This window comes from Thalia democratica, chromosome 2 (assembly GCF_965202585.1).
Source record: "Thalia democratica chromosome 2, ktThaDemo2.hap1.1, whole genome shotgun sequence".
Classification (NCBI taxonomy): domain Eukaryota; kingdom Metazoa; phylum Chordata; class Thaliacea; order Salpida; family Salpidae; genus Thalia; species Thalia democratica.
Window position 1 is genome coordinate 47,778,190 of NC_139166.1, and position 66,527 is coordinate 47,844,716.

A 66,527-nucleotide genomic window follows, 5' to 3' on the forward strand; every position below is an offset into this window, starting at 1 on the left:
AAAAACACTAATTTATGTAAAGTTTGAAATCTTATTTTGTGATTTTATTTATAGATTGACACGTTTATGTTTTTTTGAACTATATAGGAAATTATTAAAATAATATACAGTAGGGAATTTGGTAAGGTACACACGTTGAACCAAGCCAAAAATATGTGTTTAGAGTTTTTAAGAAAAGTTCTGTTACTTTGTATTCTTTTTTTTTAGACTTCAAAAAAAAATTGTTCTTTATGTAGAGTATCAATCATATTATAATCATGTTTTCTTTTATTTTACTCCATTCGTTTTGTTCTTCACACATATTTTTTAGTTTTAGTGCGTACCTCATCGATGCCCCAGTGTATTAATTTTAAGATTTTGATTGTTTTAAAAGTTTTTTTTCGAATTTATAGAAAACTTAAAATTACTTTTATTATCTATAAAATAAAAGATAACTTAGTTTTATTAGTGTGTGTACATACTTTATTTTTGTAAATATTGCAATTTGTGACTAAAACTTAACTTACCGAGCTACTTTTTTTTTCTGTTTTTATGATTTATTAAACTAAAAAGTGTTTAAAACTAAAAGAGTTTTTTTCAAACAAACTTTTTTTTTATAAATATTTACTTTGTTTTATATGTAGCTAACTGCAATAAGTAATATGATTTAGGTTGAATTTATATATTAATTAAATTTATAAATACTTGTCAATGTAACTAAAAATCTTGCTTTAAACATATTTGCGATTATGATATAAATTTAATTATAAAAAACTGTTGCGATAGTTTTATGGTTATGGTGTAATGGTTTGGTTATTAGCCAAGTTAAAAGTTTACTTTTAGTATAAGTTCTAAAAAGTAAACCGTCCGAGTATATTTTGTATTTTTATATAAACCCAATTAGTTATATGCAAAAAGATACATCATATGGCCCGCTGATTGGAAAAGTTAGCCACTTTTAATACAAAATAATGTTTTTAATTAGCTAACCGTCAAAATCAAAAATTTTTTTTATCATACTTAAAATACCTATTACTAAACGGGCTGTAATTAAAAAAAAAAAAGTACTTTAATAATGGTTTTTAAAATACTACTCAATAATATTTTGTAATCCATTATATATAATAGCTTACATAGTTTGAAATATTTAATTCTATTTTAATTAGCTCAAACGTTATACTTATGAATGGCCAATAAAAAATATATCTTAAAAAATTGAAAATAAATTTTCAAACTTAAGGCTTTAAAAATGTCTGTAACTATAGTTTTATGATTATTTGTTGAAACCTATAAAAAACTTTAACTGTTTTAAACTAAGTTGATCATAATGATAACATTTTTTTTAATCACAATAATACTTTTTTACTTTATATAATATTATATAAACATTAAGTTTGTATATACATACAAACTGTATAAATAAGAACCAGTTAATTATTAATACAATTCTATAAAGGGCAAACAGTAGACACCAGTGCGCTTGCCAATGCTCTCAAAAATAAAACAATTCGCTCCGCTGCACTCGACGTCACTGATCCGGAACCGTTACCAGTCGGCCATCCGTTGCTAAGCATGACCAACTGCTTGGTAACGTGTCACACGTCTTCGGCCACGTACGGCGCAAGAGAGGCGATGTGCAAATTGGTTGTAGACAATGTGGTGGCTATGAACGAAGGAAAGAAACTTCCAAGCGAAATTCCTCAATATTAGTCAAGTGAAATTGTTGCTAGTTTGATGATGCATTTAAGTGTATATGATTGCCTTCGTTTATGATATCACCGCCAAAGATTAAATCTGTAATTGCTCTTTGTAGTTTTAAGTGTTGTTTTTATTATATCAGTTTTTGTTCTTCGTCGTTTTAAAGATTATACCTGTGACTAGCAATATATCTCCAGCCAGTATTACTTTACAATCTATGTCATTGTGCTAATTTCCTCAGTTTTTAGGTAAAACTTAAACTTAGACAAAATTAAGGTTTGAAAGGTTGGTGTAGTTGACAATATTATTACTTTACAATTGTATTTGAGTATTTATATTTAAATCATTAAATTTTTGTTACTTGTTTAAAAGTTAATTCTTTAATGTTTAGTTAAATGGTATTTCTTCTTCTTTTTTTGAAGTTTTCAATCTAACATTGTGCAATTATACATATACGTTACATTTTTATAGGCGTATTTTTAATGAATATGTTGTCATTATTTTTTACTTAGTTAAAGATTTGCTTCTAATTATAACAATTGTTTTCACTCTTTTTACTGTATAATAAACTTTATAATTAAATTTACTTGTTTTTTCAATTTGTAAAAAAAATAGTTATTTAAACTACTAGCTTTATTCCTTTAGTTTCTAATTATGATAATAGTTGGTTAAATCTGTTATTTATTGTTGTTGTATCATTCTTCAGTTTATTGTAAATAAATGTTAGACTTTTACCTGATTTGTAAGTTTGTTATTCGCATTGAAAATTTGTATAAGCAAAAAGATTATCAGCTTTGAAAAATGACTTTTATTTTTTTGTATTATTGCAACGTCTATTTTATTGCAATTTAAACTATATTTTTACAATTTTTATTTAAACAAACTTCATTTACGTTATTAATAAAAATATTTCATAAGGCTTATAGTACTTAATTATTTTTGGAAATAACCGTTTACCATTGAACTACCTCTAATCTGGTGGCAGCTTTTAAATATCTTTTCGAATAAGTTGCTGTAGTTTGGTGCATAAAAGTTTGATAGTAATAAAGTTAAATAACTATGTTTTAACTACATCTCTATACAGCAAACAAAGACTCAAAACTAAACAAATGAATGGCAGTTAGCTTGAGACAACTATAAAGTAAATTTTCATGAGCATATTAAAAGTTAGTTGTATTCTTCTTATATTACAAAAATATCTTGTTACTGTTGTTATTTATGATAAACAACAAAAAAACTCACTTATAGTTTATTAAAGAAGTAAAACCAAGTTAAATTTATGATTGAAAACTTTTTTTTAAAGTTTCATAACTGTTATAATTTGTTGAAGTTTCAGAACTTAAGAACTTTACGACATTGTAAGTAAGCACAGGACTTAAAATTGTTCTGTTGTAACTTTACCGTAATTAATTTATTTTGTAATGATTACAATAATGCTTTTTAATTAAAAATTATTCAAGTAATTTTTAATCAAACTCGAGCAAAAGTGTAATTCTATTAAAAGTAGATTTAATTTTTCACTTTAATCGTAAAGTTTTAGAATAAAATTAGTTTTTATAAATAATACTATCATTATCTAGCAAAAATTTTAAAGTTTCGCTATTAAGTAATGTGAAAAATATTTAAATATTTAGAAAATAAAATTATTACACTGAATACTTTAAAAGTAATTGGATATGCCATAAAGATTAAATGTTTACTTATTTAAAATAAGCTATTATTTGAAAAAATTAAATTATAATTTTTTCAAATATAAAACAATTAAATTAGAAAAGAATCTATAATTAAAGAGTATTTATAAAGGATAAAGATGACGGACTACTATTTACTACTTGTGTAGACTTATAAAAACCTAACCGTAAAAATAATGTTACTTATTTATCTTTTTTTTGTGCTTGATATTTTACTTACAGAAAAAAAAGTGTTGGCAAGTAAAACTTAGATGGTCTTGCTTATTCTTAAATAAAACATAAAACCTTTTCAAGTGCCTTGGACTTTCATATGTAAGATTAAAAAAAAAATAATTATTTGAAATTAGTTCAGCTTTCTAAGTTTTTTACAGATGCTTATTTTTTTATAAATACTATAAGGAAATAAAGTATAAGAATACTACTCAAATAAAATAGTTCGATTTTAGAATTCATTTATTTACTATTAAAAGCGATTTATAGTTTATAGTGAACTGAATAGAATTTATTTATATATTACTATTAATTATCACTACAAGTTGTTATGTTTTTTTTTGATAAAAAGATCTTTATAATTATGTTGTTCGTATTATGCTTAAGGTAATCTTTTATTAAAGTTAATGTTTTATATATTAATTGTGTTAGATTTAAAATCAACTTTTTGTTCTTATAAAAATTAAAATTTGTTCCAAAAATTGTATAAAAGTTAGCACTAAACTAATTGAGTTTTTTGACTAATCGTATATACACATTAGTTTTAAAAACATAAACTATATACATAAAAATATTTAATTAAACTACTAAAGCATAGAATAAAATAAGTTTATTTAAAAAAAAACTTTTGAGCATCTAATTTTAATGATAACTTACTGCATCGCTATAGTATATTAAAAAACACATAAGATTTATACAAAAGGAAATTATGTGTCTGATATATTAAAAACAAACTTTTTCTGCATACCAAGAATAAAACTTATATAATTTGTAAGTAAACAGTTAATTGATAAAGATTATTTTTTACAAAACAAATCATAAAACATTAAGTTGAAGTTTTAGCTTAAAAATTGACAATACAATTAACAAAGATGCATTAATTAAATTTTTACAGTTGTTAAGATAAAACTACATTTTATACGTATACTACAGTTAAATTTATACTGAACAAAGTGTTCTTCATTAGGGTTTTCCGCATTTTCGTAATCGTTCACTTAGCAGAAACCTAAGAAAATCACTTCCTTACTAGTTTTTAAAAAAATTATTTTTTGCCCCTCACTAATTTTTCTTCGTGATAGCTAAAAACTAGGGATCTAACGAATCCAAGATTCGGACTCCGATTCGGACAAATCCGGCTTTTACGGATTCAGATTCGGCCAAATCCTATTTTCAATATGGGATTCGGATTCGGCCGAATCCTAAATTTCAAAATAAGACTCGGATTCAAAGTAAGACATTATTGTCTTTGGCATGGCCAAGAATTTCGATTTAGTGATTTACCAGATCCAGTATCCGGATAATGATTTTTAAATCATGATCCGGCCGGATCGTAATTTTAAAAAATTATCCGGATTTGATTGATATTTATTTTAAATCGAAATCCGGATCCGGTCGGATTCTACCTTTAATAATAGTTTTGAATTTGGCCGCAATGTAGTTTTATAGATACAGTTGATCACTTTTCTGAACACTTTTAGTTCACAAAAAATTCTCAAACGTGACAGCTTAAGATGTAGATTGAGACATGTCTACAAGTAGAATTGACATGGTAATTGAAAAAAACTGGTATGTAAAACATCAGATTTAAATAAACACTTCGCTTTGGGTAATTTGATAAAAATGTATTAACACAAAGTAGTAGGACAAACTTGTTTATAAGTGTATAAGTATTTACCTAGTTTTAATTATGTTTTGTATTACAGACTTTATCATTCTTGTAATTAGTTTGTGAATAAACTCAACAAAGAAAGATATATTTATTTATGATAAAGTCTAGCTAAATTGAATCAACAATGCTTGCGATTAAATGCCCTCTTGAGATTTGCACATATGAAACACCAGACGTCGATGCTTCTGTAGTTGCCTCTTTGCTTATCATTCACAACAACGTTCACATTTGTGCAAATTCTTCAAAACCAAAGCCTCCAAAGATGCACCGTCCTCAAATAGGGACAGACTGCAATGAAGAGGGTTGGAATATATTTGTACAGAAGTGGACTATTTTTAAAGATAGCATGGAGATTACAGAAGTAGAAAGAGGCCGTCAACTGTACCAGTGCTGTGAGGAAGATTTAGGCGATGCTCTTCTGAAGGGACATGAAGATGTAGTAAATTTAAGTGAGCAAAAGCTTTTAAGGATGATCAAGCAGCATGCAGTTATCTCTGTTTCAGTTGTTGTACGACGATCAGACTTTCTTAGTGCAAAACAGGATTTGACTGAAAACACTAGATCATTTGCTGCACGTTTAAAGGGAAAAGCCAGTACATGCTCGTACACGTGTAAATGCCTAAAGGATGGCTGTAATCAAATGATAGATTTTACAGACATAATCCTAAAAGATGTCATGGTAACAGGTTTAGCCGATGAGGATATCCGTAAAGAGGTGCTAGGATGGGAAAATCTAGATGAGAAAAATGTCAATGAGACAATCGGTTTTATTGAAGGAAAAGAGATGGCACGTGATGCAATGTCAAAACCCGCTGTTACAGCCTCAGTTTTCTCATACAAATCCTCAAAGAAAACCACACAAAAACCAAGTGGTAAAATAACTTGTGGCATATGTAATAAATCAACTGATAAATTTGTTTGGAGTAGTAAAAATATAAGGTATATTGAGTGTTCTGCCTGTAAACAATGCTGGATAAAGTCCTGTAAAAAAGATAATCAAAGTCACCAAAATTATGCTGATGAGTCAAATGAACTTCTAGTTAGTGGATTATATACACCAAATGTATACAAATCCTTAAAGAAAACCACAAAAAAACCAAGTGGTAAAATAACTTGTAGAATATGTAATAAATCAACTGATAAATTTGTTTGGAGCAGTAAAAATATGAGGTATATTGAGTGTTCTGCCTGTAAACAATGCTGGATAAAGTCCCGTAAAAAAGATTATCAAAGTCACCAAAATAAAGCTGATGAGTCAAATGCCTTTCTGGTTGGTGGATTGTCTACACAAAATTTTGATAGCTTTTGCATCCGAGGTCGTAGGAAAAATATGTTTGAGCGTAAAAACGTAAAGAAGAAAAAGGAGGTACAGGGACAGAAAAATGTATTTCTACACACTGGGTGGCGACAAAAACTGCACAAATCCCAAAACAATCCTTACCTACCTCCAAATGATAAGAAGTCATTACCTTACGTCAGAAAGAGTGTTATGACTTACAATAACCCGCAGATCTCAAAAATGTGGCGTGACGTTTGGAATAAAAAGGAAGAATCTCTCAGTATTCATTTTGTTAAGTCTCTGAAAAATATACGTGAGAACACAAAATCGTTGCTACCACTGAATTGCGGTGACTATGTCGTGATACTAAATCAAACAGGTAACTTTCCTAGCAAGTGGGGGAAAAGTGGAGCGGTGGTGGAATAGAAGGAATGCCACCAATGTGTTGTCAAGATTGATGGATCAGGTCGCTTAACTGTTCAAAATCGTAAGTTTCTAAGAAGATTTACCCCTCCTGTTTGCAAATCTCTAAGTAGTATCCCTTATCTTAGAAAAGCAAACATACCACTGTAAAAGTTTGTCTTTTCTGGTAAAGTTGAGAAAAAAGATGTCAAGAATAGTTTTGATGTTCTGTGTTTCCGGAAGGAAGATTCTTTTTGAATAAGCATTATGTAATTTCCCTCTGTACTAATGGATTTCTTCAAAATTGATGTTGAACCGGAATGGCTCAGATTTGCTTTGATCTATAATTTCTTGACTTATATTATCTACAGAAAAACAAACAGACCACCAAAGTTAACCTGCAAACAATAATGTGTCCGGAATGAGTGTGTGAAATTATCGGGTTAATTGCAGCGTTTCCCTCTAAGACTTTATGATGCTTTTCAAAAGATTGGTGACACCGATGTTGCTGATATTCATTTATTGTCAAGATGGAATGTTCACTGTAAATTAATGTTTTATGGTCTAACTAATGAATGAGTTTCAGTCTCATGGTCACGTCATAAAGTTTGCAGCAGACTTGTCTAACAGCCATCTGTTCAACGTAATCTTGGATGAGGACGCAGAGATTGACTTTCAAAAATTCGAACTCTTGGTTGGTACCGAGTATTATGAAAATAAGTGTAGCAGTATTTCTCAGTGTTTAATGCTATCAGTAATGTACCTTCTACTTTGTTTGAAGTCGAAGTTATGATAAAGATGTTTATCGGCAAATTAAGTGAAGTTTAAAGGTAATTAGATGAATGGCGTGTGGTTTCGTTCTTCAAAGCTGAAAAGTTCATTCGGTGAAGCAATTAAGTTTTTGAATGCTTGTATTCAGCATCTGAGTAAAGAAAATTTAAGATTAAGTTTCAAATTTTTTGTTACAGTTTGTTTGTTTAAGTTGTAGTTTGTTAACAAATCATTTAATAGTGAACTAAGTTAATAGTAATTTTTTAATGTTGTGTCTTCTTGAGTTTTACTTCGTTGAATTTCAGACCTAAAAAATGTGTTAAAGTTGTAACAAATTGTTTTAGAATAATTTTGTTTCGCTAGGTTAATTTATAAAATCCCTAGAAAAAATCTGGGTGATATGTATAAGTATTTACCTAGTTTTAATTATGTTTTGTATTACAGACTTTATCATTCTTGTAATTAGTTTGTGAATAAACTCAACAAAGAAAGATATATTTATTTAATAAGTAGGACAAAGTTGTAATATCAGTACATATCAATTTAAAAAGCCATTTTTAAACATGTTTTTATGACAAATTCTTACAGTTTTGTCTTGTATAAATATAATACAAAGTTTTATAAAAATTTTGAAAAATTGAACTTTGCGGGCCGGACACTTCTATCGCGGGCCGGTCATTTTCATCTGCGGGCCGTATTCTATTGTATTTCAGAAAAAGGTCGGGGCCCGGATTCGGCCCGCGGACCGTACATTGCCCAACCCTATTCTACACCAATAACAACAACTCAAATATGAATGAAAACAAATTACTACTAGTCCGAACAGCTGTTGATTCACGATATCGACTTTCCGCTTTCCATTCTTACCTCAAAAATAATGTTAAAGAGTATCTAAAATTAAGGTTAAAATACACATCGCTTTCGAGGCGGATCAAAAAGTTGATTCTCATATATTGCCACCAGAGAAACCAAAACCACAACCCTCTGTAAAAACCCTCTGTAATCCGAAGAAGTATTCCTTGTTTGAAATAGAATCAAACACAGCTACACAGGATTCTTTTTATGAAGAAATTGAAACAAAATTAAAGGGCTTTTTTGCTACAGAGAGTTTGAATGCAGAAACTGAAGAGGATAAAGTCTTAAACTGGTGAATTTTGAACGAGACAAAATACCTACATCATGCCAGCTTTGCAAGAAAATATTTTACTGCACATTTACCTTCTGTGTGTTTGGAAAGATTATTTTCTGAAGATGGTAATTTGTACGAAAAAAAGCGTAACTGATTGCTGTGAAAGAGCGGTGAAAAACTTTATTTTCACCACAATTTGAAAAAACAAGAATATTCTTTTTTAGTATAAAGTCTTTTTTAGCATTTTTAGTACAAGTTTTTACTTTGAAAAAGACATCTTTTGCAATTGTAGTTCGTTTTATATTTTTAAACTGTTGCTAAGGTTAATTTATATTTCTTTTTTTCATGGTAAAGGTGTAATCATAAGTGGAATTTAAAAGCTTTTTATTACAATTGTAATTCCTAAAATTTTAAGGCATTTGCTATAGTTGGTAATATATTTCATTTTATTACTGATGCATGTTATTTTCAATTGCATTTTTTTAATAAGTATAAACACTTACAAAAGTTATTGTTCTAATTCGTGTATGGTCACAACAAAAACTAGCTCTTAATTAAACGTAATATGTTTTAAGTTTGTTTGCGATTCATTTTCTGCTTTAAGTATTTATTAAAGTCGATGATTTTTTTTTATGGTTCATAACAAAAATGCAAGTTAATGGTTAATGTTGCTAGCATGATTATCAAGTTATTGAAACTAAGTTCTTGTGTATGTATCATGATTTTTTTTTCAGCAAGACATTTTTAATTTTGTTCGCTTTTAAAATTAATTATTTTTAAACAAAAATGTATTTATTTATTAACACGTTAAAAAAAAAAGGGTTCAAACTTAGTTTACTAAAAATTAATAATATAATAAGCATTTATCGTTTATAAGTTTGTATTGTACTTACATTACAAGCAGCTTAAACCTTTAAGATTTCAAATATTAAAATAATCGAATTCGGATCCGAATCCGGATTTGAACTAATCTAAATTTCAAAATTGAGATTCGGAATCGGCCCAATCCTAATTTGAAAATAAGACTTGGATTCGGAATCGGCTGAATCCAAATTTTTTTAACTCGGTAGATCACTACTAAAAACGTTTCCAAGAAGGCGATATCGTTAATTTTGGGAAACCCTGCACTTACAAAACAAATAGGAAAAAATAATTTATTGATTTTTTTTTCTGTTGCTGTACCTTGGCATACAATTCACAATAAAAAAGCAAAACAAGATTTTACAAGGCAGTTAAAAGAATTTAGTATCAATTAATAATTTAAAATTAAATTACAAAATAAAAGCATTCTTCTAATAAATTATCGAAAAGTGACACGATAGTTATAGTGTGTTACGCAGCAATAAAGTACAGTAAAAATATAATTATTATTATTATTATTATTATTATATTGTTTATTGTGCAATGTTGGACTCAGGCATCAAAACCTGAGCCACTTAAACAGGACACACAAAAAGAGAAAAAGAAAATAAACTTATATTCAAAACTTTAAGATAAATTATACATATATATATATACAAACATAATTTAAATGGAAACACAAAGTTAAACACAATATGATAAACAAATGAACTAAGTTGAAAATTCAGTTCAAAAAATTCAAATTTATATATTACTTAGTACACACAGTAAAGAAGTTTGTCTAAAATCATGGCTTATAAAACAATATTCATAACTACAAAATATATAAGTAAACTAATAGTTTGTAGGGGGGAGGCGTAGGGAAACGAATATTTTTCCTTTTGTTACAGTGGAAAATTAGTTAATTTTACTGGTATTTATCGTATTTAAGTCAAATCTTTTTAGCTTTAAACGAAATTGTTCTACCCTCTCACAAGATACTATATCCTGAGGTAGTCTGTTCCACATAGCTTTTGCTCTGTGAAAAAATGCGTCTTGCCACTGACTGTTTTGAAAATCATGTTTACATTTTATTTTCAAATTATTTCCTCTTAGTTGATATTTATTTTGGGAAAAATTAAAAAAACTGGTTAAAAAAACTTTTATATTTGCCATTGATAATTTTGTAAAGAATTAATAAATCAAATTCCCATCTTCTATATTCCAGTGATTTCAATCCAAATTTAATCATTCTATCATTATATGACGTGCAAGATATGTTGCAACGATTACAAATATGACGGGTAAAACTCCTTTGCACAGATTCAATTTTGTTAATATCCTTTTTTAAATGGGGTGACCAAATTTGGGTACTAAACTCAAGTTTAGGGCGAACGTATGTTTTAAATAGTTTTGTCAGAATTGAAGCAGAATTAGTTTTAAAACTTTTCAATATTTGATAACATGTAGTTTTTGCAATCTTATATAAATAGTTGATATGTTCATTCCATTTCAAATCTTTGGAAATATAAATTCCTAAATCTTTAAAAACTTTAATTTCTGGTAACTTGATGTTATTGATTAAGAGGTCAGTTGGAGAAGATTCTTTTTTGTTAATGGTTAGAATTTTACATTTGCTAGGATTTAAGTTTAGTTTTCTTGTTTTTAACCATATGTAAATATTATCTAAAGATAGTTGTAATGAAGTATTTGACTGACTAAAGATTTTGGCATCATCTGCAAATAAGCTTAACTCACTTTTAATATCAATGTTTGAACAAATATCATTAATATAAATTAAAAAGAGAAGGGGACCAACTACACCACCTTGTGGTACTCCACTGTAGATTGTTAAAGAGTCAGAAAGCGTATTATTGATGAGTACTCTTTGTGATCTATTATTTAAAAAGTTATCAAACCAATCAATTAAGCTTTCATGTAGCCCATACTGATTTAAAATTTTTAATAATCTTTTGTGCGATACTGAATCAAAGGCTTTTTGAATATCCGTATAAACTACTTTAGTAAATTCATTTTTGAGATAAGGAACTAACCAAGAATGTAAGCATGTTAACAGTTGAATGGTTGATGAGCGGTTTGGAACAAAACCAAACTGTTTGTTAGTTAATAATTTGTTATCGAAGAGGTGATTGAGAATTTTTACAGATACAATATGTTCATAAATTCTTGAAAAGCCACTTGTTAGAGATATTGGTCTGTAATTTAATGCATTGTGTATATTACCTTTCTTGTGCACAGGAATATTAAAAGATGTTTTCCATTGTTTAGGAACATCAGATAGTTCTAGAAAGCAATTAAATATTAATGAAAGTGGAAATATTATTGATTGGATAACATGCTTGATATAATAGGGTGGAATGTTTTCTGGCGTTCTTATGATTTTATCTTTTAAGTGGTTAATTGAACTTATAATGTCTTCATAGGTTATGAAAAAATTTTGCATCTTACTACAATTCTTTTGGGGTAGCTTAAAAGACTGGTAACTTTCGTCTTTTTTAAAAACTTTTTGAAAATTTATGTTAAAAAGTGTTGCTATTTCAAAATCTGAGGTTACTGTAATAATAAACTCAATTAAAAGTTTTTTTTAAACTAGTATTACATATTAAACTATACTAGGCATAAAAAACTATACAAAAGTATTTACCATATCATAAATAAAATTTTATACGTAACACAGTATAAAAATGAGCATTAAGAACTTAAAACTTGCAAGAGCAGTTATAGACCAAAGTCCCAAACATATCAACATTAAACTGACAAATAAACTCATAAAAATAAATACATAACGATCAGTGGCGTAGCGTAGTATTTTGATCAGGGGGTGCGCAATTATTTTTCTCAAAAATTCCCCTAAATTAAAAATTTTGGGCCGCAAATTTTTCGGGGTCAATTTTCTTGGAAATTTAAAAAAATACTAAAAATCTATCTCCTACTTCATTTTTCGAGCAGTCTTCTTCAAATTTTAGAAAATGTTCCTTATATTACAGGAAAAAAACTTACTTATGAATTTAGATAATTAAAATGAATAAAAAATTTATAAAAAAAGAAAAAAAAGTGTTTTATTTTTTCAAAAAAAAAAAAAAATTTTGATACAAATTTTTAAGTTCACAGGTAATGTTTTTTTTTAATGTATAAAGATTAAACTGTTAAAGCAGTGGTTCCCAACCTTTTTGATGCCCCGCACCCCTAAAGTCTGTTAATTTGATCTCGCACCCCTAACACTATATGCTATAATTATTTGTAAATTAACTATCATTCCACTTCCTTATCTTTGACATGATTGAGTACTAATTAAATAAACTGTATTCTAAAAAAAATAAAAAAGTTAATTACTAAGAATTTTTTTTTTCATAAAGTTTATACAAAAACAATGCTTTAGCCTATGACTTCATCATTTAGTTTTTTAAGATTTGAAAAAGTACTAGAAGTGAGGAAAAAGCACTAGAAAAGTAATAAATATTAGGCTTAAACTTAAAACTAAACTTTTTATACATTTTGTTATGAATGTATGTACTTAAAAAATAAAAATCAGCTATTCTAAGTTAAGCTTATGTAATCTTTTATTTTTAAAACTATTAGCAGCTAGGAGGTTTCAAAATAATAAAGGTTTGAGTTAAGATTTTAAAAAATTAAAAGGTGCTTAGTCTTAAGTTGTCAAAAGATATGTATAAAAGCAAATAAAAAAAAGTTTGTATGCTTACAACATAAATAGAAAAAAGTAGATTGAAAAAGGTAAACGGTTTAAGTTCAAAAAAGGAATGAATAGAAATAAAGTTGATGTATTGAAAACTTTTGCTGATTTATAAAAATTGGTTTCACTAAAGCTAAAAACAAGTTTTATTAAATGGTTTAACACACAGAAATTGCTGAGAATTTTACAATTTACTGATGTTAAATCTTTAAGCACCACTTTCTGCACAACTAAGCTTAAAAAAAGATTACATTATAAATGTAATAGACTTAACAGCTAATAAAAAACCTGCTGAAGATACTAATTTTTATCTAAATATTTCAATTAAAATAGATGCTAGCTCATAAACTGTTTTAAACAATTAATGGCCAGTTAAGAAAATAAAATATTTAAAGAATAAATGATTAAAATTAAAGGTGTAAAACTCTAAGAAAGCTTTACTGAAATTTTAATTATAAACTAACAGCTATTAATAAAAATAGTAAAATGAATTTACTTCTAGAAAAGCGCTCTTGCTCTATGACGTATTAACAAAACTAATTTATTCAGAAAAATAGCACCAACTTCTTTTTATAACAAATTGTACTTTTTAACTTTATAAACTTTATCAGAGAGTGAAAATCTCCTTCTTTATCATACAAAAATTAAAAGCCATCTCGCACCCCCTGGAATGCTGCCTCGCACCCCCAAGGGGTGCGAGCACCCCTGGTTGGGAACCCCTGTGTTAAAGTTTGAAGAAAATTGCTTGAAAAATGTAGTAGGAGATAGATTTTTAACAAACTAGCCTTTTTTCGCTGTTTTAGTTTTCCCTTCCCATAGGTAACCTATTATCCAGCCCGACTTTGACTGGTCATCATATCTCAAAAAATAATTCGAATTTTTTAAAACAATAAAAAGCATCTTAAAGCTTATACAAAATCTTTAAAATAAGATCAACTTCTAAAAAAATAGCTTACCCCCCTATGGCCTTAAACTACAAATAAATAGTCAACTAAGTATAACAATTACCTCAAAACATTTTTCTCTGTGCAATTTCTAAATAATGTTCAATATCTATTTTATATCAACAAAAAAGTATTGTATTAAACTCAAAATGACTCATATTTTTAGTTCGTTGCAGCTTTTAGTATACAATCTTTATCTTTTATATAAAAATGTTAAATTTTCAGTATTAAAATTGAAAGTTTTAAATTTTTTGTTAAAGAAATATAAAGAGCTAGTTTTTTTTTAACTTCTATATTACAATATAAAACTGTAAAAATAAATCTTGACAAATGAATAAAATCTGAAACATAAAAGAAATAAAAAATAAAAATTTCATACCACTTAAACTGCAGATTTGAGTAATAGTAATATCTGGTGTTGGTCTGCTGTTTTTCAATTCTAGCTTTTGAACTTCAGATAATTTTCCTATCTGACACATTTTTAGACTTGCTACATTCCATACAATATTACTTTGCATATTTAAAAAAATAATAATCTAAAAATTAATGAAAACAAATGTTTACTTTTTCTTTTGTATTATAAAACATACTTTACAAAAAAAACAAAAAAAAAAACAATTAACTTTGAAGATATCTGGATTGCCTTGCCACTCTTTGAGTCAAAATAACTGTCCTGAGTTTGTTTAAAAATTTCATGTGTCATCATAAGCATTTTAAATTATTTTAAAGATTTTTTTTATTTTTTTAAACTAATAGAAACTAGGATTTATAACAAACCTTTTAAAACCACTAAATCTACCCTGAGTTATAAAAAAACAAATCTATTCTTAGTCAGCCTGAGCTTAAAAATACTTAAAACATTCTGAGTTATCCTGATTTTTACTGAGTCATACTAAAGTTTTCTAAAACTTCATAAAATCCTGAGTTATCCTGAGTGTGTGGAAAGATTTTACTAAATGTTTCTGATACAAAACAAAATGTTTAAAAATTAATTTTTTAAGGTTAACTTTTTCAATGCTTTTTAAAATTCACACAAATATAACTTTTCACTTATCTTAAAATCAGTTATTCTAAGATTTTTAGGGAATAGCATTTTTTAAATACTAAAAACAGTTGGTAGAAAGAAAATTTTTTTAAATACCATTTAACATTTGATTTAAAACTGAATAAATTTAAATTTAAAATTAATCAATTATGTCTTTTAGACTAAAAATTGATTGTAAAAATTCTGTTTTACAAGTTGTTATAAATTTATTCATGATGTGACTAAAAAAATTTTAAAACAACTTGCTACAAAAGTTGATTAATTTTAAATTTTATGGCTGATAGAATAACAAAGTTTGATTTGTTTGATATCTTAATAAAAAAAGAAACTCCTTTTAATTAAAATTTTAAGTTTAGATAATTTAAACAATACTTTTTGTATAGTGAGACTAAAACTGTAATCACAGTATAAATTGTTTGTTTATTATTTGTTTTAATTTATCTTTTTATTTTTGTTCAGTTTTTTGTTGTTTATCTTTTAAATTATGTTGTTAATATTTTTTATTCTTATTATCAATTTATTTTTATTTTATTAGCAGTTGTTTATTGCTTTTTTTACGACAATTTGTTCATTTTTGAATCATTATCACTATAAAACAGGTTTAGTTTTATGGTTTGTTAACAAAATGTTAGCATATGTCCTTGTAAAAAAATCTGTCATAAGGTTATACTACTGCGGTGCACTAACTAGTTGCGTACTGTTTGAGTCTAAATTCTTATGAAGTTAATGAAGTTGTAAAATTTTTCCTTATAGAGTTTTTCATCAACATCGGTGCGCATTTGCAACTACGCACCGAATCAGTATACTGGGTAATTTCCCTAACTTGTCACTAATTTGTATTCGAAATTTCGTTTTAATTTTCGAATACTAGAAAAACATAGTTGAAAAAGGGCAAATTAAGCAGAAAAAATTAACAATAAAGGATAAAGATATTGCATTTTTTTTTTACTTCTTTTTTCTTTGGGTGGCACGCATGCGCCAGCGTCCCTCCCCACGCTACGCCCCTGATAACGATAATATTGCTTATTAAACGACAAAAAACGCTAAAAAAGTTTGGTCCAAAGACCTGGTGCACGAAAAAACCTTTCGGTTATCGAGTCATACACCAGAACAGTTTAACATCATGTCCAGGACATAAAAAACAGGTCATAATTCTTAAGGAAAGGATTTGCTTCCAAATTAAACCGATGACTGAGAAAAAAAAAATATTGTCTTATAGATATTACTTTCTTTTTCGAACATATTTTTCAAGGACTTTTCTATTTTTCAAGCTTTTCGTTTTTGAGTTCATTCCACAGTTAAATTAAACGATATACCAAAAAATATACCAAATTTTATTTATTTAATGACACTTGCATGTAAATTTTCTTTTGTTGGATTTTAAAATTAGTAATAAAGTATAAGCTTATACAGTTAGTTGTAATTTCTTTGTTGACTTGTTTGAAAAGTAATAAGGTCAGCTTCAGTCATCTATGCTATATAAATGGTTTAATGTTGTGTTTTATTAGAATAGATATTTAAAAAATATTGCACCGGTTAAAATTTATTTGAATATTTTTTCTTTGAGTTGATCCTAGTTGATTTACATATTTCTTAGTTTTAGAGACCAGATTAAAATGTTGTATTTAAACTTACGACGAATCTGCATCACATAAAACTTTTTCAGAGTGGTTATATCAGTAGTCTTAAACATTTGAATATTTTAAAGTATGTAGTAAATGCAATTTTGTAGATATGATCAAAATAATGATTCCATTTTATCTTTTTTAGTGATAAAAGTTCAAAGATTGTCAAATTATTTTTCTAAGGTGAATTTTGTGATTTTTCTTTCCAAAAATAAAAAGTTTTTGTATGAATATTATTGACACAATAAACTAGGATTGAGGTTTAGTTTTATTCGTTTAAGTCAATTATAGATCTTATCTAAAAATATCTGTAAAATATTTAGATTTGATGATATTTTAAAATCGTCTGCGAAAAGGTTTATGTTGCTGTAAAGATCAACTTCTGGAAATAATTCATATGGTATTCTATCAAAATTCACCCAATTTTTTATTCTTTATTTATTAATTTATTTTATATATTTTTTGCATTATTTTATTTATTTTTTACTATCACTGCTACCCCTTACCCTCGATCAGTAAGCGGTTCTCGAACTTGATCGGGTAGATTTTAAACGTGTCCCATTTCAATATATATATATATATATCACAAGTATTTTTGTTTCAAAACTTTATTCCGACTAACGGCGTTTCACTGCTCTCAAATAAATTTAAGAACAGATCTACGGAGTCTACAAAATATTAACCCACATTAGAAAAAAGCATGTACAATTATGTATAATATTAATGTGAGTAGTAACTATAAACGAACTTTATGGTTTGAAAACAAAGTTTGGAATAAAAACATAAAAATATAAAATTGTCTACAAAAAATATAAATTTAATATAAGCATATACTAACCTCAAAAAAGCTCTAAGATTAGGCAAATTTTTCAAAATGAAAATAATTAAATTAAGTTATGCAGAAATGTTACGTATAATAAATTTAACAAATTAATCAATAATTTTTGCAGCTTAAAAACATGTAATATTAAACTTGTAAGTGTTTGTGATTGTATATGAAAATGTTGTGAAATGAATAAGTGCATGAGTAGACAGAGTTATATAAGAAGAATCGTCGGTTGTGGGGACAAATATTCTATAAATCTTGCCGCTTGTTCAGAAGTAGGTCTTTATCTTCTGCTGCTCATTCTGTATTGCAAGTTGGGCTAATTCTACTTACTCCGTTGGATGTATGTTTGATCTTTGAAACAATACTCCACTCCATGTTTGGCCTTTTACCGTACCTGTGAAAAAAGCTCCAGACATAATCCGATAAACGCGTTCTTGTTTTTTCTTTATGTTTTTAAAATTATGTTTATGGTTAGCATATCTATCCTTGAAACTACCTGCTGTACTTCCGATATAAATTTTATCAGGGCCCTTACTTTCAACTTTAACTTTATAAATTACATTTTTAATTAAACAATTACCTTTTAATGGGCAGTTATCTTTATTTATTTTACAGCAATCACAAGTTTTAGGCATATTACTTTACTTATAACTATTAGGCTTAGTTGGTTGTGAATATGTATAGTATTATTGTTATGCATTTTACTTATACTATTGGCACAATTATCACTAATTGTTTTAAGTTTTCTTTTATAATTTTAGCAATACTTCTAGTTATACGTTGATTATTATAATCTACACTATTATTTGTAATATTGATATGAATATTTTCATTATCATTACTATTAAAACCATCAATACAGCTTATATCTTTTATGTTTAAAGTTTTAATACATTTTTCATTATTCTTATTATTGTTACCATAATTAAAATTACCACTATTAGGATTATCATCGTTACTACTGTTATTATCGCTACTATTAAAATTATTATTTTTATTATTATTGTTAATATTAATATGATTAGTAATATTAGAAATATTATACATATCTACGTTATTACTAGCTTTATAACTAGAATTATTATTTGTATTAGCTTTGATATGTCTATTTTTAAAGTTTGAAATTACTGTTTTGTTGTGCGATTGTATTAAAGTTTTAACATTACTCATGCAACTATAAAAAAATTTATCTGTCTTTCTATTAAAAATTTTATTTTAAAAGTGGCTATCGGGGGAGTGTTTATAGACTAGCTTTAAAATTTTTTTACCTAAGTTTATATCAACTGAAGAGCAATATGGAGGATTATACCACATTATATATCGGTTACGCGGTTTTTTGAGTTTTTTATCTACATCTAATTTTTCATATTTTAATTTAAATTTAAAACCTCGATTTTTTAATTCAGTTTCAACGGTGCTTTTATTTCGTTAAATATCCTTTCATTCGAAGAGAGGGTACTTAAACGTTTTTGTGTCATTACTGTTAGGTAATTTTTTTTACATGATAAGGGTGGTCAAAATTAATACTAATAAAGTTAAATAAAGAATTCGGTTTTCGGTACGGATGGTAAGTATTATTAGATAAATTTAAAGTAACATCTAAAAAATTCGTTATTTGCGCTCCTATTTCTAAAGTTATTTCAAAACGATATCAGACATCATTTTAAACGTTGATGTTTTAACCTTTTTGTTAACAAGAGGTTTTGAATTATAACTTAATTAACTTAACTAACGCACTAGATTATTAATCAGATACAGACATTATGTTTCAATCAAGTGACTCTTTAATTTTTTCGGGTGATGATGTATGGAAGAAAAATGACACTTACAGTTATTTTGATATACCAATGGGTAGTTTTCATGGAGCGGAGGTATGCGATCTTGTAGGGTTATACATTCTAGATAAACTCAAAAGTATTTTTGATAATTGTGGATTGTATAGAGATGATGGACTTGATGTCATTGATCTTTCAAAACCTCTTGTTTACGAAAAAATTAAAAAATCAACGTTTAAATTGATGTCTGATATCGGTTTTAAAATAACTTTAGAAATGGGAGCGCAAATAACGAATTTTTTAGATGTTACTTTAAATTTATCATGGATACAGCTTTATTTTACTTTTTTTTTAATATTGCAGCTTTATTTTATTTATTTTTACTTTTCAATGTTACAGCTTTAATTTACTGTTACTTGTTTTTTAATAAGTTAAAATAAGTTGGTAGTAGAGTCGAATTTCTTAAACATACTTAATAAAAAAAAACTTCCAATATTTTTATTATTACTATTTTTTTTTTAAATTATATAAAAGGTTAATTTATTTGCTAAAATTATTGATGAATTTTAAAATTAAAAGTTTCAGATAAAAACTTTACCTTTTAACGTAGAGTTAGATACATATTTAATGTGTATATAATGTTAGATATATGTGTGTATAAAAATTATTTAATTTTTTTGGATATTTGTTCATTTGATCTTTTTTTTTAAAAAAAAATATTTAATGTTTTAAAGTTTAATAGTCTCATTTTTCATAGAGTTTTTCGTTTTAGAGTTTAAATTTTTCTTCTTTTTAATTTTTAGCTCATTATAATTTTGATTAAGTTGGGTATGCAACTCGATGACTGAGAAGTATTTTTGCATATCCAGGTTATTGAACCAAAAAATTTTTGAGCAAATTTTTTTTTACGTTTCTTTTTCAATAAACTAACTAACTATTATTTACTAATATAGAAAAAAATAATGATATGTAGATTTTTTAGTTTCGAGCATCACTGTAGACTAATTTGTATTTGAAAAGCACATATTTAGCAAATTTAAAATGCTTAGTAACAGCTTTTACAATCAAATATAGTTCAAAAAGTCAAAACTTTAATTTTGATTGTTTTTAATCTAAATATAAGGGTCCACATATACTTACAAACGTACAGCTGATTAAACACAGATATAAAATTAATTTCTTTTAAATGGTAAAAACATTTTTCAAAATTACTGTTTGTGGAACTTAAAACCTAAATTACCACTTTAATTGAATATACATTAAACGTAGATTATTTTATAATACAGCACTTTAGATATTTAACATATACATACACGTAGTTATATCTTATACTGTCTAAACTTAATGTTTTTAAGTTTCATGTAAGATTTTTTTTATTTCATTAATACTTCGAATAATTGTTATAGACCTAAAGAAATTTGGAAGAGAATATAAAAAATTGTTCAATGCTATAAGTTTATGATTAGTATAGCTTGTTAAACTTTTTGATAATAAAACAGTTTCACAAATTGCAAACATTATAATTTTAATTTGAAAACACTATTTTTGAAAGTTTTATGTTTTATCACCAACAATTATAATGAAAAATTTTTATTTCAAACTTAATAATATTTTTTAAAAATCTGAAAAGTTTCCTAAATAACTAAAATAGTTAAAACTGATATCTACTATGTCAAGTAACTTTGTACATTACTTGTTTTGTTTTTTACTATAATATGCTGTTTAATTTTTATGTCTCTCATTTTGTCAAGTATTTTTTGTGGTATGTTTATCGTATCTGTTTGTCTTTGGAAAATATTCTAAATTGAATATAAGAAGATAAACGATAAGGAGCTTTTTATTTCGACGAAACTAAAACCATTAATCATGTAATTAAAACCTCATATGTATTAAGCATATACATGCGTGTAATGTTTGTAGTTACAGTTATAAAAACATTGATAAAAAACTGATAGATATAAAGTCTTGAAAAATAAAAGCATTTATTACTAAAAGTTTATTTTCAATATAATCTCAAATCAACAGACTCAAACCGCATACAAAACTATTCGTTTTTATTATTTTGTTCAATTTTTGAATTACTCTTTCTTTAATTTAATTAATTTACCAACTCTATACTCACTTTAAAATTTTTTTTTAATTACATACCGATTTTTCTTTAACAACTTTAAAACACTGTAGCAAAAAATAACATTTCTACAGTTGAGTAAAAGCTTTATAATTAATATAGTTTATAGTAAATTGTTTTTACAAGCTTTACTAACCTAGTAAATTAAAATTAGTTTCAACTTGATTACTATATTTTTTATATATTTAAGACTTAAAAAATTACTCCTTTTATAAATTTTTCTATTTTATTTGAAGACGGTTTGATTGTTAGGTATGAAACCAGTAACGTACGTTAAACAGTGATTTTTAAATTTAAATATATGCGTCTAAATAAAAAAAAATCGGTTATTAATAGTTCAAAAAAGTATTCACATTTTAGTTCATTGAACACAATAAAGAAATTTATGTTCAAAAAAATTATTAAATGACCTGAAATAGAGAAAGACTTAAATTTCATGGAACTACACACCACTTACTCACATTAAGTAAGTTGAGACACAAAAAACACATTTTAATAATAAAAAAGTTGTATTCTTACTGTTACAATTACTTTTATAAAACAAGGTAAAAAATATTGTATCATTACTGTTATGATTTTTGTTATCAAGCAAATTTTTTTGACGGAACAGAACATTATTTGTTTTATTAAAAACCTTCAAATGATAAAAAATCATAGTTGTAGTATATTTATCTTAGATAGAAGATTATTACAAGGTTTTTTATAACTTAAGGTAATATACAGCCAAAATGTTAGTTTTTTTGTGTATAAAACATTGGTTATCTGTAATAATGTCTTTATAAACGTAATCATATAACTATAAAGAGAAATGTTAAGGTGCTGACAGTAATTGGTGATAAAAAGCTTAAAGTGCAATAAATCTTTTCTGAAACATGTTTAATGTTACCTATTTTTTAGTGTTAGTTTTTTACGATGTTTATAATATTTACGAGAATAACGTAAAGAAACCTTAAAAGTTACATATTTTTAGTAATGTATAAAACGTTTAACAATTATATTACAGACTACAACTTAGAATTTAAAGTAAGTTATATTTCTTATTTTGTTAGTGATAAAAGTTTTAATTTTTAAACGCAAAGAAAGTTTGTGAAACTTTTAAAAATTGAATTGCAGGAACACAAGACGACTCTACCCTCAGTCAAATTTTTAATAACCTAAGAAAATATAATAGTAAATGAAATTCTACTAAGGGTAAACTTTTGGTTTGCATAATTATTTGTAATGTTTGTAATTTATAATGTATTAAAAGTATAATAAAATAAACCAAATTTTCTAAAATTACAATTAGATATACTTTTTTTAATTTTTCATAATATTTTGGTTTCCATTTTTTACATTAATAAAACATAATACTTACTAACATAATTAGGATGTACAAATACATAAACTTCATTGTTTGTTTTTAGTAAGTATAAACTTATATAGTTAATAACTGTAGTATGGAAGTTTTTTAAATTGGGAATTATTTGAAAAAATGATTTTTACTTCAGTAAATTCGGAAAAGAATGTAAAAACTTGTATAATACTGTAAATGTCTGGTATAGCTCGGCTCATAAAATATTGAAATAAAAAATGAGTTTCGTTAAACATTTTTATTTTGTTTTATAGCAATTAATTTTTTTTACTTGTTACAATTTTTTTTTAGATAATACACTAAAAACTGATTTTAATAATTGAATACTGCAGTTTTTTTTTTCCAGAAGTAAAATAAAATTCAAGCTAACTAAAGCAATTAACTAAAGCTGTTTTCTACCAATTTAATTATTACACTTTTTACTAGTCGCTACATTGCCTAAAAAATTTGCTGTTTGCATTTGTTTTATTTATCTTTTATTAATCATTGAACTTGCTACGTTTAGGGTTTCCGTTTTGTCTTGATGGAAGTACTTAAAACCAAATATTCAAAACAAATAAAACGGGAAATTTTTACTTTCGACGAAACTAAACCGTTAATCATGTTTTAATAACCTCACGGTGTTAGCCTTAAGTATATAAGTGTGTGTGTGTATAAAGAACATTATTCGGTTGTTTTACGGTTGTAAAGTGTATATAAAGTGTTCTTACTAAAAGCACTAAAAGTAAGTTTGTAGAGTTAAAGTGTTGCAGATGCTTTAGTTATGATTAAAAATTTCAAGTATTTAATAGTAATCTATTTTGATTTGATCATACTACTTAATGTTAATTTTTAGGTATTAAACTTTACAGGCTTAATGGTATAATAACTAACCAAATGCTTTTAGAACTTAGACTTTTTGTTTTAACAAGTTTTAAGATTTATTTAAAGACAGAGAAAAAAGTTGAGTGCCTTTGGAACAAAGTTTATGTTTTAATAACTTAAAATAAATTTTATAACTAATGTATCTTTAACTTCAAAAGACACCACAAGATTACTTTATCAGATTTTAAAAAGCCTGCTTTGGGTAAAAAAACTAGTTTGTAGTACTACAACAAAACTACGATGCAAAAATGTTGAAAAATTGAATACTTAATTTTGAATATCTACTAAACTTTTCATTTCCAAAAGTTACTAACTTCAAGAACAACTTTTTCTAAATATTACTAAATATGTGAAATAAGTGTTTAAATAATTATAATATGAATAGTTTGGTTTTCGTACTGGTTTTAACTAAAAAAATTAAACATAAGTCACTTATTTTAAAAAGGCTTATTAATTAATTTCGTTTAGCTTATCATCAGAATAAACTTGCTAAAAACTGATAAAAATATAGTGTAAATTTAATTATAAACGGTAATTTTGAAATACCTAGCTAAAAATTATTACGTCATGAGTCTGAAGTTCTAGAATCTTTTCTTATTAGAACTCGTGAGCCGAAAATTTGCAAACAAAGAGATTTTAACAATTTAAAACTTTATAAATAGCGTGTTTTTAGTGTTATTTTTTTCGTTTATTTTCGTTATTTTGTAATGTACTTTTCATTTTATTTTGTTTCAGGTAAAATTTCTACTATCTTAAATGTTTTTGTTTTAACAGTTTTATTTTACAAACAACTTCAAATTAGCTAAGTATGATTCAACTCTAATTTAAACATTTTAAACAAACTTTTATGCTCTTTGAAGTAACAATTTTTAGCTAGGTATTTCAAAATTACTGTTTATAACTAAATTTACACTATATTAGTATCCGTTTTTAGCAAGTCTATTCTGATGATGAGCTAAACGAAATTAATCAATAACATTTTTAAATGAGTGAATTATGTTTAAATTTTTTAATTGTAATATGAGTAGCTTAGTTTAAAAATATTACAGCTTTTTTTAATAGTTTTTAAAGAGCTTTTATCGCTTACGTTTAATTATATTTATGTCTTTTTTTGTTAAGAACAGTGGTTTGGTTAATTACCAACTCTATATTAAAAGATATGTAGAATAAATAATCTAAATTAAAAATAGCTGTTTTACCATTACTATTTGTTATATTTTAAATAAGATTAGAGATTTAAACAAATGTTTATCAAATTTTTAACTCAAAAATATTAAGCTAGATCAATAACTGTTAAAAGAAGTTTTATTTTTTATTTAGTGTAAAAAACAATGATAACAAAAGAAAATAGTATTGTAAGTTTTATACTCTTTTTGTTTCTATTTATATCAGCTAACGCAAAAAGTTCTCACAACTCTTCAGGTTTGTTTATGTTAATATATCTAATATAATTATAATACATTTTTAATCTAGTTTATTAAATTTACTTGAAATATTTGATAAAAAGTTATTTTTTAACTGCTTAATTTAAGCTGTGTATGTGTCAAGTTAAACGCAGATATCAAACTTAAGTAAATTTGGTTTGGTTTTCATACAGTGATTTACTAACAAACTTACTATATAGTATATGTAAATAATAAAATTTATATAACTAATATAATACAAACAATCATTTATAAAGGTCTCGGACTTGGTTCATAAAGTACTAAATCCGAGACCTTTGTAGTTCAGTGTTTGTTTTATGTTAGATGTTTGTTGCTCTATTTTTCCTTTAAGGTATCGAGTGTTTTAACTAAAACTACAATAAAACTGAATGTTATTTCTAGTAAATATAATTTTAATATTTAAAACAGACTTAGTGAGAAGTTGTGTGTATCAGCTAACATTTATTAAATAAAAACTGTTCAAAAATAGGGTTTTGCATATTAATAATGACTGATGAACTGGTCTTATTTATTGAGTAGTAATACGTTTGTTTTTAGAAAAACGTTGTTTTTTGTTTAAAACATATACTGGTACCTACATTTTTTTTGTGGAGAGTTACTCTATATATTTTTTAACTTGTTATCCTAATAATACTGATTAACTACTTAACAAAATCAAAATGTATAAGTTTATACAAACAAGTAAAAGTTTTATCTACAAAATACGAACTTTTCAACTAGAGCAGTTATTATTGTATGTTTAACGCTTCGTTAACACGATTCTTAATCAAAACCTAGGTTTTTTACGAAACTATTTAGTGTATACTTTTAAAAAACATTTCATTTTTCCTTGTTCTTTTTGAACATATTAACAATATTTTCTTAACTCCGCAATTTTTGTATTTCAACAGTCTACGGACTTCCAAAAGGACATCTTCTAGAAAATGACCATACAAATGATTCAGTTTCAAGTTGGTTGATTTTTTAAATTATAAGTCATCATAGAATACATTGTGCAAATTCAGAACACTTAACTAATACTGTAAGGACATCGTAAGGTACGTGCCTTTAATTCTGGGAAAATTTTTATCTTACGTGAAAGACGTACCTTAAAAGTTTGAGACAAATTTTGTCCATTTTATTTTTGGTAATAGTTAGTATCTATTTATTTTTTTAAAGAATTAAGATTTTTTCTACATTGCTCTAGATATATAAGAATTTTAAAGAAATAGTTGTTTTTTGTTTGCGTTAATCATTTTAAGGTCATGTTTTTAATCGTTTAAGTTTAGTGTTTTAATAAAAAAATATTTTTTTCTTAGAAAATTTTTGAACTGACTCATTTCCAAGACTTAGTGTGTACGTTTTGAATTTCCCTGTTGTATATATTGTAGATAAGATTAATACTGATTTTATTTTTGTATTAAACAAAGTTTTTTTTAGTCATTCTATTATCATAAAATTTTTTGTGCTTTTAAAAACTTCTATAAAAGAATTCTAAATGTTTGTGTCTAAAAACTTAAAGTAGTAAAATAGTTTGTTCATAAAAATGAGTCTTTAAATATAAAAAAAAACTTCAAGAATTCTTAAAAAATATTATTTGTTTTAAAAACTTTACACCTTAAATAAGTAGTTACTTATTGCTTACTTAAGGTAGTTTTTTTTTTCAAATTCTTCCTAGTTTAAAAGAAATTACTATTTCGAAGTAGCCTAAAAAACTTTATGAATGATGTATTTTTAGTACGACCTATTTAAAAATCAAACTACAGGCTGCAACACAGGCTTTGTAGTAAAAGGAAGTTGCTACTTTGTAAGTGACAAAAGGTTTAGTTTTTCCGACTCAATAAACAGTTGTGAATCTTTTGGAAGTCAAATTGCAGAATTAAAAGACGATGGCACTTTCAATGCAGTTGTAGAAAACTTAAGATCATTAATTAGTAAATGGAACTCTACAAAGGGTAACTTTTGGATTGGCATGACAGCAATTTACAATGTTTGTTTTTCTAAAGTCCGTTATAATATGTTTAAAAAAGATTAAATATTTTATTTTTATTTACTTTTTCTGATAATGTTTTATTAAATGTTTGTTAAGCTTTGAATTACGTGTAAAACCAAATTTTAGAGTTTTCTAAAAATTATAAGTAGTTCTGAATTATTAAATTTAGATACAATAATAAACCATTGTTTAATATTATTTTAAAAACCACGTTTTTAAAACATTATGTAAAAAATTCAAAAATCTAACCTTTATATTCAAATTAATACAATACTTTAATTTCATCAAATACAAGCATTTTTATTTTCTATTGGTATTTGAAAATTGTTTTAGTGTTTATGTAGACTGAACTATGTGACGAAATTGTATATGATTAATAATCAATTAATATGATCTCACAGTTGGATGATCCAACTAATCAGGTTGTAGTTGAAACACTAAATGGAGACAAAATAAGTTCAAATATCCAATGGTACTCTCGATTTCCAATGACAAGTTACCAGAATTGGGACAAAGTAGCCCTTCACGTTAAGTTACAAGTTCAAAATCCAAAACAAGGATTGTTCAATCATCCGGAACTGGCTCGTATGCGAGTTCTCTGTTCAAAAGTTATTGAAAACTCTTCGAAATGATTTTTTTTCATAGTGTTTTATGCTTACTTTTAAAAGAATTAATAGTTTACAAACTTTTAACAAAGCAATTTTTAATTGAACTGAAAAGTTCTTACTATTTAAGTAAAGTAATATTATGAATTTATTTAACAACTTTTTTAACGTTTATGTTTTGTTTGCATTTTTATTTTACACTAGTTTTGTTACATTAAAATAGTTTGTGTTCAACTTGTTGTTTTTTGTTTAAATTTAAAGTTAGACTATTATATTACTCGATACCTCCGATAAGCTAATATAAAAAAAAAACAGATAGTTAGTAAGTTTAATGAACAAAAACGAAAATGATTTAAAATAAGGTCTAAGGACTTGGATGGAAAGATCTCTCGGCTATCAAGTCGTACACTAAAATTAATTTGAAATTATATAAAATTGAAGAAAATTAATAGTTAAAACTTAAACTCAGAAGAATAAAAAAATTTCTACAAAGATTTGTAAAAAAATGTAAATACAAGAGAATACACTAAATGCGACAATTAAATTACTAATAAGTATACATTAGTACAACAGATCTAAATCAAAACTAATCGATAAATAAAAACTAAGACATGTTTACCTTTGTCACTTAATAAAAATAAACAGTTTTAGTATAAATTACAACAATTAAAATCTATGTGCTTTAGAAAAGAAAATATTAAAAAATCTAAAAATAAAAATTGTAACGACTTTTTCAAAATTGTAAATTTTACAATTGTAAATTATTATCTACAAAATAAAATCTTTATTTAGTTAACTATTTGTTATTAATTTAAATGAACTTATGTTAAAAATAATAATACAGATATCAAAATATTTTAATAAATATTTTTAAAAATAAAAATAAATTACTAAAGTATTTTAAGTTTTAGGTTTTATCAGCAATTACATCTATTTATTTTATATCTTTGCATGACTAAAAAGTAAAACAACTTTTAAATAGTATAAAAAATCTATCAAAAAAGAGAATCTCAAGTCTCAATCAAGTTAACTTATTTTAATTTTAAAGACGTAGATAAAATGTAGTACTTAAGATTAAGAACTAAAAACATGAAAAATTGTAATTTCTTTAGACTTTCAAACTTTAATATTTTTCAAACAAAAATATCCAGAAAAATATATAATAGTAAAATGTTCATCAAAAACTAAAGTTTTGACTTTTAATAAAATAATCTAAGTTATCTGAAATTAAAGACACATAAAATGTTTATGTAACTTTATGTTATAGTTTACACTTAAACTTTAAATGTTTTTAAATTAAGTTTTATCAGTGACTTAAGAAAATAGATTAATTTTTCTTTAAACTTGTATGAAAAAAAAATTATATATTAAAGTTGTAAAGGAAAGTATTTTTAAAACTTTAGACTCTGCTATCAACTTGTTTTAACTTCATAAAGATGAATACAAATAAGTGCTGTAACATTTAGAAAATATGATTATGATTAAAAAATTGAATTAAAATAACCTTATCATTTAAAGCTGTCAGTTTTTACAAATTTGAACAGATATATGTCTAAAATTCAACTATAACCAAAATTCAATGAACACGGGCAAAAAAAAACCTAAACAGTATATAAACTTATTCATAAAAACAATAATAAGAATAATAAAATAATTTCCTGTCCAGAATAAGACGTTAAAAGCTATACAAGAAGTGTGCAATTTGATAACCGAAACGTTCTTTGTGCACCAGTTCCTAGGACCAAATATTTTGAGCGTCTTTTTTTTGTCGTTGAATAAAGTACAACTTAAACCATTATCATTTTTAGAATTTATTAGAATTTAAGGGCAGTTCTGAAACTCATATTAAAGATTGTTGGAAAACTTGAAGCTTACACTAGACCCGGGATTGCCACAATGGTCTATTTTAGAAAGTTAGGGTGCCATAAGCTACAAAGTAGGGAGGATAGGCAATAATTAAATTTAAAAACAAACACAATTTTGTGTTACTAGTAGTAAAATAATGTTTGTTATATAATATGCAAATGGAAGATTTTTAACTCACTGACTAGTTTCTTATATGAGAAAAAGTAGAACCTCAGTAGAAACTTTTATGTAAAATATTAAACAAAAGTTGTGAGAAGTTCTTAACTAGATCTATTATTAATTCTGAAACAAGTTTATCAACCTTAGTTTAGTGCTTACCTATTAATATTCAAACTGTGTTTAATTTTTAAGTTGATAAAATATAAGTTCATTCCAAATAGATTTCGGGCTTGTATCAGTGGCGTCGCGTGGTCTTTTTGTTAGGAGGTGCTGGAGGTTGATAATGTCAAATTTAAAAATCCCCTAGTTTGAAACATTTAGACTAAAACAATAAAGGTAACATGAAGACATAAAAAACTTTTTAGAAAAAAAAAAGTTGAACATATTTGTTTAATTAAATGATAAATAAAACAAACAAACAAAAATATATATATAAACACATATCTCATACCTTTCTTAACAACTATAGTTTTTTTTATTTTTATTTATTACCATGTAAGTTTCGTTATTTGCAAAATTATAAATTTACTTGCTTAATTTTATGATTTGTCTAACTACTAATAAAAAAAAAATCATGAAAGTAACATAAAAAAACGAGGTTGCCCCTGCTCGAGATTTCCCTGCTTAAGTTGCTCCTGCTCGAGTTGCTCCAGTTCGAGATTTCCCTACTCTAGTTTTTCCTGCTCGAGTTTTCCCTGCTTGATTTGCTCCTGTTCGAGTTTTTCCTACTCGAGTTGTTCCTGATTGAGTTTTCCCTGCTCGAGTTGCCCCAGCTCGAGTTGTTCCTGCTTGAGAATTCCCTCCTCGAGTTTCTTCTTCTTGAGTTTCTTATCTTTCTAGCGTTGTAGTAAATTTTCAATAACGATCATAATTTACAGTAACCTCTCGCTTATTTACGCACATTGTGTCCACATAAAAAATGCGTAAAGATACGAGAGATCGTAAAGATACGAGAGGTACCAAATATACTTACTTTAATGGCTGTTATATTGTTAATTGATTTTATATTGTTTCTAGTTAAAAGCAGACTGAGAACTTTCCCACTTTTAAAAACTGGTTTACTTAATTTATAAATATGAAAACAAAATATAGAACTATACATAGAAAAAAAAAGGATTTAATTTTATTTAAAATAATAGTACTTATAGAAAAATTTTACTAATTTTAATAATAAGTAGATATCTTTATCTTTACTCATATTTGACTTATTTGATACTTAACATTTACAACCTATTCTACTTAGCAAATTGCTGTGTAAAGCAAGTGTTACAGAGGAAAAACTGAAACTAAATAAAAACGTCAAATGAAAATTAGTGATATGTTTACTAAAAAAACAATTGAGATTTGTGTAAGTGTAAGCTCTATATTTATTAAGTATCACTGCTATTTTTAGCTAGGAAGTTTCATTAGATTTCTTTTTTAGATATTTATTCATATATAAGGCAAAACTGCTGTATTATTTATTTGTGTTTTAAACTCTCATTATTTCATTATACTTTCATTATTAACACAGTCATATTTCTTTCAGTATTTTAATTTAATCTCTTATTGCTAACAAAATTTCTGATATACTGAGGTATAACTTAATTTTTATCAATTAGTCAAGGAACATAAGTTTACAAAGTATAAAGATATAGAGAGGTAAATAAGTATTTAAAAACATATTTTACATTAAAATATACAATAAACCTAATTTGTGCAATATAAAAGAAAACTAAAATTTTCATTGTTTGAGTTTTTTGGAATTCTAAAATGCGTAACTAAACGAGAGTGCGTAACGTCACGAGTGCGTAAAGATGCAAGAGGTTACTGTAATTCACATAGTGCTGAAAGTTCATGCAGCTCCAGAATTCAACATTTTTTGTATTAAAAACTTGTAACGTTTAAGATGCAGCTGACACAGATTGAGCTTACAGCTCTAATTTTACGAACATTACCAAATATAAAAATTTGAAAAAAAAAATTTAGCAGGGAAATTAACGACGTTCATGTACATATTTGGCTATATTTTTTTGTACAACTTCATGATAACATAACTTTCTTATTTTTATGCTAAGTATTAAAGATGTATATCATTTAAAGCTCAATTCCTCAGCTTAAAAATAAAGTCACTTTGTCGTAGTTTGGGGTTGTACAGCTGAAGCAGGAGTCAATTTAAAGCAGCGTGTTTAAAGGCTTAAACTCTAAAATCACAAAAAAAGATTAAAAATAGTTGGGGATGCACTAGATGGGTAGACAAATCGAGAATTGAGAACAATGTTTTCGCTAAGGTAACAGAAGATACCGAAAGGAAATGCTATCTAAAGTTGGAACGGGTCAAAAATGCACCAAGACAAAGTTGCACGAGGCTACCTAATTACACGAGGGCACAAAGTTGCACGAAGATACTTTAGCATGAAGATAAATTTGCACGAGGGTCAATTTTGCACGAGTGACAATGTTGCACTGAAAATCATTTTTGCACAAGAGTAAAAAACTAAAAAATAAAATAATGAAAAACCAAAAAAGAAAGTTACTGACCGAGAATAAGGGTTAGGGGGAACAGTGATAGTTAAACAAAAAGAAAACTATGTTTAAAAAATAAAAAAAATTCTAACTAAAATTAATGAAAAAAATTTTTGAAAAAAAAATTTAAATTCAACCAGAGCAAAAAAGTCTCCGTGCAATTTTATCTTCATGCAATTTTACCACTTCGAGCAAAAGTTTCTTCGTGCAAAAGCATCTTCGTGCAATTTTGTGCCCTCGTGCAATTTAGTAAGCTCGTGCAAATTTGACAGCTACCCATCTTAAGTACGACGTCGTAAGAGTCACTCGTCGACGGGCGTTTTTGCGAAAGCTCTACTTTTTCTCCGGATCGCCACATGTGCGTTGCTTAGAGACGGCAGGTAGGAATGGGACTGATGGGATCTGGACAGTCCGTTGGTCTGCCTGGTTAACGACAGGTGGTCTCTTTACGGCGTTTACAGTCAGGGCTTTGACAATTGGGATAAACTTTACAGGTAAAACATTGATTTATATTTCAGTTGTGTAATTATAATGAGTATACTTATAAGCTAACTTTAGACGTACAGTCAGCTCTCGCAAATCTCAAACATTGTGTCTACAGCAAAAGTGCGTAACTAAACGAGAGATAACAAATCGGTGTTATCTTCCAAAGTTGTAGTTGGTGCTGGAGAGCACTATGAATAATTGAAGGAAAGGTGCAAAAAGTTTCAACGATTGCTGTGCAAACATGTGCTACAGATGAAGAACTCAAACAAACAAAACGTCAAATAACAATTAATTATATGTTTATTAGGAGAAACAAATAAGAATATAGATTTGTGTATATTTGTTTTTATCTAATATCATTGCCATATTTAGCTGGAAAGTCTGTTTTTAGCTGCTTTGTAGATAATTATTAATTGTGTGCGAACTTTCTTTGTTCTTAGTAAATCCTCGTTTTTTTTTAAATTTTAATTAAAACTATTGTTAACTAACAACATTTATGTTACACTTAGGAACAGTTAAAAGTTTATCCAACCGTCAAGGAACATAATTTTACAAAGTTAAAACCAGGGTTTCCCAAACTTTTTTTCAAAAGGCCTCCTTTAAACTAATTAAAAAGCTTTAAAGACTTTTTTTTGTCTTCATCATCAACTCCAGAATATCTAGTTAAAGTTTCAAATTATGATTTCAAGGACCCCAAAATTTTTGTAATGGCTCATTTTAGAAAACGGGTAGTATAATTAAGTGTAGAAATGATTTAGCATTTAAAGTTATACACAAAATTTAAATATGTAGTAACATGCAATACACACAATAAATTCACAAAATTAAATAAGTTTCAAATTATTAACTTTTTTTTATATTCTAAAATGTGTAACCAAACGAGTGCGTAGAGAGGTGGCCGTACTTTATATTATTTCAAACTTTAAAAAGTACTAAACTAAGAACATATGGTATTATGTATTCATTTGATTTGTTTCATGAATACTAATATTTATATGTTATGAATATGTTATAAGTTTTTAATTATTTTTTAAAACTAGACAACAGTCGAGTTTTTAATTTGCATCAAACCGTACAGAACTCTGTCTTTATTTTTATTTTAGAAATGAAAAGACTTAGACCATATTAACTAAATTATTATTATCAAAGTTGGACAATACATAGTATTCTTTTTTAATTAATTCTTTTTAAGAATACCCAGTTTAACCAAAATTACTATTTCAATGTTACAAGAGAAACTATTTAAAAGCAAGAAGACAGGGGTAGGTGTCTATTTGAACGAGCGGACAAAATTTCCCCAAGATACTTTAACACAAAGGGACTAAATTAAACGAAGATAATTTTGCACGGAGGGTCACTTTTGCACGAGGGAACATTTTTGCACGAAGTCATTTTTAAACGGGTTGATTTTTTTTATTTTTGACTTTTATTTTTTACTATCACTGTTATCCCTAACCCTTACCCTTGGGGTCGGCAGCTTTTTTTTCTCGTTAATTAAGTTATTTTTATTAATTAATTTTTCTTATTTTCTAAATAATAATTTTTATTAGTTATTATTTTACTTTTACTATCACTAGTAACAGTGTCAAATAACGGTCAGTAACTTTTTTTTTGTTTTTTTATTAATTTATCTTTAGTTTTTTGTTTTTATTTTTTTACTCTCGTGCAAAAATGACCCTCTGTGCAATTTTGTCCCCTTGTTCAAATTTGTCTTCGTGCTAAATTGACCCTTCTTGCCATTTTGTCTTCGTACAGTTCCCGGAATTTCCCTTTCCTGCACTCAAAAACGAAAGCTTTAGTGCGAAAGTAATCACGTTTGGCTTAACTTATACAATGGCTCAACGTGATTATTTTTACCTGATAAGTTGTAAAGATGACGAAACAAAATCGCAGGTAGTCACATGTACAGTTGTTGATTGTCGTGCAGTACAGTCAGAGCTTATTAAAGTACTAGTCGGGTTAAAAAGCTTATAATACGTAATATAAGTCTTGAACTTTGAATGTTTTTTAACAAACGTTTTACGATTTCTTCAATTTTATTTCAAGCTTTACAGGTTTTTGGAGCCGTATCAAAACTAGTGATGTACCGGACTCACTATCCGGGTCCGGGTCTGGCCGGATATTGCCATTTTTGTCTGATATCCGGATCCGGCCGGATTCTAATTTGAAAAAAAAGTCCGGATCCGGTTCCGGCCGGACTTTAATTTGAAAAAAAAGTCCGGGTCCGGTTCCGGCCGGATTCTAATTTGAAAAAAAAGTCCGGATCCGGGTCCGGCCGGATCCTAACAGAGATCCGGCCGGACCCGGTCTAGTTAGTAAAAAAGAGCATACTGAAAAGTATTTTTTCAAAAACAAACCCTGTGTAAATTAATAAGAGTCATTTTCGTCAGTTAAAATTAAACACCTACCGTGATTGGCTCATTTTGTACACATGACTAATTTACATTTGTTTACATTTAAACTATGAAATAAACATTTCATGAAATGCAACTCTTTACATATGTTGTAAAATTGAAAACTTTGGAATGAATACTTGCATTATTTATTGTTTAAAGTTGAGCTCAGAGAATATTTAGAGTTAATACGGTTGAATGTACGAGCCAATAAGAATCATCTGACGAAATGTTTTAAACTAAATACTGATGCAACAAAACATCAGAACATGACAGGCAGTTTATATGTAATCAGTTAGTTAGTTTGGTGTGTAGCTTGAAGCAACAAAATATCTTGAACTTTTTTGTGAATGCTTTTTGTAAGTAGTGTTTTGTTTTAAAAGTGAATATTTCATCAAGTGTTTAATTGTTTAAATATTTAATACAGGTTTGTAGTTTAATAGTTTATTAAAAATTTTTCAGTTTCTTGTTTACTAATAGTTTAATTTAATTTTAGTTTTTTGTTTTAAGTCTTTTGATATAGATTTAAATAGCTTCCAGTTTTTAAAGTGTTACCAAAGTAATTAATAATTTTGTATATGCTAGTATTTCTTGTTGTGTTTTATATAAAAGATTCATCACTCAAAACTGTCGTGTCTGATTATAGAAAGTAGTCTCAGTTATAATTTAGTATTTGTTAGATATTAATTAAATAAGGTAGTATTTAAATATGATGGGTAGTACTAATAAGTTAAGTGTACCACAATCAGTCAACAACTTTACTACCAAATTGTAAACCTTTGATAGCTGTTTTACTGATTATTAGATTAAAGTATTTTTTTCAGTTTTTAAAATCTCTTTCTGACTCAGGCTTATTTATACTCATTCTAACTAGTTTTATTGACTTAAACAGTGGCAACCTTGCTAATTTGAAAATTTTTGGGAATTTTAGAAAATCTTGGACTACCTCAGGCTAGTTTAGTTTTATATAAAAACTCAGGCTAGTTTTCTTTTAGATTTGAATGAGTTTGAGCTGATCCAGTTTCAAATATTTTGTAATTTTCTAGTGTATTTTGTTTAAGAACTTGATTTCAGATTTTTAATTGTAAATAACACCTAAATTTGTAAATCTTGTGGCTAGCTGTTCTACTTATTATTAGATTAAAGTTCTTTTTTTTTAAGTTTTTAAAAACCTCATTCTGACTTAGGCTAGTATATTATAGTGATGTACCGCACTCACTATCCGGGTCCGGCCGGATATTGCCATTGTTGTCTGATATCCGGATCCGGCCGGATTCTAATTTGAAAAAAAAGTCCGGATCCGGTTCCGGCCGGACTTTAATTTGAAAAAAAAGTCCGGATCCGGTTCCGGCCGGATTCTAATTTGAAAAAAAAGTCCGGATCCGGTTCCGGCCGAATTCTAATTTGAAAAAAAAGTCCGGATCCGGGTCCGGCCGGACCCGAAATTGTGGGTCCGGTACATCACTAATCAAAACCTAGCAACTTTAAAAAGCATGAGACTATGATTGTTAACTTTTAAAAAAACCATTGTTTAACTAAATAATATTAATTTTATAAAAAAAGTTAAATTTTTGTATAAAATAATAATTTATTTTGATAATTTAAGTTAAAATTAAAAACATAGATCAATAAAAGTCTTTTTTAAATACATAATAAATCAACAGCTTTTGTAATTAAAGGAATATTTAAGTCGTAACAAGTTTAACTATAAACCTCATTTGCTAAAATATATTCTATTTTGACACAAAGGTACTATAAAACTACTTAAAGAAATACAGTGTCCAATTTAATTCAAAGCGTAAAAAACATATATGAAAAATATTATTTGTCTTAAATATGAAACACGAAAATTGCATGATTTTAAAAGTAATAATTTTGTACAATTGATTATAAAAAATAACTTATGAATAAATTGTTCTAAAGCTTGGAGTTTTTCGCTTTCATTTTTGCAGCTAACAGTTTCTGAGCTTGCTTTTGGACGTCACCCGACCGAAATCTCTCAGCCAGTCTCGTGCATTCTTCCTCGTTTTTCTTCAACAGAAGTTCTCGCTGGTGGTTTTTCATGAGTTCTTTTCCGTAAACCAAGCTCTGTTGTAAAAGTACTCTTCATGTAAAAATAATCAAAGTTGAATAAAACAAAGTTTACATAAATATTACTGAACATAATCACAATTTTAAATTTGTTGATGAGTAACTTACTAGCTTTGTACAGCAAAAATATAACTTAAACTACCTTTATAGGGAGTTCGTCAAATGTATTCAGCATAGCTTCTACTGTCTGGTCAAAAGACTCGTGCGGGACTAATCTTGATACTAATCCACATTCATAAGCCTCATTTGATGTTAACTTGCGGTTGAATAGGAGCATGTCACTTGCCTGTTTAGAAAATTATTTAAATGATATTGTTATTTAAACAACATTGTAAGCACTATCGGCTTGCTCTCCGAGAGAAAAGAAGAAGTTTTTTGATTGTAGCGTGGCTATTTAAAGCCAAGCGCCACGAGAGAAGTGTTCATTCGCTTTTCGTTTCGGCTAGCTATCATTTTTGGCAAAAAAGTTACACTTAGTTAGAATTAAGCAAACGCTCTTTTGTTTTAGTAGGCACGTTTTAAATTTCTGGTGAACCAGATTTCACTATTTTTGTTAGAGTCGTGTATTGGTTGACCTAGTAACAAACAGGACCTCGAGAAACGTTTACCAGAACATGTTTTGTCTAGTTGTGAACGTCACTTAGATTGTAGTTTAGCTATTATACGCGTTCAGCTTTCGTTGTTTCGCTGTTTCTCAGCATTGCACTTATGTTGTAGTCCACTTACTTCAGTAAACACCGATGAGAAGTATACAGTTCTACAGTGAGTAATTGACCCCTGTAAGAATCTCCGAAAAACTAAAGCAAATGTATATTGGTTTGTATCTATTCCAGCTTTCGTTGTTAGTTTGAAAACTATTTCTTGAGTAGAAACTTCTATTTTAGTTCAACCAAAGCGGACTTTTAGAAATTTCCTACGCTTCAAGTCCTAGCTTGGCTCTGACTTCAATAAGAATTGCTGAGGACTGTAAACAAACGCTAATATATTTAATAAAAGTTTCCCTGCAAACAAACCATCGAGCTCTGACTTGCATGTGTGTGAGTGTTATTCTTTATCGCTTTTCGTAACATTGTAAAATAAACTTATACTGCCGAACCTATACTTTAAGTATTAACAGTAGAACGTAGTTAAATAAGTTTTAACATTGATAAAATTAGTGTATCATATTTATATAGTAAGGTATACGTTAAAATCACTAAGATTGAATTAAAGATTTACTTTCTAGTCTATCTTAAAGAGTATATATCAAGTATATATTAGAATCATCATAGACTAAGTTAAATAAGTACAATAGCTCATATTAAAAGCTGTATTAAACATTGAAAAATATCTTAAGACCACTAGTTAAACTTAGATAACTACTGTCTAGTTTAGTCACTAATAAGAAACTTAACTTTTATTAAGCTGTGAGTACTACCAGTAAAAAGCCCAAGAGGCATACTCGTAAAAGTAGTAGGCATACTCGTAAAAGTAATCTCGAGCTTGATGCAGTTCCTGATCAACACAATGTGTTATCAGAAGAAAATGTAACAGCAGAGGAAAGTATAACATTAACAAGAGTCAACACTGAAACTTAATCGTCACAACTAATGTATGTCCTATATTAATAACGTAGTCGCCATATTAAAAATATTAGTAGTCTTTTTTTTATTACTTTAAAAATATAAAATACTAAATTTTATAAAATGTTCATCTACCACTATTAATCAAACATGTATATATCTTTAAATACTTGAAACTTAAAAACCATATGTCTGTTAAAAACTATTTATCCATAAAAACAAAAACTTAGTAGAAAAATTAAAATAAATATATAATAAACATAAATCGATCACTTTATAAGTGAAAACCAGACATTCAGTAAATTTACTATGTAATAATTTTAAACCATTATTTTTTGCAATAAAAAAAGCTTAGTTTTAGTTAAACGTTTCTGCGAAAAAATCCGTACTAATAAGTATTCTTATATCTACGGTACTTGCTGTATTAGAAGTATTATTCATGCAACTAGAAAATACATAATAGAGCTTATAAGTATTTATAGAAAAGGTTAATTTAATAAAAATATCCCTATCAAAGTTTAAAAAACTTTATAAAAAGTACAAAGTAAACTTTCTTATAATCATTTCTCTCAACTGTTTGTGATAAACTATTAGTTATCAGTGAGTTTTATTTGTACAGCATCATATATTCTGAGTGAAAAAATATTCTTGTTTGATTTAAACAACAAACCTTTTCTTTTAATTCTTATTTTTAAAATTCAGACTTATAGGCGTCACATACTTTTTAAGGAACACAAAAAATTGAAAAAATAAAACAAACCATGGAAGGGCCCATGATATTTGCGAAGGTGACTGAAGAACAAGCTTCAGGCACAATACCGATGCTCGAGAAAGGGGTGTGGAACGTTGCTTTCGTAGATGCTATGATGACGTCACAGTGAGGAAGCATTGTGACGCCGACACCGACAGCAGGGCCTTGCACAACTGCAATCAGCGGCTTGCTGAAACAGATCAGGCACTCGACAAATTTTCTGCAAAAATACTTTAATTGCAATTAGTATGTAGACAGAAAGCTAATTGTTTGTATGCATATATGTACAGTTTTTTTTTTTAAACAACTTTAGTCAATTGTTTGGAAAATCTTTATTTTTTCTAAACAAAATTCTGCTCCTACCAGCGAGTTCAACCTATGAACTGCTAATTAAATTTATCTTAATTTTAGAACTTAAGTTAATAACTGTGTATCCGACTGTAATTTTAATCTATATAGTAAAACTACAATTTTTTAACATATAGAAAAACTAACTGAAACTTTGAAAATTTCTTGGAACCGCTGTTTATTTCATTTGATGGAGGATGAGGATTTACAAAAGCTTCTACAAAATCTGCACCCGCAGTAAAGTATTTTCCGTTGCCCTTTATAGCCACATACTTGATCGCATCATCATCTTCAGCTGATTTCAAGTATGACGTCATAGTTCCATACATCTGTTAATAAATTATTTTTGAACATAAGTAAAAAAACTTTATACTCTGTAATCTACTCATAGAAACTTGTACTTGAGTTACCATAGTAGCTGTAAAATTGAAGTTGTAAAACATAAACAATATAGATTAAGTAACATGATTAAATGGAAAAAAAAATGTCTTTCAATTATCCAATTTATAAAATTATCTTAAAATAGTTACAAAAGTTTATTCTTAAGTTTATAAAACTTTGTTTATATAAAATGTTGTTATATTTCTTTTTTTTTTATATCTTTCGTTTATCTTATCAAAGATTTAGTTACTGCACAAATTCAAAAGACTATAGTAGTATAATTATAGTGAATTAAACTCACACTGGCAAGCACGCTGTTATACTTTTTTGGTCGATTAAAGGTTATCACTGCATGATGCTCTTTCTTTTCAAACAATACGTCCTCACTTTCCATTTTATTATTTTATATTGTTTCGAAATTTTACAGTTTTAAGTAAAGCTGTTAGTGTTGGTTAAACTTATTCTTTGTTTATATGGTTTTGCTAGGATTAAGTTATGAACAAGTTTAATAAATATACGTTTTAAAACAAATCACAAAGAAACAACATTCAAATTAAAAAAAAAAAGTAAGAATTTGGAAAAAAATAATAAAAGGTAACAGTCTAAATAGTATATTTGTAACAAAACACATTGAAAAAAGTCTGCATATTTTAAAGATTAGAAAAAAGATTGATTAAGTGAAACTTAAGTATTTCATACATTAGTAATGCTAAAACCAATATACTTAATTACCCATTTCTTAAACAATACATTGCTGTTTGAAAATTTTGTTTATAAAGTTGTACTTAATATTTTTTTTAAACATTTACAACAAATTTAACTACTGTAACTCATTATTTAACATCTAGTAATATTCATTTTAATTGTCGTTTTATAACATCTAAAATTTTATGAGAATGTTTTCAAGTCAGTCTTTCTTCATTCTTCAAGTTTACTTCATTTTGTCCTGGAAGAACTTCATAACAGCATTGACGCAGTCTTCAGACGGCCACCTTTCCACCAGCCTGTCGCATTCAGCCACATTGACTTTGTGCAACAGCTCCTTCTCGTGATCCCGCATCAACGCTTTGGAATAAATCAACGACTGAAAAATATTCACTCGTTGATAAGTTTCACTACAGTTTGTTTTGCACTAAGTTGGTTCAATTGCCTTTGACAATAAGTAGTTAATTAAAGTAGTGCAACACAATTTACTTACAAACTTAATTTTCTTTGAAAAATTAATTGTTAAAAATATTTTCTCGTAAACTTTCGATAAAAAACTTTAAAAGTATAAATTTTTACAAGTAGTTCGTATTGAATGCTATATAAACAAATTTTATTTATTTTTTTGTATAACTCCCCTCGAAAATTACGGACGATTTTCCATCAAATATGTTAAGAATTTTATACGAGTTTCTAAGAAGTGATATACATATTTAGATGAAAAGTAATTTGTGGCATAACTAACATTGACTGGCAAAGAAGCCATTTCCTTGACCTGTTTGTTCACTTCTTCTTGAAAATTTTCGTGTTCAAACAACCTTGTGACTAAACCACAGTCCAAGGCTTCTTGTGAAGTCATACTTTTGTTGAACAACATCATTTCACAAGCCTATAAAGTACACACTGTTATACTAAAGAAATACTTAAAGCATTTATTTCAAATGTTCATAAGTTTAATTATACAGTATCCTTCTTTTATTATACCGACATATGTTTCTGTGTATTAATGGATTAACACACTTCAACTGGGTTCTGTAAAAAAAATATACCATACCAAATAATAATCCATTAACACACAGAAACATATGTCGGTTAAATAAAAGAAGGATACTGTATAATTTGTTTTTATCATTTATTCCAGTGAACTTATTTCACTAGGATCTTTTGTTAACAAACACTTAAATTTATATTTTTAATAGTTAAGTTTTCAAAGCTAAAGAAATGGCAAACCTTCATTAAGAATGGAGAAAATGCAAAAAAAAAGTTTTGCAAGTGTGACTGACTATTATAATAGGTGAGTATACAATAAAAATAAAGTTTTGAAAATGTTTTTACTCATTTAATAAAATATAAAACAATTTCTTAAAGTAGTTTATACGAAAACTTAACATCACAAAGAAAAAAATAATAATAAAGATTGACAAAAACAATCTAAAATCAACAACCTTAGAATGTCCCATTATTTTTGGAAAAGTATAAGAAGAACAGCCTTCGGGACTCTGACCTAAACGTGAAAAAGGGGTAGCAAAGGTCGCCTTGTTGGAAGCATACACTGTGTCAAAAAGTCCCAGGACTGTAACTGCAACTCCAATAGCAGGTCCATTAACAGCGGCAATTAAAGGCTTTGGAAAATCAATGTAAGCAGAAATGTATCTCCTGTTAGTTATATTTGTTTATTTACTTTACTGTTGATAATTAACTTTTCAATTGTCAAGTTTAACAGCGGTAATTGCTTTAAAAACATACTAATTTCTATAACAAATTTTAAAGTTTTTTTATATTTTAATATAAGATTCAACATTCTTTTAGAAAGCATATACAGCATTATGTCTTTCTATAAACTATTTAATAATTTGCAAACTTTATCGTAAAGTTTTAAGTTACAGTTAACTTAAATTTAGTGTAAAAAGTTTTACAAAGCAAAAGCTACGCATTAGTTAATAAAGTTGAACAATCTACAAAACTTATTAAACTTCAGTAAAACGTTATATTACATATTTGGCAATATAACTTTTGTGATAAAAATAAGTGATGTTTTTTGTCTTCTTAAAAAGCGTCTACTTTCATCATACTATCAAAAAAAAAGTTTAGTATTTGCAATAAAAACCTTAATTATAAACCAAAACTTTATTGGTATTTCAACTTAGAGTAGTACAGTACCATAAAGCAAAAATAACAAAAAACATTAAACAAAATGTGCCAATAAGTAATTTCTCTAAATTTAGTAAGTATTAACTTATAATGAAGTCACAGGGGGACCAACGCAGTTTCAAACAAAAATAACTGGCTTGTATATAAAAACTACAATTTAGAGTTTGTGAAGTATATATAATTTTTACTTTAGGTTGAGTAAACCAGGTTTAAAAAAAGTTTCTTAGTTGTAGTTGGTAGCGTTTTAATAGACATTTTCATCAAAAACTTAAAACTTATCAAAAACTTTTTACTCCACTAAAATGTATTTCTATGATTTTAAATAGTTGTAATTGATAGTAAAATTTCTTTTATGACAAAAAAAATTAAAAGGTATATTTCTCTCTTATCTATGGAAAAAACGAATTTACTATAATTTATTTTTTGTTTAATTAATAAAAAGTTATTATAAAAAGTTTATAAAATAATTGCTTCGTAAACTGTAGAACATATATCATAATAATATGATGAAGTCATAATTATAATTAATGAACTTTACCGCAAAATAAACAACAACAGCATTCGAGACAACCTACAACGTCTGTCTAGTCGTAAGCATAGTCACAATATATAGCCTTTATTGTAATTTAAGTTTGTTTCTTCCATAAAAACCGACCTACTGTACAGTACAACATTGATACCTTACTTTTTTGAAATAACTTTTAATAAAAATTGTATAAAACTTGACTGACAGTGTCTGTAAAACAAACATAATTTCTAAAGTTGCATTTTTATCATCCCCTATGGCCTTAATTCTTATATACAATAATTAAGAATTAAACTAACTATCTAAACTATAAATATAGAACTATAAATATTGTAAAAGATCAATTGAAATTCTTAGAAATTGACATTCTTACCTCAGCAGATCACCAGAAGTTTTAGCAACTTCATGCATTTTATCAGGAGTAATAGTCATGAAGTTAGAAAGATCATTTCCACTGCAGTAGTAATCACCAGCTCCTGTTACTAATGTCAGTGCGGAATTATCCGTGGCAGCTTCGTTCAACGCTAGTATAATTTCTTCATACATCTTTGATAAAGTAACTTTTTTATGCATCAAGGTAACAATTGAAAAAACTTAAAATTAATAAATAATAATTAAAAATACTAATTACTTAGATTTATTAATACAGCTGATTTATTTTATAACAAAAACAAAACAATAATTGCAAAAATATTATTAATAACAATAATAACAATGTAATTTCACATAGTTTACAAAATTGTAATAATAGTTTATTATCATATATAAAAAAAACTAAGTTATAGCTAAATTATTTTGTTAAATTTTGATTACTTTAATATCATTTAAATGTTGACTACAAAAAACATAATTCTGATCAAAATTTTTAAAACTGACCTAATGTTAATAATTTTCATACAACTTTTTTCAATGCAGTTTCTAAAACCTTTTTTATTATATAGAAACGACAAACTAACCTTCAATCTTCGGGCCAAATCTTAGAAACTAACCAAAAATTATACTAATTATTTTCAATGAGTAAATATATATATATACTTTTTTCTTACCTCAACTGTTATGGCATTCTTTCTGGTAGGTCTGTTAAGAAGAATCTTAGTGTAATTGTCTTGCCGAGTTACAACAAGATTATTGTATTTAGCATCTGAACTCTCATTTACTTCTTCAGTTATTTCTCCACCTTCTGCTTTCAGTAATTCTTCAACTATGTTTACATATTTTAGTTTTGCTTCATCCTGTAAAGTTGTCTCATTTGTAAAAAAAGCAGAGCAATGTAAGATATTATTAGCTTTACTTGCAAAGTATTATTTTGTGTAAAGTCGATTTCTTGTCAACAACTGAAGTAAGTAATTTTGTAATGACTTAGTCTTTTTAATAAACCATGAACTTCACCGCACGACTAACAACAACGGCATCCGAGACAACCTACGACCGGTTTTGTCCATTTTAGGACTCATCAGGCAGGCTTAGTCACAAGAAACCGCAGTTGTGATCTTAACCAAGCGGGCTTAAGTGCAAATGCACTGAAGCGATCGTCTAAGGGTAAAGTCCAAAAAATTAACGCAGGCAAATAGTTCACAGCTCAATGTCTAAGACATTGTCAGCTTAATGTGAGATTCTACTCTCCAAGCTCGTTTTATCAGTTTTAGCCAGTATTTATTTCGGCCATCATCAAGAAAGTTGAGATGTTTTATGCCATCGATGATAAACAATGAACTTCACCGCACGACCAACAACAATGGCATCCGAGACAACCTACGACCGGTTTTGTCCTAGTTTTTTTAATACATACTTCTATGCCAAAATTATTCTTAGTATATTCGATTGTTTTGTCTGTAACTTAGTAACAGTTTTTTTTAAATTACGCCCAGTTTGATACTGTTTTTTTTTAAGTTACTCTTAAAAGCTGATTTTTAATTTTTGTAAGTTCTGTTTTTTATTCTAGTTCTCAACCCCAGTTTGAAAAATAAAAAATGTTTACGTTGTATATAATAAATTTAAAATATAATGTAATAAGGCTTGAAGATAGTTAATTACAACATTTTCTACAAAGTAAGTACTTTGAATACCAGTAAGTAAATATAAAACATGTACTTACAATAACTGATACTTTACCATAACATTATATTTGTACGAATCAAATTTTAATAAACATATTATTCTTAAGTGTTTACAATATACTTTATTTTCAAACTTGTGTCATCCCACTAAGTTCCTTCCAAGCATTCCACTTTGCACTACCAACAAAATTGAATGAAGAAGGTTTCTTTGTAGTATTCTCCCCATTTACAGCCTTAAAATTATTCAACAAACTATTTATTTATGATTATTTGAAATTTTAATCAAGTAAAAGCAAATGTTAATCAAACTCATCTTTAGACAACATTTTTAATTATAAGTTAAAATTTTTAAAGTACACTGAAAAACTATTTGAAATAAAAATTTTCATTATAAAGGCTAATGAAATCCTTTTAATAAGTTGTTTAAAGGATTTATTCAAGAAATATAAAATGTAAATAATTATATGTTCTTTTATTTTACCTGTTTAAAAAGTGCATACATTTCTAGTTTGACTGCATTACCAGGGTCATTTCTTAATGAGTTTAGTTGATCTTTAGCTTTGTCAAACTTTTCACTAATGTTAAAACACTTTTGAGTCACTGAGAGATTCCTCCTGAAAAAAATATTTTATGACGCAATAGTGGTTTTATATATAAAACTGTATACTATTTTAAATGCGTTTTAAATAAGTAAAAACCCCATGTACAGTGCTTATTCACTTATCCGGACACCTTGGGCAAGATTTTTCTGTAAACATGTCCGGATAACCTAAATTCCAGACAAGTACAAAAATCATTTTTTTCGTATAGTAATATAACTGCTGCATATAATGCAATGCATAATAAAAGTGTTATGGTAAAAACAAATACATAGTAATTGTGAATAATATATAACAAAATGATAAATAATAAAAACTAAACTTTAAGTTAGTTAACTTATTTTTTCTAAAGAAGAAAAACATCAGACTTACTAACCCTCTGCAACTATGTACATTTTTTGAGGGTCAAGCAAGTAAAATTCATCATTTGCAATTCCACCTGCCCTAACTATTAATTTAGAAAAAAATTGTTTAAGAGAAAATATAAACTAAATTTATCTTTAAAAATAATAACAATGTAAACCTATCTCTTTAAATGAAAAATAACTTTTTAAACAAAGAAAAAAAACAGACATGAAGAAAAACGAGAAACTTTCACTAAGTTTAAAGTCAATTTAACGGAAACATATCACTCCTAACAAACTAGTTTTTATTGGAAGTTTTACTGAAATAAGAAAGAATAGACGTTTGTTTTATAGTTTTTTCACGTTTTTCAGCAGAAAACTCATGGAATTTTAAAAGTTGTGAAACTTTTTGAATGATTTTTTGTGTTTACTATTTAAAATTTTGAATTTTCTTCTTACCAAAACTGTCCGAACAAGTGAGCGTCAGGATAAGTGAATAAGCATTGTACTACAAAATTATAAAACTTATTAAGGGTATTCATTTTTAAACCAATTTGCCGACTTGTAAATAAACAAAATTACTGATCTAAAACTATATCAAAATGTTTTTAGGGTATAAGTAATCTAAAATAATTTTCTATGGCTATAAAATTCTGACAGAATATCTATATGTTAGATTAAAAAAAACATCATCAAACTCACGTTTTGGAAACAGTTTTTTTTATACTTAATCTTTTAATGTTTTACTATTGTAATGGTAGGCTATTATTCGAAAAAGTACAAAATAGTTATATATTTCTAAGAAGCTAAAATCAAAAGATATGACCTAACAATAGATAGGTTTTGTTGTTTTTTGAAGACACTTTTTTATATGGTTAGAGTTGAATGATAGGGCTTTAGAGTTACATAATATGTTTTGAGAGTAACATGATATGGCTTCAGAGAACTTGATGTAACCTTTTGTTGACTGCTATTTTGTAAAAACTGTTATTCTCTCTTGATTTTCTTTAATTGCAAGCTTACATTTCTAATTAGTTTAATAATAGAATTTAGTAAAAAATAGTTGTTTATAATATATTAGTGATTTATTTAGTATATTAGTGGTAGTTTAAGTTTTCTGTATTTATATATAATTGTTTAAAATTATTAGATCCTGTTAAATGTTCATATTATTATTAGTATTTGTTATTGTTATTGCTTCCATATATTTATATTCCCTATGTTGATATGCATACTTGATATTGTGATATTCTAATATTGCCTAATATTGTAAGTAAGAGTATATTAAGATGATCTCAAGTTACTCAGAGGGAGTATCTGCTTCGTCGTGGCTGCCAGGCCCCCCGAGCAGACACTATGTTTTAACTGGGCAAACTGAATTGAAACTTAAACAAATTTTTAGTTAAGTAAATAATAAAATCTAAAACAGCTATGACTTAGGTGACTTTTTTTAAGTTTGTCACATTATCTTAGACACAGTAATTAATCGAGTGTGTGCCATTTATAAAAAAAATTGCAAATTTAAAATAATAGAATTGGCCACAAATAAAATAGTTTACTATAAGAACCAGCAGACTCCTTCTTTTTTTGAATTTTAAAAGAAAGGATGATTTCACATCAAAAATAACTATTTGTATTTCCTAACAGGGCTTAACAGGGCTTTGAAAAGCTGTTTAAACCTTCTAAGTATAATTTAGCTTACTAGCCCATTTTATTTAAGGAAACTCACTGTGTTTTGACTCAATTTGCAACTTGTTAGGAGCAGCACAGTGAGCCAAAACAGGAAATAGGGAATCAATTTTCTTATAAAATTAATAATTTTAAATCTTTACAAATATTTACTTCAATGCAGCCTAAGTTTGGATCTTTATTAATTTTTAAAACTAAATGAAAATATTTCTAATGAAAAAAAAGTTATTGGACTTCAAGTAGAAGCTTATTTTTTGCTTTATGCATTTTTTTATATTAAAAATTTCTTTGTTTTTATCATAAAAGTAAGACTAATTAAACTTACATTCTATATAACTTCCTTTTTTAACACCTTCTTAATTTTTATTGTATACTAAATGCAAAGTATTAATAATTCTTACTACTAAAGTATTTCATAAAAATTTTATTAATGTGTTTTATAGAGTGTTTTTTTAAACTACATAGGCTAATTTTTTCGAGAATGTTTCCTTCTTAATAAAATAAGTGCATACTCCAAACAGGTTTAATCTATAAATCTGAGAATTTAAAAAATATACACACTAATATACTACATGCGTGCCAGAAATATTTTGTTTTTCAAGTTGTAGTAGAATGTCAATAAAAATAAATAAAAAATACCTTTTTTTAACATAAAAAAAAGAACAGTTTCTAGAGTTAATGGTTTTTTGAATTAAAAAATAATTAAAAGTATCTTTTTTAAACTTTTAAAAAGTAAAAAACACTTTGAAGTTAGTTTTATTCTATAGTTATTTATTTAATCTTTGATTTTCAATTTTTAACATATTAAAATTTGAACTAATCAAAAACCCCTCAAATCACAATCTTAAAAATGACATAACTTTTGTTATAGATGGAATTTTTTACTTTGGTTTGAAGCTCTAAATACGCTAAAATCTTGGCTTTCTACCTACAAATTTTAATTTTTTTTTCCATGCCCAGTTGCAGGCCCATTGTGATCAGGTCACCTAAACTTTTTCATTAGTTGTAACTAATAGACTACATTTAATAACAAGATATTTTTTGAAATAGAAAACTAGAAATATGCTATTATTTAAAAACAACTTTTATAATACTGGGCATAATATCTGCATGTGTGAGTACTTAAGCTGATGCCACCTTAAGTCAAACACCTTAGTTTATACTAATTTTAAAAAGATTTGGAGAAAAATTTATTGCTTTAACTATCACACTTTAAACTTTCAGAAATTTGAAACTTTTTTTTTAATTCAAAAAGAAGCTGTTTGGTTGTGATAAGATTACATAAACTATAGAACTAAAATACACAAAATAAATTTTTGCTTGGGACAACAGTTTCTGCGTTTAATACGTGTCTTCAGCCAAGTTTTATTCAATGAAAAGAAAAATTGTTAGTACAGCAATAAAATTATACAAAATTATGTATTACGTAATAATAGAATAGATAGTTGATTTTAAATTGTTAAGTTGTTATTTAGTTTATGTTTTTTCGTGTTTGAAGCTGTACTTGTGCTTTGTGTAGCGATTCTTGAACAATAGTCCAGTGAGCCAACATAAAACTTGGTCTGGTTTTCAGTTTTCCCTCCCATAAGGAGCGTATTTTTTACATCCAACTTTAACCTGCTATATCTCATAAGTAATTTTGAATTTAACCCAGGGTTTAGCAAACTGCAAATTACAGTTTAGTTTCACAACCTGATATGATTTTGAAACTATAATATTCATATATGTCATATAATGATAAAAATACCTGAAACAAAGGTTGACTCCATATTTATATCCAAGTTTTGTTATCATCTTCATAATTTTATCTAACTTTGTTTAAAAAAATAACCTAACTAATGTGAATTTAGTTAAAAAGTATGTTTTTTAAGCTAGAACACATATCTTCCCTTTAAAGAAAATTAGATCCTTTTTTAATGAAAAAAAACCTTGGTGGCAAATTTTGCAAACAATCACAAGTTTAAAACTTCAACTTAAAAAACACAAATTGTAGGAAAATAGCCATCCACAAAAATGTATCTGCAAAATCTTTAACCAAAAATATACTTCAACAATAAAACTATTTTGTTTTTTCAAGTATAAGATGTAGGCTTTAATAAAATATAAAACTGAGTTATATGTTAAACTATTTTATTTGGAAAAAATATCAAATTGCTTGTTTTAATCTAAATTATTACTGTTCAAATATTAATTTTGAAATAAAAAATAGTTGGAAAACAATTTTAGTTTTGTTCCTTAATTTAAAATTATAAAAACATTTTTTCAAATATCAGACAAAAAAAACTTTAACTTATAAGTTATTGCAGTTGAATACTTCTTAAATATTTCAAGCTTCATTTTATTTTCTTATTTTAGAATAATAGTTTTTAACTTTAGTACTGATTTTTTTTAGAAAATACAATTTAGTGTCTTTAAAATTTCACATTAAGACTTAACTTTTCTTTATATCTTGAAAAGTCTTAAACTTCGTTTATATTTTTTGTCATTTTAAGACTTTTTTTGCTTGCTTTGCTTTTTTAAAACCAAGCAAATTGTGTTTTGATTCTACTTAGTATCATAATATTTTATTGTTAGACATTATAGTTTTTTGTAAATGAACATTGTAACATTGTTTTGTACTTTGGGGAGTACCCTAATAGGTTAAAAATTTGTAACATTATATTGCTAACAGTTGTTTTGTTGGTTGTGTTAAGTTAATTATTTATTGTTGATGGCGCAAGCATCTCAAATCTGTTGATAATGGATGTAATAAGAACTGATCAAACGAGCATAGACTATAGTCTCACAATAAGCTGTTAATGTATTAGACATTGGGCTATAAATGGTTAGCTGTGTCAATTTTTTCAACTTTACCCGTAAACGGTAGCTTTAATACTTTGTACTTAATCCCGCTTGGTAAGATCACAACAGCGGTTTCACGCTTTTATTCCTGCCTGATGAGTCCTAATTAGGACGAAACCGGTCGTAGGTTGTCGTAAAAAGTTCATTTCAGTATATACTGTTGATGACGCGAACATTTCAACTTTGTTGATGATGGCCGTAATGAATACTGATATAATGATTGAAATGGTATAATAAAAATTTTTGTTAAATTTCCAGGCTTTGGTTCTAATAGAATTTCACTGATTTTTTCTCTGTAACTAAATCAAGTAATTTATGTGAAAAATTGACGCATTTAAAAGTCTTGTAAACATGCTTTATAAATACTAATTAATCAAATATGCGTTTTTTCTGTTAGATTAAAGTTACTGAATTACTTTAATGAAACTTGTTAAACCTACACAACCAAAAATAAATTAATAAATTTAAAATTACACTGTTATTAGTTTAGAGTACTTTTGAAGTTTTTTAAAGTTTATGCAAAAACTGCAAAAAAAAGTTTTCTTTTCTTACAAACGGAGGTTTAGTATTTAAAAGACACTTGATTTTTACAACTATTGTTTCGAAATATCCATTGTATGAATAATTAAGCAGTGAAAAAGTTTTATTCTAGTAAGGCTTTTGTTTCTATAAGGTAATACTTTAAAACTTGTTATTTCTTTCTAAAACTTATGTCTAGTTTGTTTGTTTCTTACTTTTTAAACATAAAAAATGTTAATTGTTTTTATAATGCCATTGTAACTCGATAAGGTTTTAATAACTTCAATTATATTCTGTTTTTTTTATATTGTTTATTGAACAAAAAAAGCGCTCAAATATTTGGTTAAAGGACCTGGTGTACGCAAAAATCTTTCGGTTATCGAGTCATACACCAGGATACAGTTTAAAGTCATGTCCAGGACATTTACTTAATCGTTTCGTCTTAAACTTGTTTCATCTATTTTTTGAATTGAATAACTATTTTTACAACTTTAGATATTCCCAGATACTACTCAAATAGCGTTAAAAAATAAAGTTAGAATTAATTAAGATCGTACATTTTATATCAAAATATTTTAAACTTATAAAATTTCTTACAGTTTATAGCAATAAAATTTTTAAAAGTCTTAAATTGTTTTAAGTATTCAAAATATAAATTTAAGTGTTTGTTTATAAAATATCCTTGTGAAACAAGTTAACTGGAATATATAATAAAAACAAATTATACAGTACTTCTTTTGTTATACTGACATACGTTTCTGTGTGTTAACGGATTTACATACTTCAACTAGGTTCTGTAAAAAAATAAATACTGTAAGGTAAGAATACAAGCTAAAGTAGGTGTATACAATTGTTCATTTAAATAATAACAGTTTATATAGATTAATGGTTAATAATAGGTAAATTACTTAATGTTATATCCGACTGTTATAACACTATATAATATTTGTAATTATAAAGTCAAAATTAAGGAAAATAAATTAAAATACACAATAAAATAACAAATAACAATATAAACCGCTTACATGAATGAAAGAAAGAACTAATTCAAATTTATTACCGGTTGTTAATGATTGAACAAAATATATCTAATATCTAATATAATCTAAAATTGATAGCAGAAGATAGTAAACAATTACTAAATAGAAGACGTGATATTTCAAACAACTGTGTGCACAACCGACGGTTCTTCTTCAAATAACACATTGGCGCTTTCTCACCTTTCATATTTTTCATTTACCTTTTTCATAAAAACACACATTTACTTAATATATATTAATAAAATTATACACCTTAAGTGAAATATAGTTTTATTCATTTAATATTTTTTAAAACGAATTATACAGTAATCTTCCTTTATTCTACCAACATATGTTTCTGTGTGTCAACGAATCAACACACTTCAACTGGGTTCTGTAAAAAAATAATTACTGTAATGAGAGAATAGAAGCATAGAATAAAGTAGGTGTATACATGTTTTCATTAAAATAAGATACTTTCTACAGATAATAGTTATTAACAGGTGAAATACTTAATATTAAATCCGACTGTTATAAAACTATATAATATTTGTGATTATTAAGTCTAAAATAAGTAAAGTAAGCTAAATTACACAACAAAACATAATATAAACAAACAACTCACGTTAATGGGAAAGATAACTAATTCAAATTTTATTATTGGTAACGTAACTAATGAAAAGTACATTCGTCGGTAGGACTTTTTATGTGTACTATTTTATGGGCACTATTTTATGTGTAGAATTGCTGCATTCAATTATGCACATAATTTAATGTGATGTCATCAAATTTATGTGTAGTATTTAGATGTTGCTGCAATTAAGTTGCTGCAATTAAATGAAAAATAAATTACTGTCCAGGCCTTATATAAATATTATAGATAGTTTTTGAAGTTTTAGATTTATAAACAAACAAATAAAAAATAACTTGAATACACATAAACCAATAGTATGATTTATTTTTACATTTATTTGAGTTATATTTTTTAAACTGACAGAAGTAGTGGCTAGACTTATAAAAGATTATGGATAGATTTTTTTAAGTAATTTTTAATAAGGAAAAAAAAAAACTTGAACACACTTAAACAAATTGTTTGATTTATATGTATATTTATGTAATTTATTGTTTTTATACTAACAGAAGTAATGGCTTGGCATATTATAAATATTTTGAAAAAAAAAATTTATTTAAGATTTTATAAAAAAAAAAAAAAAAAAAATTGCACACACATAAACCAATTGTTTGATTTGTAGTTTTATATATGCAATTTATATTTAGTAAACTTATAAAAGTAGTGGTTTACTCTTATGTGTACTATTTTATGGGCACTGTTTTATGTGTAGAATTGCTTCAATCAATTATGACCATAGTTTTATATGACTTCATTTAAATTATGGGTAGTATTTAGATGTTGCTGTAATTAAATAAAAATAAAATACAGTCCTGACCTTATATATATATTATGGATAGTTTTTGTAGTTTTAAATTTATAAACAAACAAATAAAAAAAAAACTTGAATACACATAAACCAATAGTTTGATTTAGTTGTACAATTATTTAAATTGTATTTTGTAAACTAACAGAAGTAGTGGCTAGACTTATTAAAAGATTATGGATATTTTTTTTTTTTAATTTAATAAAGAAAAAAAAAGTTTGATTACACTTAAACCAATTATTTGATTTAATAGTATATTTATATAATTTATATTTTTTATTCTACCAGAAGTAATGGCTTGGCATATTATAAATATTTTAGATATTTCTTTATTTAAGATTTTATGAACAAAATTTAAATTTAACACACATAAACCAATTGTTTAATTTATAGTTGTATATATGTAATTTACATTTAGTAAACTTATAGAAGTAGTGGTTTGGCCTTATGTGTACTATTTTATGGGCACTCTTTTATGTGTAGAATTGCTTCAATTAACTTATGTGGTTTCATTTAAATTATGGGTAGTATTTAGATGTTGCTGCAATTAAGTAAAAATAAGATACTGTCTACTTTTAAATCAAACAATTGATTTAAGTGTATTCAAGATGTTTTTATTAAATAAAAAAACTATCCATAATCTTTTAATAAGTCTATCCACTACTTCTGTTAGTTTACAAAATACAATTTAAATAAATGTACAAACAAATCAAACTATTGGTTTATGTGTATTCAAGTTATTTTTTATTTGTTTGTTTATAAATTTAAAACTACAAAAACTATCCATAATATTTATATAAGGCTCAGAAAGTATTTTATTTTTCATTTAGTTGTAGCAACATCTAAATACTACCCATTGAATATAATTGATTGAAGCAATTCTACACATAAAATAGTGCCCATAAAATAGTACACATAATAGCAAACCACTACTTTTATAAGTTTACTAAATATAAATCACATATATACAACTATAAATCAAACAATTGGTTTATGTGTGTTCAAGTTTTTTTTTTCTTTATTAAAAATTTCTTAAAAAAATCTACCCATAATCTTTTATAAGTCTAGCCACTACTTCTGTCAGTTTACAAAATATAACTTAAATAAATGTAAAAATAAATCATACTATTGGTTTATGTTTATTCAAGTTATATTTTATTTGTTTTTTTATGAACTTAAAACTACAAAAACTATCCATAATATTTATATAAGATCTAGACAGTATTTTATTTTTCATTTAATTTCAGCAACTTAATTGCAGCTACATCTCAATACTACCCATAATTTGAATGAAATCACATAAAATTATGGGCATAATTGATTGAAGCAATTCTACACATAAAATAGTTTCCATAAAGTAGTACACATAAGGTCGAACCTCTACTCAATAAGTTTACTAAATACAAATTACGTATATACAACTATAAATCAAACAATTTTAGATTTAAATCAAACAGTTTATGTGTGTTCAAGTTTAATTTATAAATTTTGTTTATAAAATCTTAAATAAAAAGAAAACAAAAATTACTTATTATATGACTAGCCATTAATTCTGTTAGTATAAAAACAATAAATTACATAAATATACATATAAATCAAACAATTTGTTTAAGTGTGTTCAAGTTTTTTTTTTCTTTATTAAAAATTACTTTAAAAAATCTATCCATTATCTTTTATAAGTCTAGCCACTACTTCTGTCAGTTTGAAAAATATAACTCAAACAAATGTAAAAATAAATCATACTATTGGTTTATGTTTATTCAAGTTATATTTTATTTGTTTGTTTATAAACTTAAAACTACAAAAACTATCCATAATATTTATATAAGGCCTGGACAGTAATTTATTTTTCATTTAATTGCAGCAACTTAATTGCAGCAACATCTAAATACTACACATAATTTTGATGACATCACATCAAAAATTGAATGCAGCAATTCTACACATAAAATAGTGCCCATAAAATAGTACACATAAAAAGTCCTACCGGCTATCTAGTAAGTTTCTTTATGACGTTTTCACCTAACTGATATCCAAAACATATTTTGAAACAAAAAATATATAAACAAACTGCAACTAGTGTTTTTATATTTTTCATTGCATTACAAGTTATTAAAATGAATATGTCAAGTGGTCTTAAGTCTTCAGATTTTCTGGATCAAATCATGAAGCGAATGGACGAGACATTTGGATCAATCGGCGCATCTAAAAAAGTTGCTAAAGAATTTCCTCAGGATGGACCTGAAGATCGTGAAAAGCTTGTTCTTAGGTTTTACCGATTCGAGGCCCCAATTGTCAACTGCGCGAACAAAGAAGAGCTGCTGGAACAGTTTGAGAAAAGGTGCGAGTGGAAGGTTGTGCTCCCTTCAGCTCTTCAAAACGGTGAAGTAAAGGAAAACATCAAAAGTGAAAAATTCAAGTCTGATGAGACTATGTTTACAATGGACGAAGTTTTAAAGCCGTGGTCGAAGGCGAGCATGGAGAAGATGCGAATGATGAAGGAAAGAGAGCAGGCGGAGGTGTCGCGGCTTTGCAGGCCGGATTACGGGTGCGACCCGGAGATCAAGACAACGCAGAGCAGGTTCCTTTCAGACGCGGAACTTTTCAAGCCGTGCGCGAGCACCACGCAAAAGAAGCGGGTCTCAAAGTACTCAAAACTCGAGGAAGCAGGGAACAAGAAAGCTGAGCTAAAAGAAGCTGTTTCTTCAAAAAATCCGATTGTTGCGGAAATAAACATTCGCGGTTTTAACAGGAGCAAAAAGAGCCTTCGGGACTTTGTTGCCAGCAAGACTGGGTTTCAAAAGTTCAACACAAACAGGAGCAAATCTTGCAACAATTTGAAAGCTTCTACTACAGTGAAAAAGTAGCTGGCTTACAAAAACTTTCAGTTGCCATCTGGCAAACAATGTTCCGAGCAAGAAGACCGGGAAAGGGCTTACAAAAAACCTCGTTTTGTCATAAAACAGCACAATCTGAACAAGCACATATCGAAATATACGAGCGATCAAGTTTAAAGCAAGCCATATTTAACTTGCCGGGCGGAAACGAGGCCAAGCTGTTTTAACCCACGAAAACGAAAATGTGATGGTTAGAAAAAAGAGCTGATAAAAAGCGGGCTGTTGAAAATAAGTTCAATTCCCAGGCAAATGTCAAACAAGCTTCTACAAAACCGATAGATGCAAAATACGAAAAGAGCTTGAAAAGGTTTATGGACAACACTAAAGCAAATTTGATAAAAAACCAGAAATCCTTAACAAAATTGATCGGATTTGTTCCTCAGACCAGTTCTCGCAGGCGAAAGTTTAAGTCTAAGACCTCGTTCAGAAATAACAAGTTAGTTAAAGCAAGATTTTAATTTTTTAAGCTGTTACAAAAGTTGAAATAATTTCTAGTTATTCAAAATTAACTTTTTATAAGAGTTATATAAGTTTTTTCGTTAGATAAGTTGATAGTTTTATTTCAGTTTTTTTTTCTTTGATTTTAATTTAAAAACTTTGTTTTTTTTTGTTTGAAAATTATTGCTCTTAAAAAAACTTTGTGCTAAATGATAAGCAGTTGTTGTAAGTAGTTTTTGAGTTGACAAATTTTTAAAAAATACAAACTATTGATTTTTTAATGTTAGGGTAAGGTTTAAAAATTTTACTTTATTGAATTTTTTTCACGTTTAACTTATTTTTAATTAACATTTTTAAGTGTTAGTGTCAGGTTTAAAAATTCCAGGTTTTTAAATAATAAATTTTAAAGTTAGTATCAGGTTTAAATACCAGGTTTTTTAAGAAATAATAATTTTCAATATTATTGTCACGTTAATATACCAGGTTTTTTTTAAGGAAATACTTTTGAAAATAGTTTTAGGTTATTTTTTAAAAGTCAGGTAAGCTCAGGTAAAGTCAGGTGGTGAGGTTTACAGCTTTGAAATATTAGTAAACTATTTGAAAGTTGTAAAAAGTGCACACTTAATAACAACTGAAGATAAAAAAGTATGCATAAACTGGCTTTTATAATTTTCAATTGTTATTATTTCCTTCACGTGGTCCTCGCTGTAAGTAGAGTGTTAGAAACATTAAATATAAGAAATAATGATTAATGTTTTTGAACCTGTTTTTAACACTTGAAACTAAAGTGTACCGTTATTTGTTTTAAATTCTAAAGTACTAACTTTAAATTAAAATTTCTTAAAGTATTGTAACGATACGTTATTTAATTCCAATTTTCTATTTTTTACTTGGAAACACTTTGTTGTTGGGAAAGCTAAAAACAACAACAAATGAGATGTTGACAAGTGATAGTATAAGAAATTTGAAATTGTTGCTATAGCAATAGTCTTTAGTCAAGGAAAGGACTATTGTAAGCTTGGGCATTGTTAGAGAGAGTAGTCTGAGTTCTGAGGAAAGAATTGGAGTGAAGTTTATTGTCTTCCAGTAGAATCACCATTTCCTGTGTGCTAGTGACTAATTTTATTGACTTTTTTTATAAGCAAGATACTTGAATTGTTTTTAGACAAATTTAAGTATTTTCTTGAATTTTGTTAACATTGTATAAAATTTTATAACAGTTTATAAAATTTTATTGATTTTTTCATACCTGAGTTTTTTATTGTAATTTTTGTCTAATTTTAACTACTTTATTCATTTTAAGTTTTTTATATTTTGTTACAAATTGGTTTACTATTAAGTTTTTAGTATATAAATTTATCCCAACTGCTTTTTATTATATATTATTAAATAATTTTTATTAAAGTAAATTTAAACTATGTCACGGGTCAGTCCAAATCCAGAGTGTCTTCCAGACACTAGGATTCAAACTCGGGCTAAGAGTGCTCGCATTCAGAGCCAAAGATCTCTTAGCCATGAGTCAACCATTGACCCTCCTACCCTCCTAAACAAACCCTTGGAAGTTGGCATGCCAACCTCCTCTGGTTTCATTAGCGTCCTCGAGAACAAGAATAACGACCTTTCGGTCAGTCATACACATCAACCTAACATAAGTTTAAGTGGGTCTTACCATACCAGTCAAATTGATCCATGTTTTTCACCAAATTCAGATTTGGCCATCACAACTCAGAACAATTTGTTATTTACTAAAAATGATATTAACAATGTACAAACAATAGTAGGGGAAAGTAAGTCACATCTGACACTAAAAGACAACTTACCAAACCCTAACATAAGTTGTAAAGACCCTCAACATTTTCACACAGATCATACCATGGCTAGCTTTATGCATGATACCCATAATGATTATATACTATATACCATTAATAGTAATACTAAAATAAATCACAATCAAAATTACAGTCAACAAGCCATAGTGGGCCAGTTTCAGCCTGACATCAAGGTTAATTCAAGCATGCATAATATAGGTGGGTATCACAACACAACTAATTCTACCCACTTAGGTACTAAGGTCTGTTTACCCTACCAAGTGTCCAGTGAGGTACGAGACATTAGTCAAGCCATAAACTCAGACAACTTAGCATCTGCAACAACTGAACAAGAATTACAGATGGTTGAGTTAGAAATTGAGCGTCAAGCTAAACGTCTCAAAGAGTTAAAGTTACAAAAAAGAAAAAAAACTTTGTTGTCAATAAACAAAGAAGCACATGACCTTGAGCTTGACATGCAAGCCAGTTGCAGAGATCCTCTACAGCAGACCTGTCCTAGTAGAACTAAAATAATCAATGGGTTAGTGAATGCCAGGGGTGAATATAATCATATTGATAATAACTCAATGAGGACAACTTCCAAGCCTGACTCAAATTTCAATAACATTGTTGACTTTAACTTGCCAGGGGGTGGTTATAGGGGATTCAATTTAAGCAATAGGATCTCTGAACTTAAATCTATTATTAAGATAGATATTACCGCTAACCCTAGAGATGAAATAAGCTATTTTGAAGATATGTGCCGAAGTCTTGAAATTTTTGACTCTCAATTGCGCTACCAAATTTTGACTTCAGTCTGGCCACATAAAGATATAAGAAATTTCTACACTACTGTGGAGTATTGGAGACGTTATTACAAGAGTCTTATTGATTACTTATCAAATAGGGATGGTCAGCTTGGTAGAGTTCTTCTGCCTAGACCTGATTTCAACAATCTAAACGGCCAAGCTTTGGAACTAGAAGTCACGAAGTGGGAGGCAGAAATGAAAGACTCTAACACTTTAAGAAAGTTTTTATACATTCACCTAGCTCCTGAACACTTAAAAGGTAAAATGAGAGAAGTCTTAAGCTTAGATATAGAAAATTTTAAGCGTCGTTGTAGGGACATTTGTGATGCAAATCACCAACGTAGTGTAGAGGCATCAAGGAATATTAATTACAATGTTAATAGACCAAGTCAAAAAAAGAGTAAATCTAACTATCACATGAATAGCTATAGACATATAGACCGAAACTCTGGCTACCAAAATAATGCAAACAACTATTTTGGCCATCAAGATTGTAATTTTATTCCTGATACTAGAGTCATTGGCCACCCTATAGATAATTTCCAGGGTCGGACACACCAAAACAATACCCCTGTTGTCAACGGGAATCAAGGCAGACAGAATAGCAATCACAACAATACAGGCAAAAATGGGACTTTAAATACTCTCTGTCACAGACATAGAAAGTTTGGGAATAACGCCTATGAATGCGCTGCCCCGGGGACGTGTGAAATGGCAGGTATCAGAGCTCAACGTCCAACAAAAAACGACTTCCCGTCTTCGTCGCAGTGAGAGGATCAGATGGCGGGATTAAAAGTCCTCTTACAGAGACTGTTAAACAATCTCCCGAGCGTCCATTGCGCTGGACTTTCAAATTGGTCAAAAACTCTTTTGTTGACCCTAATAATTTGCCACAAAATCTTCAGTTTGTTGCAGATTTGAATACAAATGTTTTGTTTTTAATTGATTCTGGAAGTGAGATATCACTTTTACCGAAGTCTTTAACTAATGGTATTAACAAATATTTTCTCCCTAATAGCAAGAGTATCCAAGGAATAGGCGACTCAGTAATTCACCCAGTTGGGAGTGCAGATATAGAAGTTAATGTTAGTGAACTAGGTAATTTCACACATACCTTTTGGATAACTCCAGAGTCAAGGGGTTATGGTATCATTGGACTTGATTTTCTAAAAGCGAATGAATTAGAAATACTGCCAGCCAAGTCACAATTACGCTCAGCAATTTCAGGCCGGAAGACAAAACTCCTTGTGGCTTCAGACTTTCCCAGCCCTGTAGTTGCATCAATCAACAGTGTCGAACTAATAAACTCAGGCAAAAATTCTTTAGAAGAAAGATGTAAGGCCTTACTTGCTAAATTTCCAGAAATTACTAAGAAACCTGACTATACTGTACCACCAAAGCACAATCATTCCCTAGAGATAATAGTCGATAATTATTGTCCTAAAATGACCAAGGCCAGGAGATGCGGTGGTACAAGAGAAGTAATTAAAGATCATTTCTTTGATCTATTAGAGAGAGGTGCTGTAGTCCGGGGTAGTGGGGATACATGTGCTTCTCCAGTTACTTGTGTACCCAAGAAAGATAAGACTTATCGTGTCTGCATTGACTACACTATTCTAAATTCACATACACGTCCTTTATCTTATCCGCTACCTCGTATAAACGAACTGTCTGAAATCATTCCAGGAGGTACATGTGTTTTCTCTACCCTGGATCTAAAAGAAGCTTATTACAGCTTGCCAATAGAAATAAGTTCTCAAAAGTATGCTGCAATAATCACGCATAAAGGAGTTTTCATTCCAAAACGTTGCACGTTTGGCTTGAAAAATGCCCCTACCAGAGGGTAGGTCTTTTTATGTGTACTATTTTATGGGCACTATTTTATGTGTAGAATTGCTGCAATCAATTCTGCCTATAATTTGATGTGATGTCATTAACATTATGTGTAGTATTTACATGTTGCTGCAATTAAATGAAAAATAAAATACTGTCCAGGCCTTATATAAAGATTATGGATAGTTTTTTAGTTTTAAATTTATAAACAAACAAAAAAAAAACTTGAATACACATAAACCAATAGTTTGATTTATTTGTACATTTATTTAAATTATATTTTGTAAACTGAAAAAGTAGTGGCCAGACTTATTAAAAGATTATGGATAATTTTTTTTAAAGATTTAATAAAGAAAAAAAACTTGAATACACTTAAACCAATTGTTTGATATAAAATTATATTTATTTAATTTATGTTTTTTATATTAACAAAAGCAATGGCTTGGCATATTTTAAATATTTTGAAATTTTTATTCATTTAAGATTTTATAAACAAAATAAAAAAATTAAAATTGAACACACATAAACCAAATGTTTGATTTATAGTTGTATATATGTAATTTATATTTAGTAAACTTATAAAAGTAGTGGTTTGCTCTTATGTGTACTATTTTATGGGCACTATTTTATGTGTAGAATTGCTTCAATCAATTATATTCAATGGGTTGTATTTAGATGTTGCTGCAACTAAGTGAAAATTAAAATACTTTCTAAGCCTTATATAAATATTATGGATAGTTTTTGTAGTTTTAAATTTATAAACAAACAAATTAAAAAAAACTTGAATACACATAAACAAATAGTTTGATTTATTTTCACATTTATTTAAATTGTATTTTGTAAACTAACAGAAGTAGTGGATAGACTTATTAAAAGATTATGGATAATTTTTTATGTAATATTTAATAAATAAAAAAAGCTTGAACACATTTAAACCAATTGTTTGATTTAAAAGTAGACAGTATTTTATTTTTACTTAATTGCAGCAACATCTAAATACTACCCATAATTTAAATGAAATCACATAAGTTAATTGAAGCAATTCTACACATAAAAGAGTGCCCATAAAATAGTACACATAAGGCGAAACCACTACTTCTATAAGTTTACTAAATGTAAATTACATATATACAACTATAAATCAAACAATTGGTTTATGTGTGTTAAATTTTAATTTTGTTTATAAAATCTTAAGTAAAGAAATATTTATAATATTTATAATATGCGAAGCCATTACTTCTGGTAGTATAAAAATATAAATTACATAAATATACTTTTAAATCAAACAATTGGTTTAAGTTTAGTCAAGCTTGTTTTTTCTTTATTAAATCTTAAATAAAAAAATTATCCATAGTCTTTGAATAAGTCTAGCCACTACTTCTGTTAGTTTACAAAATACAATTTAAAAATGTACAAATAAATCAAACTATTGGTTTATGTGTATTCAAGTTTTTTTATTTGTTTGTTTATAAATTTAAAACTACAAAAACTATCCATAATATTTATATAAGGCCTGGACTGTATTTCATTTTTATTTAATTACAGCAATATCTAAATACTACCCATAATTTAAATGGACTCATGTAAAACTATGGGCATAATTGATTGAAGCAGTTCTACACATAAAATAGTGCCCATAAAATAGTACACATAAGAGCAAACCAGTACTTTTATAAGTTTACTAAATATAAATTACATATATACAACTACAAGTCAAACAATTGGTTTATGTGTGTTCAATTTTAATTTTTTTATTTTGTTTATAAAGTCTTAAATAATTTTTTTTTTCAAAATATTTGTAATATGCCAAGCCATTACTTCTGTTAATATAAAAAATATAAATTACGTAAATATACTTTTAAATCAAACAATTGGTTTAAGTGTATTCAAGTTTTTTTTCTTTATTAAATCTTAAATGAAAAACACATCCATAATCTTTTAATAAGTCTAGCCTATACTTCTGTTAGTTTACAAAATAAAATTTAAATAAATGTACAAATAAATTAAACAATTGGTTTATGTGTATTCAAGTTTTTTTTACTTGTTTGTTTATAAATTTAAAACAACAAAAACTATCCATAATATTTATATAAGGCCTGCACAGTATTTTATTTTTCATTTAATTGCAGCAACTTAATTGCAGCAACATATAAATACTACACATAATGTTAATGACATCACATCAAATTATAGGCAGAATTGATTGCAGCAATTCTACACATAAAATAGTGCCCATGAAATACTACCCATAAAAAGTCCTACCCCTAGATAGCTTAAATGCTTAGTTACAAGTTTATACAATAAATGAATCTTTCTGTAATATTTAATATTCTTCTTTTATAAGTAAAATATTAACCAATCAGAAGCGCCCTAGATTTGCAGCTAAAAGACTTTTCACATATACATCAGGAGTAAGCAGCCTTTTATAAGTCGCGGGCCACTTTTTCTATAAAAAGTTGTTTGCAGACCGTCCTGTATAAATAAAGTCTTTCATGGGCCCAAAATAATTCAAAATGATTGTATTAATCAATTTAACACTGTTCTTCTAGTCAAAAGTATGATAAAAGAAGCAATCGTATGGAGTAAAGAATAATAATTAGATTAAGAATTGTATTGTTAGTTTTGTACGAAACACTTAATAAAAATCTAATAAGTTTTTTTTAGCTTTTAAGTATGCCGCAGGCTGCAGCTTGCTGTCTGCTGATTAAGGTCATAGGGAGATTGACCTTATTTTTTACAAGTTGGTCTAACCTTGTAGAATTCTATCACAGCTGTCGGACACTTTTAACCGTTTAACTAAATTTAAAGAAACTTTTGAGAAAAGCATTAAAATTTGCGAGTTCCATAAGTTTCTTACAGAAAGCCCAGACTAAAATGATTAAAAAAATACTATTTACTTAAAGTATATCTTTCCCTTAGTTTTTGTTTAACAATCTTCTTCAAACTTTTACAGTTTACTTTTGACTCCTTTTATTTTGTGCAGAAAGTTTTATAAAGAAGTTTTTAACCTAAATTTTTAATTTTTGGTTTCTTAAAAACTTTTAAGATACCATTGAAAATATCTTATTAGACAAAATACAGAAACGTAAAGAAAGAAAATGTATTCAATACAAGTTTTAAAATTCTGATTAACGAAAATAGTAAATTTTTCTTTAAAACTTTTTAAAAATGTATAAGTTTGCATTAAGAATTAAAAATAATTTGAATTTAAATTTATCACTTATGATTGATATGTATAAAATCGTCATGATTTTTTTTGATATAAAAACTTTACAAAGTATAATTGTTATTTGCTTAACAGATACTCTCGTCAGCAATAGATGGATGCAGTGACAATGTACTTGGCTGCTATTTCAACAAAATTATTGAAGTTTTGGTCGATCAAGAAGTTTACCAAGCTTCTGAAAAAGTAAAAGTTTTTCTTATTAATAAAGTTTTTATAGGGACTTCCACACACTTAGGTCACTCAAACTGGTTTAATTACTCGAATTTTTTTTTTTTTTGCTATTTTAGAAAAAATTGATTTAGCTTCTAAATAATAGGTTGACCAACTAGTTTATACTGCCCTTGTAGTGTAGATTATTTGTTTATTAGATAAATTTTTCTACGTTGTACTCAACTTTTTTGATGATGGCCGAAATAGATATTAGTTAACATTATACTCTTAAGTTTTGAATATTTTCATTGCATCAATAACTCAGTTGTTTTTCTTTTTTTTTTTTGTTAAAATTTTTCAAAAGAAGTCCATAAGACCGAAATGAACTAAATAAAAAAAAAAACACACAGAAATAAAATAGATGAAGCAAAGATGACAGTGCAATTTAGTAAAGTTTTGTTGAGGTACTGATTTTTATTAGAAAATTTACATACATAAATTTTTGAAGTTTAGGAGAAATATTGATTAATTTTGTTTAGCACATCATCGGAATTAATTTGCTAAAAACTGATAAATGTATAGGATAAATTTTAGTTATGTATAAAGATTTTTAGATATCTAGGTGAAAATAGTTACGTCATTAACAGCCTAATGTAAAATCCTTTTTAAGGTTTAAATTAGAATTAAGTAATACTTTAATAATTTGAAGTTATTTTTAAGATAGAATAATTAGAATGAAAAATTTTAAGAATTTATAGAATTTACTTGAAAACAAATTAAAAAGTAAAACGACAACAATAATACTAAAAGCAAGCTATTTATATAGTTTTAAAGCATAGGAATCCCGTTGTTTACAAGTTTTCGGATCGCGAGTTTTAATGAACAATGATTCTAAAACTAAAAGATGGTGGAAGTTTCTTGCTCTATAGAATTTCGAGTCTACTATCTAAGTTCTAAGATTGTTAAAAAGGT

General features: G+C 27.0%; 4 protein-coding genes across 4 annotated transcripts in view; 2 read left to right on the forward strand and 2 right to left on the reverse strand.

The window, feature by feature from the left end:
• The window catches only part of LOC145829171 (putative 2-ketogluconate reductase), an 8,998-nt gene extending 6,769 nt beyond the window's left edge, over positions 1–2,229 (forward strand). The window contains exon 5 of the mRNA XM_082936892.1: positions 1,436–2,229. Coding sequence (XP_082793018.1) covers positions 1,436–1,689 — 254 coding nt within the window. The 3' untranslated portion in view covers positions 1,690–2,229. The remainder of the gene's footprint in view (positions 1–1,435) is intronic.
• A 22,964-nt stretch (positions 2,230–25,193) lies between these two features.
• Positions 25,194–28,200, forward strand: LOC145829816 (uncharacterized). The gene is made up of 4 exons (XM_082937685.1): positions 25,194–25,366; positions 26,280–26,339; positions 27,135–27,358; positions 27,763–28,200. Exons 1-4 carry the CDS (start codon positions 25,276–25,278, stop codon positions 27,991–27,993), a joined length of 606 nt encoding a protein of 201 aa, XP_082793811.1. The 5' UTR covers positions 25,194–25,275; the 3' UTR covers positions 27,994–28,200.
• An 8,757-nt stretch (positions 28,201–36,957) lies between these two features.
• LOC145829818 (enoyl-CoA delta isomerase 3, peroxisomal-like) lies at positions 36,958–40,949 on the reverse strand. Its single transcript, XM_082937687.1, has 5 exons — positions 40,810–40,949; positions 40,275–40,456; positions 39,789–39,999; positions 37,609–37,752; positions 36,958–37,463 (listed from the first exon to the last, which is right to left on the reverse strand). The coding sequence occupies exons 1-5, from the start codon at positions 40,900–40,902 to the stop codon at positions 37,293–37,295; spliced, it is 801 nt and encodes a 266-aa protein (XP_082793813.1). The 5' UTR covers positions 40,903–40,949; the 3' UTR covers positions 36,958–37,292.
• LOC145829817 (enoyl-CoA delta isomerase 2-like) lies at positions 40,948–50,419 on the reverse strand. The gene is made up of 8 exons (XM_082937686.1): positions 50,327–50,419; positions 46,429–46,561; positions 46,082–46,180; positions 44,937–45,122; positions 44,264–44,436; positions 42,659–42,869; positions 41,959–42,102; positions 40,948–41,592 (listed from the first exon to the last, which is right to left on the reverse strand). The coding sequence occupies exons 1-8, from the start codon at positions 50,377–50,379 to the stop codon at positions 41,440–41,442; spliced, it is 1,152 nt and encodes a 383-aa protein (XP_082793812.1). The 5' UTR covers positions 50,380–50,419; the 3' UTR covers positions 40,948–41,439.
• Between the last annotated feature and the right edge of the window lie 16,108 nt (positions 50,420–66,527).

Excerpts from the sequence above, each read along its gene's own strand:
- LOC145829817 (XM_082937686.1), bottom strand. The coding sequence starts at position 50,379 with ATGAAGATGATAACAAAACTTGGATATAAATATGGAGTCAACCTTTGT. Across the intron at positions 42,103-42,658 it reads AAATAATGGGACATTCTAAG|GCTTGTGAAATGATGTTGTT; the intron begins GTTGTTGATTTT and ends TGTACTTTATAG. Across the intron at positions 41,593-41,958 it reads TGGCTTCTTTGCCAGTCAAT|TCGTTGATTTATTCCAAAGC; the intron begins GTTAGTTATGCC and ends AATATTTTTCAG.
- LOC145829816 (XM_082937685.1), top strand. The coding sequence starts at position 25,276 with ATGATAACAAAAGAAAATAGTATTGTAAGTTTTATACTCTTTTTGTTT. Across the intron at positions 25,367-26,279 it reads AAGTTCTCACAACTCTTCAG|TCTACGGACTTCCAAAAGGA; the intron begins GTTTGTTTATGT and ends GTATTTCAACAG. Across the intron at positions 26,340-27,134 it reads TACAAATGATTCAGTTTCAA|GCTGCAACACAGGCTTTGTA; the intron begins GTTGGTTGATTT and ends ATCAAACTACAG.
- LOC145829818 (XM_082937687.1), bottom strand. The coding sequence starts at position 40,902 with ATGGAAAGTGAGGACGTATTGTTTGAAAAGAAAGAGCATCATGCAGTG. Across the intron at positions 40,457-40,809 it reads ATAACAGCGTGCTTGCCAGT|ATGTATGGAACTATGACGTC; the intron begins GTGAGTTTAATT and ends ATTTATTAACAG. Across the intron at positions 37,464-37,608 it reads TTGACGAACTCCCTATAAAG|AGCTTGGTTTACGGAAAAGA; the intron begins GTAGTTTAAGTT and ends CTTTTACAACAG.